Genomic DNA, 72,089 nt, shown 5'->3' with positions numbered 1-72,089 from the left:
CCCCTGCAAAGCAGGAATATGCAGCTGTCCCATAAGGGGATCAAACCTGCAACTCAGCAGCTCCATGCTCATGCCAACTGAGCTATCCGAGTTGTCAGCAATTGTGAGTGAGGAGAGTGCTGTTGAGCTCAGATCTTGTTTGCAGCTCTCTCACTGAGGTATCTGGTTAGCTTCTGTGATATGCTAGACTAGGTGGGCCACTGGTTTGATCCAGCAGGCTCTTCTTAAGCTGATTTATTTGCTATGTACTACCTCTATTGTTGGAAGCAGTATCTCTCGGAAGAGCAATTTCTGGGGAACATGGAAAGAAAGATTTGCTTGTGCATCCAGGTCCTACTTGTGGGCTCTGCATTGGCATCTGATTGGCCACTGTGAAAACAGGAAACTGGGCTAGAAGGGCCATTGGCCCAATGCAGCGACAAAGCATTTCCTATGTTCCTATTATAGTTTAACTGTCACTCTCAGAAGCAGTGGCCAATCAGAGTTGGCAGTACTGGACTGGATGGACCAATCACCAGTCAAAGGCAGCTTCCTATATTCTTTTTTCAAGAGCTCACAGCTTAGGAGCCGAACACGTGTTTGTTTGTTTGTTTGTTTGTTTTGCATGTAGGAGATCCCTGGTCCAACCCCTGGGATCTCTAGTTCAAAAGAAAAAAAGGGGGGAGGATTTTAGGTAACAGGAAATCTCACTAGGCCAGACCCAGTCCAATTAAGCAGAACTGGACTAGAATGGATCAGACCTGGAATTATTAAATTCTAGTTCTGAATTCTAGAAGCAGAAGCAGAGACAGTTAAGATGAAAGGCTTGTTCACGTTACATTGAACACAGATACAAGCTGCCTCTCCACGTGTACAATAGTCTGCGTGAAAGAGTGTAACTTGTTGAACAGCTCAATTAATTGTGTATGCAGAGACTGTGCCCCCATTGCACATTGCAAGTGAATAACCTAGGAATGTACAGCTCGTCTTGGTGCATACAGAGGTACACAAATTGTACACTTGTTGAAGGTTACATGTGAGTAACATAGAAGGGTGAAGCTCAACTAGCAGTGTACAGAGGTCACTAGTTGAACGCAACCAGCATTGTTTATCTTTCTATAAGCCAGTTTGAGGTTGCAATCAAACGTTTTATTCAATAAAATAATAAATAAGATAATAGCAGACAGGTGTGCAGCTCACCCAGTTGGGTACACAGGTGCACAGCCCTCGTTGAAAGTAAAGTGTAACTACTAAGATGTAAAACCTGTACTCAAGTATCGTAAGTGTTCCTCAAGTTGAATGTGCACCTTCTGCTTCAGGTGAGATGACTCTGTTGTTCCAGGGAAGCAGCCGAGCAAGTTAAAGGATGTGTGGGCTGTGGAGAATAGCTTGTGTGGGCTGGAGGAACACTGTGTTTAACTTGAGTGAATTAAAAAGAGAGAGAGAACTGTCTTTCTTGAAAATCTGCTGAAGGATTAAATGATCCGGAAAGATAATGTGTAACATGCTCAGGGATTAGGACGTGGGAAGAGGAGAAGGGCAGAAATGGAATCCAGAGTCGTCTTCAGGCAACTGTGAGGATAGGAATGTGGAACGTGGGCCTTTTCATTGGCTAACGGTAGAGGCATGCAGTACTGGATTGGCCAGGGTTGGTGTAAGCAAATATTAGGAGTCTCTCTTTCTCCCTTGCCTGATCTAGAAGGCAGAAACTCCAGCCCTTGGTTGCAGTGACCTTTTAAGCAGATTCAGTCAAATGTAGGAGTATTGTGCTGGCTGCCAATCCTAGGGGTTGCTGTTGAGCATCACCCCAATGCTTGTAGAGCCAAGAGAGTCTTCAGGAGGCTCAGCTTCTAACACCATTCTTCCCTTACACCGGCAGCTCGTTCCCCCAAGGGCTTGACTGCTGCAATTCATTCTAAGTGGGGGCAACCCTTGGAGGCTACATGGAACTTTAAAATTACAGTACTTACCCCCCCTCCCACCACAGGAAAGAGAAAAGCATTTCAGGACAACAAGGACTGTGCTGCAACAAAAGCTTTAATCGAGCAGGGGGGAAAGCGATATTGGGGGGGGGGGGAGATGTTTGTATTACAACAGCATAGAATATAGTTTTACATGACACAACCAGCATGTGGTGAAGTACATTCTGTCCCGCCTTCCTTTAGGGAAGGTTTCCTGCATCTAACACAAAAAGCAAGCAGAGGGGGTGGATAATAAATACCAGAGACAATGCAATGTCTTTCAGTAAAAGTGCAAAGTGTGAATGTCATGGTACAGATTTCAGAGGCACAGAGCAAATCACAGCTTCTGCTTGAAACTGCCGCAGCTCAGCACTTGTGAAAGCTCAGGTCCTTAAATTCAGTTGCCGATTTCAGTCACGATTGTCAGGTTCCCAGGTTGTCCCAGATCCCGATGGATAATCTATTTGAGCTTAGCAGGGATGCCCGCAGATGCTTTGCCTGCGCTTTGACCCATAGCTGGATCTGCCCAGGTACCCACCTACAGAGCCCCCCAGTCCATAGCGGGAAGAACCGTAGCCATAGCCTCCAGAGCCTCCATACCCATAGCCACCTCCATAGCCACCTCCATAGCCACTAGCACATGGGGAATAGCCTCCAACGGCCAAAGGCTCACAGCTGGCAGACAGGATGGGTCCTGGGATGGTCAATGTAATTGGAGCTGGCTGGATCGTCACTTCGGATGGTGGGATCTGGCTGATACAGGACTGGGGGACACCGGGGACGACACCAAGGCTGCTGGATGACACAGCGCCGCCACCGCCGCCATAGCTGACGATCCCACCCCCGATCCCACCCCCAATGCTACCCCCAATGCCACCCCCCATGCCACCCCCCATGCCACCGCCGAAGCCACCGCCGATGCCACCGCCGATGCCACAATGTCCAATGCCATGGGAAGGCCTGCTGCACGGGATGGAGCAGGATGGGACACAAGACTGAGAGAAGAAAGACATGTCTGAAGGACGGAGGTGAGCCTGGGGAACAACAACAAGGAGAAAAGCTATTCATTAGTTTGGAAGGAGGTGCAGAAAGGCAATGTAGTGTGGAGGAGGGCAGGTTGAATCCACCACTTTTAAGTTTCTCACTTTTCCAATATAAATTCTAGTCCTCCCCAATTATGCTGAAAGTTGCAGGCTATTTCTTCATACAGATATGCCTGTGCATTTTTTTAAATCTACATTTCTCCTGATATACACATCCTACAAAAATTTATTAGAAGAGGTAGATGGGAAATTAATTAAGGGAATATGATGCAGTTAAATCTTACATGAATAGTTGGTTGCAATTCTTTCAAATACTGGTAAATCAAAGAATCCAAAAAGATTTTTTTAAAATGGCTTTAATAAAGAAATTTCTGAATTAGATAAAATATTAATAAGGGGTAAGGATAAATATATAAAACATCTCTACGATTTATTATTGGAATGGGAAACTAAAGATGAATTAACAAAAGCAACAATGATAAGATGGGGACAAGATCTAGGGAAAACGACCATGTTAGAAAAACTATGATTTAAAAGAAAACCCATTGAAGATGCAATATGTGGCATTTAACACCTATAATAATGCATTTTGGAGGGTTTACTGATTTGTTCTGTTCAGACTATTGCTCACTGTTTGACTTTTGGACTGCAGTCCTCTTCTCAGCCTGGCCTACATGCATGAATGTAGAAATGGTTACAAGGTTACCATCTCCTGCTTCCTAGAAGGCACCTAAGTATCTTTCTATCCCCAGTGAGAAACAGAATGCTTGATTTAGACAAGTAGGGTGCTGCTTCACACAAAATGTGTTCCTGCATGCATGTAGAGAGCTAGCTTGTCAGGCACCGGCTAGCTACTGTATCTCCTAGAATGCCAGGGCAAATCTTTAGCCTGACCCAACAAGGCAATTATTATGTTATCCACTCTTCTAGTATGGAAATTACGTCCTACATTAACTATGACAATTTATCTCTACACAGTGATGTTATCTCTGAAAATAAACAAGGCATTAAAAATATATTATTATAATCATCAAAGCAACGATCTTTGGTTTCGAAAGCTTAGGAGGTGAGCCAGAATAGTTAATGAGTAAGCACACACAATCTTAATTGTGAGACCTCAAGGGCAAAATTCTTAACTGATGTAAAACAACAGGCTGGTATGGAACATCTATTCACCGACACCAGGCGTGGCTTTGAGGTTCTTTGTCAAGAGATGGTAACACAGGAGCAAATTAACTCTCTCTCACACAGAGAGAGGGGGGGGGAGAGAGATCGTTCAAGTTCAATCTCACTAGGCCAGATTTAATTTTTGAATTAAGTTTTGTTGTTGTTCATCTCCAAAACCATAAGAAGTCTACAAACCTCCCGATAAAAAAAGCAACAGCAGCCAAATTGCAACCACCTGTTGTTGTTGTTTTAAAAAATTGAAACAATTTGGGATTCTTGTAGAGGGGACAAGGAATGAGTCATGCCCATTGAGTCTCCTCTGAATAGTATTAATGTTGTACAGTATACAGCCCATTGGGTCTATCTTAGCATGGTTTCTTCTGGTTGATTGACTATGTTCCAAGGGCTCAGCTTCTGTCATCTGAGATCCCTTTGAACTGGGGTGGAGTGAGTGGATTTCCTCTGGGACCTTCAACAGGCTCTATTGCTCGACTAAAAGCTATCCCTTAACTTTTTACTGGGCTGCAGGCATGGAGAACTTGTAGCTCTCCATATGTTGCTCTCTGACTCCCATCCTCCCTGTCAATTGTCCATTTGCTGGCTGTGGGTTGTTTGGATTTGGAGTCTAACAATATCTGGAGGGCTACAGGTTCCTCATCCCTGGCATACAGAGACTCTCTCTCTCTCTCTCTCTCTCTCTCTCTCTCTCTCTCTCTCTCTCTCTCTCTCTCTCTCTCATCTATCTATCTATCTTCTGAACTAAGCAAAGCTATCTTTCCCTCTCTCATAATTTTTTGCAGGTTCTCACCCCGTCAGGAACCTTCTAATCCCTCTCAGAACTTCACTTCAAGCAACATTCAGTGGCAGCCAAAGAACCTAAGAAGAACTCTGCTGTTGGATCAGGCCAAAGGCCCATCTAGTCCAGCTTCCTGTCCTCACATTGACAGCCCAGAAGGCAGCCGCCCTCTCCCCACTCGCTGTCCCCAGAAATTGCTTTTCAGAGGCATATTGCCACCAGCAGTAGAGGTAGAACATTGCCGTCATGGCTGGTAGCTGCTGATAGATAGATTCTCCATGGATTTACCTAATGGTGGATTAGGCCAAAAGTGGCCCACCTGCTCTCACAGTGGCCCACCAAGGTCCCAGGGAGAGGTCCACAAGCAGCACCTGTGTGCAAGAGCAGTTCTGCCCACTTGCCATTCCCAGCACTCAGAGGCTTGCTTCCTCCGAGGCAGAACTTGAGAGAGACAGAGAGAGAGAGAGGCAGGGAGACTCTCAAGAATGTTCCTCTTACCTGGTTCTCTTGAGTGCAGAAATGAAGAGATGCGCTTGAGAGTTGCTGGTGAAGAGGCTGTGAAGTCTGGCCTTTTATATCCTTTTTCCAAGGCGCAGGCCACAGGATGCGAGGCGTACCGCCTTCCACTTTGAGATTTAATTATTTCTCAACTAGCATTTGATCTATTATCTCTATCTTTGCCCCAATTAATTGGACATATTTATTTTTTGCTTATTATGAAGTATGAGTCGTTCGCCTTCCTGGTATATCATAATCTCTCTCACTCACTCTTCTTAAACTCCACCCTACATTTTATTTGTCATTTGCCCTTGGTAAAATTCCCATGGCTTAAAAAAAACAAAAAAACAAAACCCTAGTAAATAATGCAGCCGTGTATCCCCACCCATGTTGAGAGAGAGACAAGTTGAATCAACTTGGTGGCATCTATCTGAACTGGATCTAAAACACATGTCCAAGCGGGAATGTCAACACCAGATTATGTCTTAGGCAACCATTTCTTCATTGGGCTAACTTCACATTCAGCAGGAAAGTGATGGGCAATAAGAGTTCCCCCACCTTCCAGACCCATCACTGGCAGAGGAGAGATGGGGAAGAAATTAGATTCATCTCTCAGTTAATGGTAAACCAACCTAATCCACACTTTCCAAAAACAGATTATGAACCAAAACACAGGTGTCCTTTGAAACAGTAACTGACTGTTAACAATGAATATTTTATTCCATTAGAAACTTGCATTTCTTTAAGTTTTGCAATGCAAGTCCACAGCCAAGTAATGTGTACCAAAATGCATATATTTGCGGAAAGCGTGAAAATAGGATGCATATATCAGTGAAATGAACATACAAAAATGCACTATGGCTGAGAAATTCGCTTTGCAAATAATTTATACATATTAGGGGAAAGTGTGTCCAATCAATGAGAAATGTGCAGAAAAAAATATTGCTGATGAACTTCCACGAGAACTTTTAAAAGGGAAAAAATTAATTGCAAACCAATGCAGAAATGTGGAGAATTGAACTTAAGGCTAGGAAATATGAAAAATGAAGAGAAAGCAAAATTGACAGCCTTGCCCATCCCTAAAGGAGCTCCTTGGGCAGAGCAGCTGTTACTAGCAACAAAACTGCCAACAAAGTTAGGGTGCAATCTTAAGTATGGAAAGCCAATTTAATTTACATACACTGGTTTAAGCTGAGCTGCTACAAAGTATGCCAGATACAAACTCCATTTAGGAAAGGGGATATTGCTGACTGAGCTGGCCTAAACCTGGCAGAGGGGAAGCAAGCCTCCGAAATAGAGTATGGCTCACACCACTATTTTTGCCATGTATATGGGACTTTGAGTCCAGCAACAGTTGTTAAGATACAGTACTCTTCATACCACATGGGTTACAGGCCCAGACAAAAGTATTATCAAAGCACTTCTGATGCCCATACTGCAGATTGCTCACCTATATTTTAGGACAGTCTTCCCTAATCTGGATTTTAGATGTTGTTGAACTCCCAGTGCCCATAAACCTCCACTGGCATGGCCAATGGTGATGGAAAGGTGTGGTCAGTAACATTTGAAGGACCACAGTTTCCCCATCCCTAACATGGTCAATATGGAGGAAAACAGGCCAGTGTTCTGGTGTGGTATAAGACACCTTCTTTTGCTTAAGAATAGGGAGATATATAAATCCAATAAATGAAAATGAAATGAGATAGCTAAGTGGTAGAGAAACAGCTTTGTACTCAGTCGTTCTTGATTTCAATCCCCAGCACCTCTGGGTAGGTGCTGGAATGACCCATTCCCAAAACCTTGGAGACCCTCTGCCAGTCAGTGTATACAGTGGTACCTTAATTCGTTCTCGAGGTCCGTTCTTAACCTGAAACTGTTCTTAACCTGAAGCACCACTTTAGCTAATGGGGCCTCCCACTGCCACCGCGCCGCTGCCACACAATTTCTGTTCTCATCCTGAAGCAAAGTTCTTAACCTGAGATACTATTTCTGGGTTAGTGGAGTCTGTAACCTGAAGTGTATGTAACCTGAAGCGTCTGTAACCCGAGGTACCACTGTACTAAGGTAGATCTGACTTGTTATTAGGCAGACTCTTCTGTTTCTGTTGAAACCAGCTCTAGTTAAGCAGGAGAACAGCCATAGCTCAGCAACACAGCCAATATCATCAGTGGTCAAGGAGAGTGTGAGTTGTAGACTGCGGAAGGCATCAAGCTGGGGAAGGCCAGTCTAGAGCGGGAAGCCTTTGACCCTCCAGATGTTTTTGGAGTCCACCATCCTTGACAATTGGCCATGCTGACAATTGGCCATGACAATTGGCCATGCTGAGCCTGACAGAGTCTAACAACACCTGGAAGGCCATGAGGACCGGAATCTTTCTTCAGCAGGGGAACAACCATCACTCAGCGACAGAACTCCTCTTTGGCATGCAGAATGTCCCAAGTTCAACCACCAGCATCTCCAGCTAGGGCAAAGGTAAACTCCCTTCCTGAAACCTTAGAGAGTCACTGCGTATCCGTGTGGACATTGCTGAGCAAGATAGAGCAATGATGGACTATTGGGCCTTTGGTCAATGATCAGGGACAGTAGGACTCTAACAGCACTGAAAGGGCACCAAGGTGGCAACCACTGATCTATTTACTTTTCTTCTTTTTTTAGAATATGAGAAGGGAAACTGAGCAAGGGCACTGTCAAATAACCGGATCATTGTAAAAGCCTTGCCAAGGCTTCAACTATCCATGACAAAGTCAAGAATACTTTGATGGTGTTTCCTGCTTGGCAGGGGGTTGGACTGGATGGCCCTTGTGGTCTCTTCCAACTCTATGATTCTATGATTCTATGATTCCCCATAGATAAGCATGATTGGCTGGAGGTCTCACACTGACATGTTGTGTGTTTACATAGTTGAAATATGGGAGCTATACCTTGTCAAAACAATCATGTTTAAGTTGTCTGCTAACAACCCTTCTGTGTTGGTTTAAATCAGGCATAGGCAAACTCGGCCCTCCTGATGTTTTGGGGCTACAATTCCCACCATCCCTGACCACTGGTCCTGTTATCTAGGGATGGTGGGAGTTGTAGTCCCAAAACATCTGGAGGGCCGAGTTCACCTATGCCTGGTTTAAATGCATGGAATGAGCCAGATCCCAAATGTTCTTTTGGTCACCCATGAAACTCACCATAAAACCCAATGGGCTGGTCATGCCTGCTCAGCCTCTGCTCCACATCACTGTATGCAGGTCAGTTGTGTCAGAAGTTATGGAGGTGAGGAAACCGTCACGGAGCTGTTTTCAAAAACAGGAGCCCTTAATTCACGGAGCTCTTCGTTCCACCCAACACCATGTGGGAAAAAGTCATTATCAGCCCACAAAAACCACTGGACTATGACCTGTTTCAGGCCGCTTCTACAAAAGTTTCTAGAAGTGTTTCCTAACTCTCTTTGAATTTAATTCAAATCTCTTTGGATTCCACCGCAGTGAATTATTTGCTGTGTCGTAAGATAGATCTGGAATGTCTTAAGTAGGCATCCCCCCCATCAAAGAAATTTTTATTGCCATTCATTAGTGGGGTGTTGAATTTAAAATCATTCCATTAGAAGTAATCATAATATTGCACGCATGGAAAGAAGAAAAGAAGTGCCATCTGACTAATTAAAGGGTTCACAAAGCTGTCTAAAATCCTTTCTGTAAAAGGAGGCTCAAAAATCGCAGCCTCCGCCCCACCCCTGGCTGTTGTTCCCATTTCTATCTCGGAATCATCCAAGGCTCAGCAAGATGAAGTCATAAAGGGAGTTTGCTGGCAGGAGGGGGGGGAATATTGTGAAACCTTGTGCAGTGAACCCAGAAACGAGACATTGCAACATTGAGATATTCATTTTTGAGGAAGTTGAGGGCTTCTAGCCCTCATTTGCTCATTACTACCCACCAGGTAAGCAAGAAGCATTATCAGAGTGCCAGGGAAAGGCACTCAGGGAAGGTATGAAGCGGGGCTGCTGCTGAAGGGTGTGGCCCGGAGAGAGTTCTAAGGGCCAGATAGAGAAGCCTAGGTCACCCTCCTGTCACCAAATTGGCCAATGGCAGCAGGAATCAGAGGGCATTCCCATGGGCGCAGGGCCAACTGACCAATAGCGTCACTTGGCCCCATGCCCAGGGCAAGGATAAATTCCCAGCCTGTGGGGCCTTTTAGCCTCTCTCTCACACCATGCTGGCTCCTCCACCCACCCTCCATCAGATTAGGCTTTTTGCAGATGGTATGACCTTGCCATGGACTATGTCGGTTGCCAGATTTAGGGTCTCCCATGTGGCAAATTGGCTTCGCTATTTGGGTTTTCGCCTAACTCACAGCAATCGTCACAACTTTGTAAGGTGGATAGGCACTGAGTAAGCCCAGTCTTGGTTGGAGGCGAGGTTGTATCCTCTGCCTGCCTCTGCACGGATAAGGGTATCCTGTTAAAAGGATGTGGCTCCTGTCTGATGCCCGGACGGGGGCAAGGACCATACCACTTCTCCAACTTGGACCAGTTGGGGGATGCTCCGATTTGACGTAGGTCATAGGGGGCCATCACCCCCCCACTGGCTGATTACAGGGCCCCCAAACACAAGAGAAGTCTGGAGAGCCACATTTGCACACACCCTTCTCCTGAGGTTCCCTGTCCTGGCTTGCGGAAAAGCCCAGCTAAAAAATGCCTCAGGGTTTTCAATCACCCTGTTTCCTAAGGTGCAAGTAACTAGACAACACACGGCATATTGGTTCGGGATCAAATAAGGCCACAACTTTATTGGTTACAGGTGTGAAGGCTTGGCCATAGGCATTGTGGTGTGCAACTGTGTATGACACTCCTGCCCGTCCACTGGGAGTGTTACTAAGGGTGAAGCCAGTTCTTAAGAATGATATTATTATTTTTATTGTTTTATCACTGACTGCTTGACACCCTGGGCTCCTTTGGATGGAAGGGCAGGATATAAATTTAACAGATGAAGATTGAATGAATAGCTAAAATCATATCACTGGTGATCTGCACTTTACAACCTTTCTGGATTGAAAAACCTGAGGCATTTTTTAGTTGGGCTTTTCTGCAAGCCAGGACAGGCTTCTCTTGTGTTTGGGGGCTGTAAAGTGCAATAAAAAAAATACATCTTATTCATGGCATGGAGAAAGTGGGTAGAGAAAAAAAATGTCTCAATTTCTCATAACACTAGAACTTGGGAAGCTGAATGTTAGATGAGGTAGGACAGGCAAAAGGGAGCACTTCTTCAAATGGCACTTAGTTATACTATGGAACTCACATCTGCTGGAGGCAGCAATGGTCTTCAAAAGAACATTGGAACCATTCGTGATGGGCAAGGCAATGGTTTGCTACTAGCCTTGATGGCTAGAGTTTGCCTCCATGGTCAAAGGCATTAATGCTTCTGAATATGAGTTGCTGGAAACAACATCCCAGCCACTCTGGGCAGCTCCCAACAGAATATTTACAACATAATAAAACATCAAACAATAAACCCCTCCCTGAACAGGGCTGCCTTCAAATGTCTTCTAAAAGGCAGATAGTTGTTTATTTCCTTGACATCTGATGGAAGGGTGTTCCATAGGGTGGGTGCCACTACCGAGAAGGCCCTCTGCCTGGTTCCCTGTAACTTCACTTCTCACAGTGAGGGAACTGTTGGAAGACCCTCAGAGGTAGACCTCAGTCTCTGGGCTGAACGATGGGGGTGGAGACGCTCCTTCAGGTATATTGGACTGAGTCTGAGTGTGTTCTTATGCTCAAATCCTGCTTGCAGGTTTCCCATATAGGCATATGGTGGCCACTCTAAGAACAAGATGCCGGACCAGATGGGTCACTGGCCTGATCCAGGAAGTTCTTCTTAAGAATGATATTAATATAGATGCAGACCGGGAAACACCTCTGCTTCTTGTTGGAAGAGGAAGGTCTTCAGCAGGTGACAAAAATAACAACATGGAAGACAACTGTCTAATATTCAAGGGAAAGGACAGCCAAAGGGTAGCTGCCAACACGAGGAAGGCCCTGTTTTTACATTGTGTGTAACAGACCTCCTGATAAGAGAGACTACTGAAATCAAAAGAGAGAGAAATCTAATTCCAGTGACAAATTCTTGAGTTAGCCTCTGTGGGCTTGATAGGAGAGCTGAAAATAATGCCAATATATTTCACATCTGGTGCTGTGGCGCTGTGGGTTAAACCACAGAGCCTAGGGCTTGCTGCTCAGAAGGTCAACAGTTCGAATCCCTGCAACGGGGTGAGCTCCCGTTGCTCGGTCCCAACTCCTGCCAACCTAGCAGTTTGAAAGCACATCAAAGTGCAAGTAGATAAATAGGGACCGCTACAGCAGGAAGGTAAACGGCATTTCCGTGCGCTGCTCTGGTTTGCCAGAAGCGGCTTTGTCATGCTGGTCACATGACCCGGAAGCTGTACGCCGGCTCCCTTGGCCAATAATGCGAGATGAGCGCCGCAATCCCAGAGTTGATCATGACTGGACCTAATGGTCAGGGGTCCCTTTACCTTTACCTTTATTTCACATCTGGCAACCCAAGCGTATACTTAATTCTGACTAAACTAAGCCCCATAGAGCACAATATACAACAGGAGGCTTTAGTTTGGTCAGAATTGAATATACACCTCCAGAGGTAACAGGAAATACATTACTTCTGGTAAATGAGACACCATAGCTGCTGGAGGGCTGTGAAAATCTGGGTCTTGGACTTTTTAGGCTTGTCTACCCATGAACTATCTGAAACCCAAGGAGCAGTTGGGTTGCCAGGTGTAATTCCCCCCCCCCCACACACAGCTCTCTTACCCCACTATGGGTATTTGTTCCTATGGGGAACTACTAGGCTTTGGAAAAGATTCGCAATAGCCTTGCTGGAACACAAACATGTGGAACACCAATCCGTGGCAGTGCTGACTTTTATTGGTTTGCCTTCAGCCTAACAAACATAGGAAATGGAGAGGTCCCTGGTTCAGAAATTATCCAGAAATTATCTGAATTATTTCCCTCAGTAGTATCACACAACTGGCGGAGTGGAGAGTTCAGCTCTCCTTACAGAACCAACATTAAAAAATGCTACAGCAACCATCAACGTGCACATTCCAGCTTGCCAGACAGAATATCCTCCCTCACCTCCTCCTCAGAGCCAATTTTGGGGCTGCAGGGGAAGAAAAATGGGGGAACCCCATTGCGCTAGCTGACGTCCTTGTGTGGGCTTCCACTAGTGGGACTCATTCATTGTATCCATCCCATGGGTTGCAACCCTCATTTGCCTTCCCACTGACTTCTGAGCCATGCCTTTAATTGCCATTAATTGGCTTATCATGTGCTTAACATTTTTATTATGACTATAGTTGCTTTCGGATCCAAGATTGGTTTCAGAGCCTAGCCTCCTACACGGCTTCCTTAGAGTCTTTAGAACAACAGGGTGGGAGGAGGGGTGAGAGCATGGGCAGTAATGGGGATGCATGGCACTGAAGACTGGGGGCAAGGAATGAGGATATTCCCTCCCCAAGATTCCCCCTTATGAAAGAGGTTACAACATTTGAAGCTGTATATGTATATGTATATGTATATGCAAGTAAGTAGGACATAAATTACGGGTGGTGCAGAGAAAGCGAATAGAGATAAGTTCTTTTTTTCCTCTCCCATGTATGAGGCCATCCAATGAAGCTAAATGTTGGAAGATTCAGAACATATAAAATAACACAGCACAGAGTTGAATCTATGGAACTTGATTGCACCACAATATACTGATTATGGCCACCAACCTAAGAATCATAGAATCATAGAGTTGGAAGAGACCACAAGGGCCATCCAGTCCAACCCCCTGCCAAGCAAGAAACACCATCAAAGCATTCCTGACAGATGGCTGTCAAGCCTCTGCTTAAAGACCTCCAAAGAAGGAGACTCCACCACACTCCCTGGCAGCAAATTCCACTGCCGAACAGCTCTTACTATCAGGAAGTTCTTCCTAATGTTTAGGTGGAATCTTCTTTCTTGTAGCTTGAATCCATTGCTCCATGTCCGCTTCTCTGGATGGTTTCCAAAGAGGATTAGAGAAATTCATGGAGGGCAAGAAGCTTATGAGTAGTTATAGTAGTTATAGTGGCTAAGCTCTACCTCCACTGTTGCAGAATGCCAGTTGCAGAAAATAGGTGGGGAGATTGCTTTAGTGCTCAGGTTGTGGGCTTCCTAAGGCCATCAGGTTGGCCATTGTGAGAGCAGGATGCTGTACTAGATGAACTTTATCAAGTGGGGCTCCTCATATGCTCTTATGGGTACCAATGAGGGAGGGGTCTGGTGTCCATGCCCTGCCTGTGGGTTTCCTGGAGGAATCTGATTGGCCAATGTGAGAATAGGTTGATGGACTGTGGTGCCCTATGGTCTATCAACAACCTCAGATATGCAGATGACACAACCTTGATGGCAGAAAGCGAGGAGGAATTAAAGAACCTTTTAATGAGGGTGAAAGAGGAGAGCGCAAAATATGGTCTGAAGCTCAACATCAAAAAAACCAAGATCATGGCCACTGGTCCCATCACCTCCTGGCAAATAGAAGGGGAAGAAATGGAGGCAGTGAGAGATTTTACTTTCTTGGGCTCCTTGATCACTGCAGATGGTGACAGCAGTCACGAAATTAAAAGACGCCTGCTTCTTGGGAGAAAAGCAATGACAAACCTAGACAGCATCTTAAAAAGCAGAGACATCACCTTGCCGACAAAGGTCCGTATAGTTAAAGCTATGGTTTTCCCAGTAGTGATGTATGGAAGTGAGAGCTGGACCATAAAGAAGGCTGATCGCCGAAGAATTGATGCTTTTGAATTATGGTGCTGGAGGAGACTCTTGAGAGTCCCATGGACTGCAAGAAGATCAAACCTATCCATTCTTAAGGAAATCAGCCCTGAGTGCTCCCTGGAAGGACAGATCGTGAAGCTCAGGCTCCAATACTTTGGCCACCTCATGAGAAGAGAAGAATCCTTGGAAAAGACCCTGATGTTGGGAAAGATTGAGGGCACTAGGAGAAGGGGACGACAGAGGACAAGATGGTTGGACAGTGTTCTCGAAGCTACGAACATGAGTTTGACCAAATTGCGGGAGGCAGTGCAAGACAGGAGTGCCTGGCGTGCTATGGTCCATGGGGTCACGAAGAGTCGGACACGACTAAACGACTAAACAACAACATGGTCTATGTCATCAGAACCAGATGGGCCTTTGGCTTCATCCAACAGGACTCTTCTAATGTTCTTGAATTCCCTGATTGTTGAGGCCTCAATGAGAACCTACATCTTCTACTTTCTGTTGCCACAATGTACCAATTTCCTTATTTCCTGTTCCATTTTTGGTTGCAAGAGACGTTCTGAGTTGCACATTATTTGACAAGAGAGGGCATCATGGCTCAGAGGTAGCACACACACGGTTTCAAACGTTGGGTCTCATGAATGCATCCCAGGTTTCAGTGTCAAGGAAGACCCCTCAGTCCAAGACTAAGGTGCTTCCTGTTAGGCAAAGCAGACAATTACTGGGCTGATGGACCATTGACCTGACTCAGTGGAAGGCAATTAACCTCTGCAATTTTCTTGGGGAGGTTAATGCTGACTGTCTGGTTAAAAAAGAAGAGAGAGAAGGAAGCGCTACATCTAAATGACAGGGCTGTGGGTAATCATTGGTGGAACCTCAATTAAATCCTAAGCAATTTCACAAAAGATGAGACAGATAAATTCAAAGGTGGAATGTGTGGTTTGCAGATGGCTGATGGAGACTTGGAATCCAGAACACAACAAAGCAATTTGGATTTCTGGCTCTCAACTGCTCATATCAGCCCAGGATTAATTAAGTCCCCAGGCAAAAATGGGTGTCTCTCTTTCCAGTTCAGGGCCCAAACATGAAACTGTATAAAAAGGACAGGGGAGCCCCGGACTTTTCAGATCGCTCCTTTCCTCTCTACATCCAAACAAAGCTTCTTTTAACCAGGTAAGACTGATAATCCATTCATTGTTTTTGTTTATTATACTTATGTCTGAGAGATTGACTCCCAACGTAGGAATCGGCCATATACCAAGTTGGACCGTTGGTCCACCTGGCTCAGTATTGTCTACACTGACTGGCAGTGACTCTCCAGTGTTACTGGCAGGGAAGCTACACCAGCCCTTCCTGGAGATGCCGGGGATTGAACCCGGGTCCTTCTGCGTGCAGAGCAGATGCTCTACCCACTGAACTATGGCCCTTCCTCTGCTGCTTCCAAATTGTAACAGGCGGGCATGGTGCAATATATTTAGGGATGTTTGGGTGTGTGTATAGCAGTCTCCTTCGGCTCTGGCTGTTGATAATACAGTACAGTTCTTGACTCATCCTTTCGAAAAGGTGTGGTGGCCGAAGGAGCTTCGGTTGGACTCATGGCCTGGTTGAGAGTCAATATCTTAATGCACCAAAGTGACTCTTCCATTTGTCTTGACAAGGAACTCTTTATTATTTGCCTGCTTAGTTTTTATAACCCCAGCAATCTCCATGGAAATGGAGTTTCCGGTCTAAATTTTAACACAAGAGATTGCAATGGTCACCAACATGCATACCTTTAACAAGGGACTAGAGAAATTCATGGAGGATGAGACTACCATTGGTTACAAGCCATGAGGGCTATGTTCTACCTCCATTTTAGGAGGCAGTATGCCTCTGAAGAGCAAAGGATTCTGGGAATCACAAGTGGGGAGGGTTGCCATTGAGCACTTGTCCTGCTGGGGGCTTCCCATTGTGGTATCTGGTTGGCCACTGGGAGAACAGGATGCTAAACTGGATGAGCCCTTTTGGGCTTGATCTGGCAGGACTCTTCTTACATTCATCGGGGGGGGGGGGCTCCCAGAGCTTTTCACAACACTCAGAAATAGAACACCCTTGCTTTCAAACTTACAATCTCAAAGACAAGGCACAAGACAGAAGGGGGATGAGGAAGGAGGAGGGAAAAAGCAAAGCCACTGTTTCTTAGGTAAAGGATCTTCACTTTGGTTGAAAGAAGGGAAGCACCACGACAGTTGCTTCTTTGGCTAATGGACAGGGCCAAGCCGGTCTTCCCTTGCTGTGATACTATTGCTGGGAGGCCCTTCAGCTCTGTCTCCTAGAACAACTGCCACTTTGAGATGAGGAGCCTTTCTGGGGAAACCAGCTCTTGACCCTTTCTTCTTCAACTTCAGATAAGCCTAGCTGGATCAGGCCAAAGGCCCACCTAGTCCAACATCCTCTTCTCACAGTAGGAAACCTGCAAGCAGGACCCAAACACAAGAACAACTCTACCCTGTACTTTCCAGTAACTGGCATTCAGAAGTATTGCTGCCTCTGACCATGGAGGGCAGAGGGCAGCCACTGTGACTAGTAGATATTGATAGCCTCATCCTTCATGAATTTGGCAAACCCACTTTTAATGTCATCCAAGATAGTAGCCATCACAGCCTTCTGTGGGAGCAAGTTCCATAGTTCAACTCTGTGCTGTGCGAAGGACTTTCTTTTATCTGGCCTGAATCTTCCAACAATCAGATTCATTAGATGTCCACAAGTGCTAGTGTTAGGAGAAAACATGCTCCTTATGCACCCCTGCCCCACAAATCCATTATTTATTCAAGACCAAATTTTCTAACCCATTAATATGTATCCTTCCTGTTGTTCCACAGCCAACTTCCAAAACACAGCCATGCATTCTAAAACTCAATCCTGCGCTGTCCCATGCTCCACCCCTTCAATTGGTCTTGGACATGGTGGGTACGGTGGTGGATACGGCGGTGGATACGGCGGTGGATATGGCATCGGAGGTGGCATCATCGGAGGTGGTAGCATCGGAGGTGGTGCCGTATCATCCAGCAGCCTTGGCATAGTCCCCGGGGCCAATGTCTCCTGCGTCAGCCAAATTCCATCATCAGAAGTGGTGATCCGGCCACCTCCATTTGTGGTGACCATCCCAGGACCCATCCTCACTTCAAGCCAGCCAATGGCTGTGGGAGGTTACAGTCCATGTGCTTCCGGTTATGGCTCTGGGTCTTCTGGTTATGGCTACGGGTCTTCTGGTTATGGCTACGGGTCTTCTGGTTATGGCTATGGCTGTGGGGTGGGTTCCTCTTCTGGAGGTTACCTCGGCGGTGGCTACCAAGGTGTCCAGTCATCAAAGGGTTATCCCTGCTAAGCCATTGTGAGAAGACCAGGACTATCCAGAAATCGCCAACCCACCAGTACGGACTCTGTAGCCAAGTTTATGGGTCTGGGCTTCAAGTAATGTTGAGCTCCAGACTTATGAATGGTTCTCCATATATGTGAAAGATCAAAGCCCTGTTATGTGTCCTTTTCTCCCAACTATTTACTTTCTATAAGTGTATATTCCCTTTCCCACATTGCTCTCCAGCTGCATAAGGACCAGAAGTCCTTCCTATATCTACACATCTCACTTCTGAGAGATTATTCTCTTATTACAAACTTGGTTGTATGTTTTCTTGATACTCTTCTTTTTCTAATAAAGCTTCCCTTGCATCATAGACCTGCTTCTTGCTGTTCTTGTTTGGTAGTAGTAGTAGTAGTAGTAGTAGTAGAATAATTTTCATATTTATACCCTGCCCATCTGGCTAGGTTTCCCCAGTCACTCTGGGCAGCTCCAAACATAATAAGTGCCTGGCGTGCTATGGTCCATGGGGTCACGAAGAGTCGGACACAACTAAACGAAATAATAATAATAATAATAATAATAATAATAATAATAATAATAATAATGTGATAAAATATCAAGCATTAAAAGCTTCCCTAAACAGGGCTGCCTTCAGATGTCTTCTAAAAGTCAGATAGTTGTTTATTTCCTTGACATCTGGTGGGAGGGCGTTCCACAGGGTGGGCACCCAGGGGCCGCATTCCATTGTGGGCCACATTCCGGGGTCCACATGCCATGGGTGGGCAGAGCCAGAGCTATCAGTAGCCTGAGGAATGAATTGGGTCCTCCTGGATCAGTGGCCCCCTCCTCGCTCAGAACAGAAGCAAATAGGGTTGGAGTAGATTTATCAGCTCAACATCAGGTAGGGAGACCCTTGTTTATGGGGACTGATGCTACAAGAGGTGCAAGCAGGAATCAACTTACAAGTCCCTAAAGGAAGACACATTCAGGGCAAAAGAATGAGGGAGAGTTAAATGAGGCAATTGTTCAAAATGCTGATGCCTTTGGAGAGTTTCCTTTATGGCGGAGAAAGTTAAGAGATAACAAAATCAAGATAGCAAAGGAGGCAGGTGTGGTGACAGGGGAGCTTTGAAGTGGTTTTTGAACCGATCCTACTGCGAGAAACTGCAGTCCCTCTAGGGATGGGGGGGGGGGAATTAAAAAAAAACCTGTAGCGTTGGAAGGGACTCAAATGGTCATTTAATCCAACCCCCTGAAATGCAGGAATCACAGCTAAAGAACCCCTGATTTAATCTAGTTGCAATTTAAAGCCAAATCTATCAAGTTTGTGCTTTGTGAACCAGAACAGAGCTCTATCAAATTTTTGTTGTTGTTGTTTAGTCGTTTAGTCGTGTCCGACTCTTCGTGACCCCATGGACCAGAGCACGCCAGGCACTCCTGTCTTCCACTGCCTCCCGCAGTTTGGTCAGACTCATGTTCGTAGCTTCGAGAACACTGTCCAACCATCTTGTCCTCTGACGTCCCCTTCTCCTTGTGCCCTCAATCTTTCCCAACATCAGGGTCTTTTCAAGGGAGTCTTCTCTTCTCATGAGGTGGCCAAAGTATCGGAGCCTCAGCTTTTACTGATTTGAATTTCACAGATCTCCAACCATTTATTTTATTTTTAAACAGAAATGCAGAGCTGTCCTGCCCATGACTTCCCCACCCCTGCCTGGCAGTGTGGTGAGGATATGTACCTGCTTCTCCTGCAGGGAGAAGTCAGTGCAAAGCCTTGCTGCTGCGCGGGAGAGGGGGATCTGGAGAGGATCCCCCCATCGGGTGGGGGAGACGCTGGATCTTGTGAAGAAGCCCTACAGTTTGCCCCACCCATCATGGGGGCGGCAGTGAGGCGTTTTGCCTCAGGTGCTGAAATGCCTCCAGCAGGGCCGGATTTAGGTTTGATGAGGCCCTCAGCTCCTGAAGGGAATGGGGCCCTTTCTGTGTCCAGCTGTCCTTTGTCAACAACAAATTGTCGCTGTTTTTGTGTGTTGAATATATGCTATATGCTGGGCCCATGACTTACATCATAGGAGCCTGCACAACACAAAACCATAGCTGCCAAGTATCCCGTTTTCACCGGGAAACCCACCTTTTTCCTACCGTTTCCTGGCGGTCTCCCGTATAGGTTTTTATCCTGTTATTCTCCCTTAAATCCGCTTCTGCCGGCGGCCATTTTTCTGGTGCCGCTTTGCCCTTCTATGGGCACCAGAAAATGGCGGCGCCGGAAGTCACTTTTACGCGTTTCCAGTCATGCGTAGAAGCGACTTCCAGTGCTGGCGCCGCCATTTCTGGTGCCCATAGAAGGGCAAAGCGCCACTGGAAGTTGTGTCTACGGTGTCGCGGGATTTTTCCATCCAGGACTTGGCAGGTATGCACAAAACACTGTTGCTGCATGTAGGTTTTATCTTACTTCTATGTTTTTTATCTTATATTTTGGAAATGTACATCCAGTTTTTTTTTCATCATTTTTTTGGGCCCCCCCAAGAGAGTGGGGCCCTAAGCTATAGCTTGTTTAGCTTATATGTAAATCTGGCTCTGGCCTCTGGCCACCCTTGCAAAAATGCATCGATTAGAGGAAAGGAGCATGTTGAATATATCAGAAATGAGACCTGCTTCCTATCTCTCCCACTGAGGGAATCTGATGGAATCGCTGCCCTCAAATAACAACTGATGGGAGGGGAGGGGAGGCGAGCTGGATCTGGTCTTCCACAGCAGAGAAAGTAGGAGGCTCATTCCATCAGTTTCACCAAAAACTGAGCTCCATCAGGGACTTCCTACCCCTGAATTATGCTAGCTGGTCATTATAAGAACTACTCTTTCATATCCTCCAACATTTCCCCGATGAAAATAGGGACATCCCATTCCATAATGATTTCCCTATACAGAATTGCCTTCAAATGGCTTGAGCGGTGGGGGGGGGGGGTTTGGATATCCTAAGGAAAAGTGGGACATTCCGGGATCAAATCAGAAACCGGGATGGCTTCTCTAAATCAGGGTCATCCCTGGGATATTTGGAGGGTCTGCTCTTTCATAATCAGTGCCCAGATTTGTATTTTCCACACTCTCCCAGCAACTTTGGGAACCTTTTTGCCTGGAGAGCCAGATACTAATGCTCTAACTAAGTAAATAATTTGGATACAACCCTTTGTAAAATAAAAATTAAAAAAATTGTGGTTTTTGGTTTGTTTGTTTGTTTTAAAAAGACTTAATTGGGTTTTTGTTGAACCTATTAAAGTTGAACCACTTTAAACTTCTTTTAAAGTGCAGCGAGGTTAAGCAGCTCCTTCACAGCACTTGCCCAGCCAGGCCAGTTCTGCAGCAAATTATAATTGCTATAAACTGCTCCCAGTTGAAACACCTTCATGAATAATGCTTCACTCTCAAGAAACCGCAAGTTTTTCTTGTATCTGCCTCATTATTTTGCCATAATGCACCAATTAAGCCTGAAATTGCACCCTATTGAAAAGCACTCTGGTTCTCCTTAGATAAAAATCATTGCCGAAGTTCTTTCCCCCCCCCCTCTTGCCAACACAGAGACGCCAAGATTAGAAAAGATTTCTAACCTTTGTCCTGAAACTTTTAGAGCAGGCTTGAGGAATCAGTAGGGATGGGATAGAAATCCAGTTCAGCTTGCATTCACAGGCAAACATGCTTCATTTGCACTTTCCGAAACACTTCACAATCCAAAGCTCAACCGTCCTTCGAAATTCACACTTCTACAAAGTTTACAATGCAGTTCTCCAGCCAAGAGAAGATGGGATGATTCCCTGTGAAGAGGGTTCTATGTTAAACCATGGTTTGGCAAGCTAAGGCCCGTGGGCCGGATCAGGCCCAACTGCCTTCTAGATCCGGCCTGCAGATGGTCTGGGAATCACCGTGTGGATTGCCAGCACACATGTTCTTTCCCTCTCCCTCACACAGTGGCACCAGGGCCGGCTCTAGGTAGAGTCCCGGTGGCGCGGGGCGCCAGGGCGCCAGGCCGGTAGGCAGGGCGCTGCACGGTGAAGCCGCACGGAAGCCATGCTGCACCCTGCGAGGGTGGGGGCGCCAGAGCGATCTCCGCCCCTCAGCGCCAGGGCGCGCGACCTGCTCGAGACTGCCCTGAGTGGCACTTTTCTCCTCAGGGATGGAGCAATCTTGGCTCGCCCGCCTGCACATCCAGGGCGGCACTGTGAAGGGGGCGTGTGACGCTGGCTGTCGGCTGCAGCTGCGTTTTCCTCCTGCTCTTCCTCCCTCTCCCTCAGTCCGCCCTTCCTTCCTTCTCTGTGCCCCTTTTCCACACCGCTTCCTCGCACGCTTTCTTCGTCGCCGCTTCCATCCCTCCTTCATTCCTCCCATGGCATTCAGGCGGGTTGTTGCAGCGGCCATAGCCGCCGCTTGCGGGTTGGCGGGCAGCTCTGTCTTCTTCTCCGTGGAGCCTCTCAGGAAGCAGCAGCAGCAGCAGCAGCAGGTGGTGGGTAAAAGCTCTGGCCATGCCCCAGTTCCCCTACCTCCACCTGCGGCTCCTCTGCTGGGGCTACTGCTTCTGTCTCCGCCAGCCAACGCAGCCTCCTACCCCGCCACGGCGCCTGGCTGGCTGGAGAAGCCCAACTGCGGCTATTGGGACAACAACTGGGGCAGGTAAAGTGAAGCATCTTCAGGCGTCTTTGTGGGCAGGTGAGAATCGTTTAATTCCCCCCTTCCCCCCCAAAAATATAGTCCGGCCCCCCACAAGGTCTGAGGGACAGTGGACCCCTGTGTTAAACCACTCTGGGAATTGTAGCTCCAGGCGGGGGATAGGGGTCTCCTAACCACTCTCATTAATAAATGACAGCTCCCATAATTCCTTGGGAAAGTCTGTTGCATACCCTCCAACATTTCTCTAATGAAAATTGGGGCATCCTATTTAATAATAATAATAATAATAATAATAATAATAATAATAATAATAATAATTTTATTGTTTATATCCCACCCATCTGTCTGGGATACTCCAGCCACTCTGGGTGGCTTCCAACATATATGAAAACATAATACAGTGGTACCTCTGGTTAAGAACTTAATTCGTTCCGGAGGTCCGTTCTTAACCTGAAACTGTTCTTAACCTAAAGCACCACTTTAGCTAATGGGGCCTCCTGCTGCCATCGCACCGCTGGAGCACGATTTCTGTTCTCATCCTGAAGCAAAGTTCTTAACCTGAGCTCCTATTTCTGGGCTAGCGGAGTTTGTATACCTGAAGCGTTTGTAACCCGAGGTACTACTGTAAAACATTAGACATTAGAAACCTTCCCTATCCAGGGCTGTCTTCAGATGTCTTCAGTTGTCTAGTTACTGGTCTCATTGGGTTGGGGATCGCATAACTTCATACCCTCCAACATTTCTCCAATGAAAATAAGAACGTTCTAGGAAAAGTGGAACATTCTGGGATCAAATAAGAACTGGGGGCAGCTTCTGTAAATCCAGGACTGTTTCTAGAAATTAGAGGCACTTGAAGGGTCTGCATCACAGCACTTTATGGTGTGAATGTGCCCTTTGATTCTGGAGGTTATGGTCTGGAGTGAGGGGGGAAGCACTTTAGGTCGGGTGGAGAACCTGCAATCCCCTCAGATGCTACTATATCAGGAAGTTTTTAATGTTTGACCTTTTATTTTTATATGTGCCGGAAGCCACCCCGTGTGACTGGGGAAACCCAGCCAAATGGGTGGGGTATAAATAACAAAATTATTATTATTAAAATTACTGCTGTAGGACTCCAACGTCCCAGCCAGTATGGCCAATGATAAGGATTTTAACCCTGCAAAATAGGAAGGGCCACAGATTCCCCTATCACTGTTCTTCAGGGAAACATGGGCCTTGAGTATAAGCATGCCTTTTTATTTTTAGCCTGCACACATGATGACACATGGCAGTGGAATAAAAACAAGCAACAAGTGGTTCTGATGCTTTAAGAGTTGAGTTTTATTGTAAACAGGGACTCAAACAGTTACAGGATACAAAGCCAGGAGGGGAAAATGTCACAGACTCACCCCGGAGCTCAGATGTCAGTAGCAGATTTGAAATTAAATGTTGGCTATTTAATTATCTCTGTGGCAGAGCTGGGATTCCAATCCTCCACCATGTTTTCCTTGGTTCTGCCTTTGGCTTATGCTGGGATGTGAGGAAGCTGAGCAAGAGACCACACTCAACTTGACCTGTCCATTCTTCTTGTCTCTGGAATGCCAGAACCCAACTTTGGCAGATGGTCTGTGCCTTCTGAAGAAGCTAAAGTCCCACGGTTCTGCTGAGGTGATGACCTTCAACATGAGCTTCATAGGGTAAGGAGGGATAAAAGCAGAGATGGTTCAAGAGAGAGAATTTGCCCTTTTGCCCATAGAAGATCTTTTTGCGTCGCAAAAAACAAAACAAGAAACAGAACCATGTGACCCCTTGTTTCCTGCGTGTGTTAACAAGCACCAGAGCCACCCCTGAGCAGTTGGGATGTTTGTTGACGACATTCCATTGCCGCGGAGAACATGGCTTCATTTCAAACGAAACCGAATCAAGGGCTAGCACACAACTTTGGAGGGTTCAGAGAGCTTGCAGTACCGCTTCCTGGCCCCAAGGTGGCGAGCTTGCAGCACCCAAATGATCCAAAAGGAAACAGGAAAGAAGTGCAAAATGAATTTGGCCATCAGAAATGGGGAACAGAAATTGGACCCATAGAAAAACCCAGAAAAGCTGGGGTGGGGGTGGGGCATTAAAGCAAATCCCTCCACCAAAAAAGAGGGAGATGTTAAACAGAAATCAGAATTGCAGCTGGATTGCCCGTTCAAGGATCTCAAATTCCTGCTAGCCTGAAGAGTTGCAGCTGCTTCGTATTTCGCCACAGGAACTCCCTTGCCCACATGCCCAGCTTCTCACTTAATAGCAGCCTCTGTAGCCGCTACGTGAGTACGGGTATGAGCACACAGAGCTGGAACCCCACTTCCTGGAGCCGTACCCATAGCCACCCCATCCACCGTAGCAGGGTTCATAGCAGCTGCCGGTGGCGCACGGCGTGTTTCCTGCCACAGCAACTGGTTCGGGGCTGGCAGACATGACTGGTCCTGGGATTGTGATGTGGAAAGCCGGGGGTTGGATGACCACTTCTGATGGGGGGACTTGGGAGACGCAGGATGTGTTGATACCACACAGAGAGTTGCAGCTGTAGTTGCAGAGGGCCATGTTGATGCAAGCAGGAGGTGGACCTGAAAGCACACATGCGCAGATTAAACGGTCAGGGCAAACCAGGACTTCTCTGACACCAGGACCCCACTTCATTTCCCAGCCTGAGCTCCATGTAATCACAAGAACAGAAGCAGAGCCTGCTGGATCAGGCCAATGGGGGGGGGACCATCTAGTCCAGCCCTTGAACAGTTCACAGATGAAAATAGGGACACCAGGAAGCTTCTCCTGTGTTTGATCTCCTGAGCATATAGACATCATATATACATCTACATCAGTCACCTTGAGCCAATTGCGACCTCTCAGCCTTTTTTCTTTTGTAAAGAAAAAAATGAGTGAGGCAAGGGATCGTGTACAACACCTTCAACAAATGAATGGAATGAAATAAAGTTTTATCTCTAAGCTGCCTTGAGTCCCTGTCAGAGACAAAGGCCTAGTATTAATAGTAATAATAATAGAAACTGTGAGAATGATCACTAACATACCAGAGAGTAAATCTTGTTGAGCTCAGCGAGACATTGTTCTGAGTAAGAATGCTTAGGATTCTAGTGTAAGGCTGCACAGTTTTTACCCAGTTACCTGGGAGTAAGCTCCATTGGCTAGAGCAGGACTTATTTCTGAGTAGACATGTAAAGGCTTGCAGTGTGAGTCTCAATTTGAAATAAAGGAATAAACATGCCGTGCATTTCATTAAAAAAAATGCTGGCTGCTGAAGTATTGCAATTAAAGAATTTAAAGTGGGTTGGTTACATTTTCCTTCAAAATTATGGGAAGGGCTTCATATGCCAGCTTCAGCGTTTCCATCATTTGGAGCAGGTATTGGGGATCTGATTCCTCCACCACTTTTAATTGTTCTCCGAGACATGGAAGGGAGAACAAAGTAAAACTGGGACATTCCAGGATCAAATCAGAAACCAGGATGGCTTCTGTAATTCTGGGACTGTCCCTGGAAAATTGGGACACTTGGACAGTATGGCATCGTGTTCTCACAGTGACCAGCCAGATACACGTAGGAAATCCACAAGCAGGATTCAAGCACAAGAGCTCTCTCTCTCTCTCTCTCTCTCTCTCTCTCTCTCTCTCTCTCTCTCTCTCTCTCTCTCTCTCTCTCTCTGGCACATCACTTCCCCCACCTGTGGAGGCAGAGCATAGCCATTGTGGCTATTAGCCATTTATATCCTTCTCCTCCATGAATTTGTCCAATCCTCTTCTAAAGCCCTCCAAGTTGGTGGCCACCACTTTCTTCCCTAAGTTGAGCTCCATGAAAGGATAGCATTTCATAGTTCCATAAGCCTAGGCGTCACTTTTTGGAAGACTTAAAATAGAACTGATGTCCACTACCCAAAAGCATCTGGGGGGCTGGCAGGGGGCAAAGGTGGCAATTGGCAAATGGGCTGGGCCAATCAGAGGCCCTTCCAAGCCCTTATTTGGACAATGGCTGGAGCCAGGCCTGTATGAAAGAATTCACTGATCAGATATGCAGTGGGTCTAGTTTGAAATCTAAGAAATCACATGGCCACTGTATGTGGTGGAGTTGATAACTGAAGATGTAAAGAAAGTCCTTTTATGGTTGTAAGAACATAAGAAAAGCCTTCATGGGTTCCTCTGATTAGAGCTCTAGAGCTCAAAAGGAATTTGTTCACTGAAGCTAAGAGATGTCAGCCCTATCCTAGGTTGAAGACAATATGTGATCCAGAAGTTATCCCTTGACACCTGCATTGCTTCAACCTAGAAGATAGTTCTAGCATCTCTTAGCTTCAGTGAACAAGAAAGCCCTTCTGAACATCCCATTCTCAAACCCCTGTAACTTCCACCTTGGAACACAACATCATTTTTTATCAGAGCAACTGCACATGTTGCCTCGACCTGTAAACAGAGAAACACTTCTGTCCCCTTTAACAGTAACGTCTACTCCCCGCGCTACAAAATGTAGCCCCGTGTTACATCTCAACAGAAACAGAAACACAAGTCAAACGCAACGTACCTGAACGATGAAGGAACAGAATACAATCAAGAGCGATCAGGAACTGAGAAAAGTTGATGGAAGCTCATCGTTCTTCTTGCTTTTATATGGTTTCTGAAACAGCCCTGAGGGCATCGGAGAGAGCCTTCCCTCATATGAACTACTAATTATTTAACCAAGGCCAGCAACAAAAAATGTGGTGTCTGCATCACATTTTTATTGCCATAGTTTTAACATGAGGTCTGCCGTCATTAGGACGAATTATGGTCCTCCTCCCCATCAGCAAGTGTTCCCCACCCTGTTGGTTCCTGTGATTCTGAAGCTTTATTGGGCCAAATTATCCCCGTTGACACTCCCTCATCCCTTTGTAGTTGCACAAAGACCATGCAATCCAAACACCCTCTCTCCTTGGGATGGGCCATATCTCAGCACGAGAGTCCATGCTTTGCATGCAGAAGGTTGCATGTTCAGTTCCTGCTGGGATCTCAAAGTATCTGAAGTCCTGGAGAGTCACTGCCAGATAGTGTTGACAATATTGAGTTCGATGGACAAATTGAGCTCGATGGCAGCTTCCTTTTCTTCTAAATGTTTTATAAAGAAGGGTTGTAACTCAATGATAGAGCCCCTGCTTCCAATGCAGCAGGCCACATGTTCAATCTCTGGCATCTCCAGGTAAGTTTGGGACAGACCTCCATCTGAAACCTTGGAGAGACACTGTCAATCAGTGCAGAAAATACTGAGCTAAATGGAACTGTTACTCTTTAAATCAGCCATTTATTCAGAACCACAAGGATTGGATTCTTAGAGTTGTGTTCATAGAATCATGGGACCATAGAACTGGCCAGTACTAGTCCTACTCAGAGTAGGCTCATTGAAATGAATGGACCTAAGGTAGTCATGATCCCTGATTTCTTTTTTATTATTAATAATAATTTTTATTTTCAAAAATACAGTTATACAAATAACACAGGTTACCAAATATCAAAAAGTAATTAGTAAGAAAAGAAAATAATACATATCAAAGAAAAAGAAAGAGAAGATAGAAAAAGAAATGAAAGATTAGAGGGAAAAAATCAGAAGGTAGAAAAAAAATGACTTCCTTCCACCTCTATACATCTTGTATTTTTGGTTGTCTGTAATCATTTTAAGCTTTATGGAGAGACAATTTGTTTACCTGTGGAATTTTTAATCTAGACTAAGCCAATCCTAATTTTGGGAACCGACTTTCTTCATATAGTTTGGAAAGACACCCCATTCTCTCCTGATTTTTTCGCTTGGTTGGTTTCTTACTATTTCTGTTAATTTTGCCAGTTCGAGATATTCGCTTAATTTTAACAGTCATTCTTCTTTTGTAGGAACTGTGTTACTTTTCCAGTATTTTGCAATTTACCGTCTTGGCATCTGTTACTGCATACAGAAAAAACTCTTTTGTTGTCTTTTGGGATGTGTGTTATGTCAGGGGTCAGGGACCAACAGACATCCCATGGCCCCTGATTTCAAATGGTCTACTATGAGTAGGGTTTTGGTGATCGTTTCAACTGGAGATATTTGAGGCCTTAACCTTGAACAGTGCTTGCCCTCCCACTCGTATCAGACCCTTCTGAGTTGTAAGATGCATATGGCCATATTTAAAACACTTTGATGTGGTACCACTTTAAATAGCCATGGCTTCTCCCCAAGAATTCTGGGAGCTGAAGCTTGTTAAGGGTGATGAGAGTTATTAGGAGATACTCTATTCCCCTCACAGAGCTACAACTCTCAGAGTAGTTTAATAGTCAATCACTCTTCACAAGGAAATCCAGGAATTGCAGCTCTTTGCAGAGAAAAAGAAGCTCTCCTGTGAACTCTCAACTTCCTTAGCAAACTACAGCTCCCAGAATGCTGTGGGGCAGGGGAACCATGACAGTTTAAAGTGACACCATAGTGCTTTAAAGGCATGGTGTGAATGTGGCCTATGAGACCATCTAAGGCAGGCATAGGCAAACTCGGCCCTCCAGATGTTTTGGGACTACAACTCCCATCATCCCTAGCTAACAGGACCAGTGGTCAGGGATGATGGGAGTTGTAGTTCCAAAACATCTGGAGGGCCGAGTTTGCCTATGCCTGATGTAAGGAATTTCCAATATGTTGAATAGTATTGAAAAATCAGGCCTCCTCCATTCAGCCAAGCAGCATAGAACATCCACGGTCACTCCCAGAAATGTTCAAAAACCAACGGGTGGTGCTTTTTTAATCCTCATCTCACCTCTGGTTATTCTTGGGTGAGTCAGCCTCTCTGTTCATAGACCTGGGGTGCTTATTTTCCCATCCATAAAATGGAGGTAATGAGTGACACGCATTTCAAGGGAGATTTTAGTTGGTGTTTTAGAGGATAATTAGTTTGTGCTTATGCTTAGGCAGCGTTTAAGTCTCATAAAAACACCACACAGACTCCTACAGCTCTCAGAAGGAACTGCTGATCTGGGTTTCTGGGCACAGCAGCCTTCATTAGCAGACTGGGAGGATATATCAATTTCAGTTTCTGTCGATTTCTCATTTTTCCAGTCCTAAATTCAGTTCTCCACATTCTCACATCCATGTGCAATTTATATGTTTTGTTTTGTTTTTAACATTGAAAATTCACCAGCATTTCAGAGTGAATGTCTTCCATTACACTCATTGTTTTGTAAACATTTTTTGCCTAATAGACATATTTTCGCAAAACCATTTCCCCATAATATAACACATGCTTATATGTTGTTTTTGCTATTACAGTGGTACCTCGGTTTAAGTACACAACTGGTTCCAGAAGTCTGTACTTAACCTGAAGCGAACTTTCCCATTGAAAGTAATGGAAAGTGGATTAATCCATTCCAGACGGGTCCACGGAGTATTTAAACTGAAAGTATTCAAACTGAAGCATACTTAAACTGAGGTATGACTGTATCTGCGTTTGTATGAACGCTTTAGCATTTCTGTACATGGTACCTACATTGAAAAACTGAAATGCAAAGTTCAGAGCAGTGCAAATTTCAAAGGTCTTGAAATACATACTGTTTTGGGATGTGAATATTTGATAGATCCAGCTTTAAATGTGAATGGAATCAAATTTCTACCCAGTCCCTAAATCTTAGCAGGACTAGCACTGGATAACACACATAGAATTGGTCCGCACTAAAAACAACACCACTGTGGACATTCTAGTTCTTAAGCCTGGTTAAATGATAGAACATTTACTGGGATCATAAGAGTTCATCTTTCTTTCTGCTATTTTGGGAAAGCTTGGGAAAATGTGAATTGGATAAGCCAGCCTTTCAATGTGAACTAACTCGAATCTCACCCCCATCCCTAGAAATTGAAAGAGGAAACAGATTCAATTCCCACATCAAAAGATATCCTTCAAAGCTCAAGCATATGGAATAGGAGCATAGCTGCCAAGTTATCCCTTTTTTTCAGGGATTTTCCATTATGCTGAATAGGCTTCCTCGTGAGAAAAGGGAAAACTTGGCAGCTATGAATAGGAGCTAGCCAGTTTATTTCTAGTCTATGCCCATATCACACTTGTTCATTAAGATCGTAAGCCAAGCCTGCTGGATCAGGCCAATGGCCCATCTAATTTCACAACCTGTTCTTACAATGGCCAACCAGATGCATGTGGGAAATGGCAAGGAGGATCTGAGCACATGATCCTTCTCCCTTCCTGTATCTTCCAGCAACTGGTATTCGAAAGCATTGCTGAATCCAACTGTGGCAGCATAGGATAGTCAATGGAATTAGCAGCCACTGATAGCCTTGTCTGCCATGAATTTGTGTAGCCCTCTTTTAAAGGAGCCAGTCACTGCCTACTGTGAGAGCGACTTCCATGGTTTCACTATATTTTCTCTTTTTTCATTCATGTCATTAATTCCCTTCATTCATAAATCCATTTTGTCCCATTTCTGCACCATTATGTAATTTTTAAAAACAAAAAAACTGTGATTGAAAAAGATCCCCCCAAAAAATGCATTTTTAAAAACATTGTACTTCAGATTTTTTTTGTATGTATTTTATCCTAAAATGTACGCACATATTTTAAACAAAACTATGCATTTGATGTTTGCATTTTGGGTACATTTTAGACAAGAATTTTGCTATAAAATTCAGAGAATTGCAAAAACTGAAGGCAGCTTCATACTTTTCTATCCATATTCACCGAAAAGCTTCCTGGCTTCCTAACATGCAAGTTATACTGCTCAGATGACCCAAGCGGAACTCAACAAATGGGTTGAATTAGGATGCCAGTGACATCAGCAGAGAGGTACCACAGAATACCACTGTTTTGCTTGAGAAATGCTTGAGTTGCAAGGGAAATATAAATGATTATCCCAAGATGCTGCACTAATAACATGACGTGTTCTTTAATCATCAAAAACAGTTGTAGCAAATAGGAATGGACGAAAAGATATTGCATACAACTTGAGGAGCTAATTGGGCATCGGCTAATTAGGACTATCTATTGCATTCTAAGGGGTGGTTCCTGGGCAAAAAGAGGTCATCAGCTGGTATAAAAGCTCTTGCTACTCAACCTTCTTCCAACAACTTCTGCAGACTTCTCCTTCTCAAGGAAGCAGGTAAGTTGAATTCTACTCACCTTTTCCATGCCAGCTGTGGGCAAGCTGCAGGTCTGAATGTAGGAACCTGCTTATATGCCTAGTCAGACCACTGGTCATTCTGTTGTTGTTGTTGTTGTTGAGGGTTGAAGTCAAACTCTGCATTAGCAGCACCAAAGGGACCTCCCCGGGGCACAAAACTGGACAGTGCATATGGAGGTCCTGGGCTGCCCACATGACAAGACCCTCATCTTGGCCTAGCTGATATGTTCTGTGCAGTGTAGAAAATATGGCACTAGATGAATCAAGAATGTTATTCGGTATAAGGGCAGTTTCCTATCTTCCTGTACTTCTGCACTACATCTAAGGGAAGCAGAATTCCTTACACTGTTGGATGCAATGCAGAGCAACAAGGAGTGTGGAGACAGAAGAAAATTGAGGGCAGAGACAATGGCTGGATGTGATTGCTAAAGCACAAGGTTTAAGGAAACAAGTCATTTAGCGTATTTTCCTACTCATTCATATTCTGGGTAAGCCATGCTATTAACTCCCAAACTCTTCCTTCCAGACCCTCCAGTGTTCCAGCCAAGATGACTTACTCCTGCAGTGTTGCCTGCAAGCCATGGAGGTACCAGTCGTGCTGTGACCCATGCGGTTATGGTTATGGTTACGGTGGCTGGTCCAGCTCCCGGTATTGCTCCCCCAGATGCTATGAGCCATGTGGGTATGGCTACGGTTGCTATGGTGGCTATGGTGGCTACAGTGGCTACGGCAACTGTTGTGGCTCAAGCTGGGGCTACCCCTACTCCCGCTGGGGGTGTGGTTGGTGAACACAACAATGTCAGCTGGATCACCTGCAGGAAAAGGAATCGCCGGACCTTCAACTGAGCTTGCCTAGTGATAGTCTTGAGAGAAGCTGAGCGCCTTTAATGCCAACCAAAGTCAAAAGTAGCTGTGGCTTCTCAGCACCTCTAAAGCTTTCCTTTAATTGCATCTTCTGTGTATAATTCCATCATGCTGAAGCAATCTCACTCCTGTGATTTCATCTACATCTTTGCAAATTAGCATTATATCTTCACCTGTGTGAACTGCAAAACTATCCTAATTAATAATAAAGCTATTGCATTTTGAGAATTGACCTCTGGTTGTCCTTTTTTGCCGTCTGATCCTGGTTACAGTTGATGACAGAATCCCTTGTATCAATGAGCTCCAATAGGTAACTGGGCTGAGTTTCAATATCTTCCCAATCCATTCTCTTTCTTGATCATCCTGTCCACCCAATCTATTTACACCCAAGCCTGAGCCATTGATGCTTCCTAGCTCCTTGGTCAATAGAATAGAATAGAATAGAATAGAATAGAATAGAATAGAATAGAATAGAATAGAATAGAATAGAATAGAATAGAATAGAATAGAATAGTTGGAAGTGACCCTGAGGAGCATCTAACCCAGGGCTGTCCAACAGGTCGATCACAATCTACCAGTTGATCGAGGGATGCCCCTGGTCGATCCTGGTCGATCGTGGGACCCTCCCCCCAAAAAACCCCATAAGTGTGGATGTGCCCCCCAAAAACTCAACAAGTTTGACTCCCCCCCAAAAAGCTCAACAACTTCGATGAAGCCTCCCCCCCCCCAAAAAAGCTCAACAACTCTGGTCAATCCAATGGTTAGATCACTATCAGTTTTTGTTTTTTTTAATAGTGGTTGTAGATTGCAGTCTCTTGGAAGTTGGACAGCCTTGATCTAATCCAACCCCCTGCAATGCAGGGATGTTCAGCTGCCTTTTACAGGGACTGAACCTGCAACCTTGGCATTATCAGCACCATGCTCTAACCAACTGAGTTATCCAGCTGAGCAATAGTATTTTTTAAAAAACAACAACAACAACAACAAACCTACATTATCTGGCACATTTGAGCATAATGGCCCTGTTGAAAGGTCCAGTTGGTGTAAAATTCAGCTGTGCCAGCCTCCCCCTGCCCAGGAGAACATTTGGCACTTTTCAATTTAAAGAAAAGGCAAGTAAGAGGTGGCATGATAGACGTTTATCAAATCATGCACTTTCTCGTGGAGAAAATGGATAGACAAAAGTCCCCCCCCCCTCACATGGACAATGAAATGGAATGGAATGTTGGAAGATTCATGGCAGATAAAAGAAAGGACATTGAAGGGGAATTTCAAAGAGAAGACTATCAATGGCTACTAGCCAAGATGGCTATGTTCTACCCCCATGGTCAGGGGTAGTAATGCTTCTGAATACCAGTTGCTGGAAACCACAAGAGGGGGTGCTGTTATTGTATTCAAGTCCTGCTTGTGAGTTTCCCGCAGTCATCTGGTTGGCCATTGTGAGAGCAGGATGCTGGGCTAGATGGGCCTTTGGCTTGATCTAGCTGGCTCAGCTTCTGTCCTTATGCTAGATCCTTTGTCTGACAACCACAATACTTGCTAACATCCACATGTCAGCTGGAACTCTCTCTCTCTCTCTCTCTCTCTCTCTCTCTCTCTCTCTCTCTCTCACACACACACACACACACACACACACACACACCTGCCCTATACTCGGAGGTCTCAGGGTGGCTCACAGAACAAAATCAAAATATAAAACCACAAATTATAAAATCAGAATAAAAACAACATCCCTGTACCCCCGCCCCCCAGAGATCAGCAAAAGCAGAGTCATGAGGGAATCATAGCATCAAGTCCTTTATTATAGCAAAACAAATAAAATAAACAAAACAGCATGTGTGAGCTTTGCCTCACACATCCTCTCTCTCTAGCCTTTTCAGCTGGAAGAGAACAAAGAGCGGAAGTTGCTGGATGAACATCCGCTTACACATAACCGTGATAAGGAATGAAATCATCGGGTCTTGTGACCCACTGGAAATGTTGTTGCACTGGAAATACTGACACACACACACCCCAAAGCCACATTTTAAAAGGGCATAGGATGTCAACACCGATAGGTTAATAGGCTCAAACTGTCTTGCTCCGATGAACAACCTGGCCGCTGAATTCTGCAGCAGTTGAAGTTTCCAAACCGTCTTCAGAGGCAGCCCTACGTATAACACATTGCAGTAATCTAACCTTAAAGTTACCAGAGCACAGACAACAGTAGTTAGGCTATCCCAGTCTAGATAGGGGCGTAGCTGGGCCACCAGCCCAAGCTGATGGAAGGCACTCTGGGCCCCAATGAGGGCACCTGAGCCTCGAGCGACAGCAAAGGATCCAGGAGGACCCCCAAGCTATGAACCTGATCCTTCAGAGGAAGTGTAACCCCATCAAGAGCAGGTGACCTCCCAGCCATCTGGCCCAGGGAACCACCCACTAACAGTGCCTCAGTCTTATCTGAAGTGAGCTTCAGTCTGTTGGGTCTCATCCAGTCCATTACTGAGGCAAGACACTGGTCATCAACCATTCAATCAATCAATATACTTTATTCGACCGATAGTCAGAACAAAAAAACATTTCTCAATACAAAGATAAACAGATAAAACTGAAGGCATCAGAGGGATACATAAAAATATGAAAATATAAAACTGAAGGCATCAGAGGGATACATTAAAAATATAAAATATAAAACTGAGGGCATCAGAGGGATACATAAATGGGGTATGACCGCGCTACTAAACCTCCTACAGGTAACCCACATCAAGACATTCGATTATACGTTTCCGACACTTGAGCGCCAGGAAGAGGAATTTAGCCACCGAGAGGGCTATTTTCCCAGTGGGCTTGTTTAGCAAATATGCTGCCTGCCGTTCTCTTAGTCGGGGACTAAACTGAGATAAATACGGGGCTATAAAACATTGCCTTAAATCATTATAAAAGGGACAACTCAGTAGAATGTGTTCTGTGGATTCTACCTCACCTAAGGCACAGTGGCACATTCTCTGACCGTATGGGACTCCTCCAAATCTTCCCCTCAAAACCGCTGAATCAAGGACATTCAGTCTAGCCGCAGTAAGTAGTCTGCGGTATTCCACGTAGTGGATATCCGCCAGGTAACGGGCTGGTGCAGACCGATACATCTGCTCCCCTAAAAACACCCCAGATTTCACACGGGCTATGTCCTCCTGTCTGGCGATATCCCCCAATCTCTGAGCGATCATCGCTTTAGCGCGGCTGTACGTCATGGACTCAATATAAAGGGAGGACAGACCGCACTTTTGCACTTCCTCTACCACTTCCCTTTCCCATGGAGATTTAAAATTATCCCTCAGAATCAGGGGGGCCAAACCCATCGGTCTGAAACATAGTTTGAGCCATAGCCATAATTTCGCTTTCAGGGCCACATACGTAAAGGCTTGGCAACCGGTCTCCAATCTCATGATCGCACCCGCAACAGAAGGGGGGATCCTGAGAATGGCCCTGAGGAATTGTGATTGGATAGATTCCAATCTTACAAAGTCCCTACGCGAACCCAAGGCAATGCCCACCAAAAGTAGTGGGAGAACTTTCATTTTAAAGAGTCGCAGGGCAATATCTACTGTTTGTGCCTGTTTCTTGTAATACAGGGATCTAATCAACAGAGCTGCTTTAGAGGCATTTGTGGCTATATATTCTCTGTGTGCCAAGAAGGACCTGTTTGATCGAACTATCTGACCCAGGTATTTGAAGCAACTAACCTGCTCTATCGGAATACCATTAATTGACCACAAATTAGGTTTTGGTCGAGCAGCAAAGACCATTATTTTGGTCTTGGCATAATTAAGATGGAGCTCGTGTCGGGTCACGTATTCATGAAGAGCTCGAAGCATCCTCCTTAACCCAATGGGGGAGGTAGCTAAGAGGGCGGCGTCATCCGCGTACAGGAGGACATTCAAGGCTCTACCTGCTAATTTTGGTGGGTGGAAAGCAGCATTGGTCATATGGGCCACTAGAGAGTTAATATAGAAATTAAATAGGGCAGGGGCAAGCAAGCAGCCCTGTCTTACCCCTCTAGTGGTGGCAACCGGATTAGAGACTAGCCCCTTGCCATCTAGCCTAATTCTCAGGAAGGTATTTGTATGCAGATTCATAATCAGCAAAAGGAGGCGGCGGTTGATAGATGTCGCTGCCAGTTTTGTCCATAGCTGGTTCCTGGGGATTAGATCAAAGGCCTGCTTAAAGTCGATAAAGGCGACATGGAGGGCTTTTAGGCCTTTGCCAGCATATTTGTCGGCCAGATGGTTCAGGATTAGAATTTGGTCTGTTGTCGATCTTCCAGGGCGGAAACCCGCCTGTTCCTCTGTGATAATATTATTGCTCTCCATCCAGATCATTAATTTATTGAGCAGAAACTTTGAGTAAATCTTCCCGATAACATTCAGCAAGCTGATTGGCCAAAAATTGGCCGGGTCAGTACGCGGCCCTTTCTTATGTATTAATACAATCAGTGCTGAGTTCCAGCTTGGGGGGAACTTCGCTGTTTTATTTATATGAGTATAAAGTGCTGCTAGGAGTGGGCACCACCAATCCTTATTAGCTTTGATAACATCAATGGATATAAGGTCATCTCCGGGTGCCTTGCCCGCCTTAAATTGGTCTATAAGTGTTTCCACTTCAGAGTAGGTAACTGGGTCCCACTCAGGCATGGGGGCCAAATCTGGTCTTTCTCCGCCAGCAGCATGGGCTGCATATAAATCAGCGAAAAAGCTCTCCCAGGTGTCAGCTGAAATTTGGGGTTCTATCCTTATCGACGGTCTGCCCAGATATTGGGAAATTTGATACCAAAAGGAGGAGGGATTTCTATTCTCTGCAGCTTTTAGAAGGTTGTTCCAGTTGTTTCTTTCTGCCGCAAGCTTCTTATCCTTTAATAGAGCTTTATATTTTCTCTTGAGGTTCATAAGGTGACTACTAGGCACGGGATCATTTGATGCCCTATATGCCAAGAATTCATTATACAGACGGCTCTTAAAGTGTCTACATTCCTCATCGAACCACTTTTTATGAGGGAAATGATTACTATTCATTACCGGAACCCGAGCCATAGATGGTTTTAGCAGATCTACTAGCTTATCATATATTGGCAGTGGCTCATCTGCCTGGATAAGGGAGTCCCTTGTCACTTGAAGTTGGTCAGACCAAAGGAATTCATTTATCCGTTGAGCCATTTTGTCGGTCCATTTTGAGGCAATAGGCCTCATCTGCAGCTGATTGTTTGTTAAAGGCACACAGGAATACGTGTCCAGATTTCCAGCCAGGGTCAGGGAAAGTTCTAAGGGAAAATGATCACTTTCCAGCCTCGTTACCACCTTAAAGTTAGTGATTTTGGGAATCAACTCTACTGATGTCCAGATAAAATCAATGGTAGAGGCTCGGGAACCTGACCAGAAAGTAAGTTCAGCTGGGTAATCAGAACTAAGAGCTCCGTTTAACAGATGAAAATTAAGGGCCAACAAGGTTTGCCTGCATTTAAGGCCTGCATATGTGGCAACACTGTCTTTGAAGTTCCTGGGTAAAAGATCTGTAGTTAAGATGGATAATGGAGGGTATTTCTTATATTTAGTAAATAAAGATTTATCAGAGTAAGACACTGGTCCAGCACCTCCACTGCCTCACCTGCAAATGTAAAGAAGAAAGAGAGCTGAGTGTCATCAGCATACTGCCGACAACTCCAAACCTCTGGATAACCCCCACCCAGTGGTTTCATGTGGATGTTAAACAAATTGGGGAATAGGATCGAGCCCTGCAGAACCCCACATTGAAGGTTCCATGGGGCTGGAAAGCATTCCCCAAGTAACACCCTCTGGGAATGACCATCCAAGTAGGACTGTAACCACCACAAAGCGGTGCCACCCACCCCTAGTTTGGTTAGTCACTCCAGAAGGATACCATGGTCGATGGTATCAAAAGCCGCTGAGAGGTCGAGAGGAATCAACAGGGACATGTTTCCCTTGTCTCTCTCTCAACAGAGGTCATCATATAGGGTGACCGAAGCAGTTTCTGTGCCAAAACTAGGCCAAAACCTCGATTGAAATGGATCCAGAAAACCAGTTTCTTCCAAAGGCACCTGGATAAACCTAAGTGTTCTTTATTCTTTCAACCATCTGTCTTACCTGACTATTTAATTCTGCTTCAATATACAGTATACAAAAACTGCGTCACCACAGGTTTCTCCACCCATGTCCTTGCCCTTCTCTGCCATCATCTTAATTTGTTATCTATCAAGTGCTCCAAACTGATTTTTCAACCTGCGTTGCCCCTCAGTTGTTATAACTGATAAGATGGCTGTTCGCCTTTTCATACCACTTTGCTTCCTGGACTATTAAATTGCTGGTCTTCACCCCTTGTGTGGGAGATATGCACCAACTCCTAGGGGCTGAGACAGTTTCACCCCCCCCCATGTATTTTCTGAGGGGGCTGAGCCCCCTCAATATTCAGAGGCCGTTCAGCTCCACCCTGTTTTCTCGCAATGTCATGTGTGTGACATCACGACATCATGTTGGGCCCCCTCAATCAAAATGGCATCTCTGGTGTAGGATATATGGTTTGTTAGACATGCAAATAGGTCTGAGATGAGTCGAGAGATTGGTGTTACAGCCCTTCATGTTGCAAGGATTAGAATGGTTTGCTAAAACAGAGCAAGGCATGGAAAACAGTTATTGGGGTCCGTGCTTTTCCCAAGGGAAACATTTCAGACTGTCCAAGATAAACCTTATTATATTATCCTGCCTTCTCTCCCACCTCTCAGGTGATTCCCATCAGCCATTGTTGTTGTTGTTGTTGTTGTTGTTGTTGTTGTTGTTGTTGTTGTTGTTGTTGTTGTTGTTAATATACCACCCTATACCCGGAGGTCCCAGGGCAGTTCACAAAGCAAGATCAACATATAAAACCACAATATATATAATCAAAATAAAAACAACAACGCAATAGCACCCCCCCCCAAAAAAACCACATTTTAAAAGGGCATGGGATGTCAATCAAATCAACCAAAGGCCTGGTTAAAAAGGAAGGTTTTTGCCTGGTGCCTAAAGGTGTACAATGAAGGCACCAGGTGAACTTCCCTGGGGGGAGCATTCCACAGATGGGGAGCCACTGCAGAGAAGGCCCGTTCTCGTGTTGCCACCCTTCGGACCTCTCAAGGATGAGCAACACAAAGGAGGGCCTCATAAGATGATCTCAGGGTCCAGGTTTTCATAGAGAAACAGGCAGTCCTTGAGGTATTGTGGTCCTGCAAAAACCAGCAAAGGGGTTCAGGTGGCTAGATAGACCTGCAGAAGTGGAGATTTTTTTTGCCAGAGTGATAGTGCTGTGTGCGCCACTGTGGTGAGCGTCCCATAAACAGGGAGCCACCACTGAGGAGGCCTGTTCTTGTGTCACCAACCTCCTCACCTCCCTTAGTGGAGTCACATGGACAAGGTCCAAGGAATGCTACTTCTACTCAGAGTAGACTTATTCAATAGACATGGCTAACTTAGGTGTATTATTTTCAATGGGTCTGTGTCGAGTAGGAGTCAACTGGCTAAAACTCTTTTGATACTTTTTAGCTGTACAAAGGACACTCTTGTTACTGTTTATGAAATAAGTTGACAAGTGTTTCCCATCATCATTGATGCATGGACTTCTGTCATCAAGTGTGACCAGGATCAGACGGCAAAAGAGGACAACCAGAGGTCAATTCTCAAAATGCAATAGCTTTATTATTAATTAGGATAGTTTTGCAGTTCACACAGGTGAAGATATAATGCTAATTTGCAAAGATGTAGATGAAATCACAGAAGGAGTGAGATTGCTTCAGCATGATGGAATTATACACAGAAGATGCAACTAAAGGAAAGCTTTAGAGGTGCTGAGAAGCCACAGCTACTTTTGACTTTGGTTGGCATTAGGGGCGCTCAGCTTCTCTCAAGACTATCACTAGGCAAGCTCAGTTGAAGGTCCGGCGATTCCTTTTCCTGCAGGTGATCCAGCTGACATTGTTGTGTTCACCAACCACACCCCCAGCGGGAGTAGGGGTAGCCCCACCTTGAGCCACAACAGTCGCCGTAGCCACCGTAGCCACCATAGCAACCGTAGCCATACCCACATGGCTCATAACATCTGGGGGAGCAATAGCGGGAACTGGACCAGCCACCGTAACCATAACCATAACCGCATGGATCACAGCACGACTGGTACCTCCATGGCTTGCAGGCAACACTGCAGGAGTAAGTCATCTTGGCTGGAACACCGGAGGGTCTGGAAGGAAGAGTTTGGGAGTTAATAGCATGGCTTACCCAGAATATGAATGAGTATAATGTTAAGCTAAAGAGACCCACAAATATGGCTTGTTTTCTTAAACAGTGCTTCAGCTATCCCAGGCATCCCCTAACTGCAGCCCTCCAGATGTTTTGGCCTACAACTCCCATGATCCCTAGCTAAGAGGTCCAGTGGTCGGGGAAGATGGGAATTGTAGTCCAGAACATCTGGAGGGCCAAAGTTTGGGGATGCCTGAGCTATCCCTTCCAGCCATTGTCCCTGCCCCAAATTTTCTTCTGTCTCCTTGTTGCTCTGCATTTCATCCAATGGTGTGGCCAGGAATGCAGGAAGTTCCAGTAAACAAGTCTGCTTCCCCCAGATGTGGAAGAGGAGGACAGGAATATAGGAAACTGCCTGTATACTGAGTAAGAACCAGCTCCACATTTTCCAGGCTACCACTGTGCATTCTTTCAGACCGGAGTCTGCCACAACCCTACAAAGAGTTGCTAAAGATTGAACCTGGAACCTTGTGCCTACAAAGCAGATGCTCTTTACCCAAACTTCAGCCTTTTCACTGAACATGGAATCAGATTCTAGTCGTAAGGATTCTGAAGAATGGACTGATTTAAATCAGAACAGAGAAAACTGCCTTTCCCCAAGACAGACTATTGGTCCATCTAGATCAATATTGTCTACACTGACAGGCAAGAGCTCCCCAGGACAAGACCCCTATCTCAAATCTTACAGAATCACTGCCAGAAATTGTAGAGAATATTTACCTAGAATGGTTCAATGGTCTGATTTAGCATTGTCAGGTTTCTAAGTTCAAGCATGAAGCTTGCCCACAACTAGTCTGGGGAAGTTGAGTAGAATTTAACTTACCTGCTTCCTTGAGAAGAAAGAGAAGTCAACAGAAGCTGTTGGAAGAAGGCTGACTGGCAATGGCTTTTATACTAACTGATGGCCTCTTTGTGCTCAGGAACAACACCTTGGAATGCAATAGAGTGTCCTAATTATTCGATGGCTAATTAGCTCCTCAGGTTGCATGCAATATCTTTCCATCCATTCCTAATTGTTACAGCTGTTCTTCATGATTAAAAAACACTCCATGTTATTAATGCAGCATCTTGGGATATCGTGAATAGTTCCTTTGCTGCTCAAGCATTTCTGGGAACTGTTGCATTTCATGGGACCTTTCTACTGGCGTCAATGGTTTCCCAACACAACCCATTTGTTGAGTTCCTCTTGGGTCATCTTAGCAGCATAACTTAAATGTCAGGACGCCAGGAAACTTTTCAGTAATGTGTATAGGAGCATGTGAAGCTGCTTGATAATGAGCCAAAGCAATGGTCCATCTAGCTCAAGATCATAGCTGCCAAGTTATTCCTTTTTTAAAGGGATTTTCCCTTATGCTGAATAGGCTTCCTCACGAGAAAAGGGAAAACTTGGCAGCTATGCTCAGGATTATCTACAGCAGGAGTTGGACCTCAAGTGGGGTGTCAAAGACTGACCGGATGAAGAGGAGCAGTGGGAGGCACCAGCCGGGGAACCCCCAAGGGAAACCCTGAGATGAGGAAGGCTCAGAGCCAGGAGATTGGTGGTGGGACATTGAGGAGAGGTCAGAGAAAGAGGATTGGGAGGAGGGACTGGATGCTGAAGGGGCAACAGGGTTTAGTGAGCAGGAAGAGCTGGTGACAGGGAGCAGTTCAGACTCTGAGGCTGAAACAGAGGAAGGGAGTCAAGAAACTGCCGGAAAATCAAGGGAGTCTTCCCTCTCCTGCTGTGACAAGCTCCCCTCCCGGGAGCAGGATAATGAGAAGAGTCGAACAGATACCAGAGTTGTGCAGGCACAGTTTGAGACTACTTGGGAAATATCTGGGAGAGAGGGAGGCTTAGAGAGGGTGGAAGGCAGGGACCTTCAGTCCTGGCAAGTGCTCCACTGTCTCGCCAGAATGGTCCATGCTCTACGTGGGGCTACTTTTGAAGGTGATCCAGAAACTACAATTAATCCAGAATGCGGCAGCTGGTGTCTGGGAATGGCCGCCAAGACCATATAGCACCAGTATTGAAAGACCTACATTAGCTCCTAGTACGTTTCTGAGCACAATTCAAAGTGTTGGTGCTGACCTTTAAAGCCCTAAACGGCCTCGGCCCAGTATACCTGAAGAAGCGTCTCCATCCCCATCGTTCAGCCCGGACACTGAGGTCCAGCTCAGAGGGCCTTCTGGCGGTTCCCTCACTGTGAGAAGTGAGGTTACAGGGAATCAGGCAGAAGGCCTTCTTGGCAGTGGCGCCTGCCCTGTGGAATGCCTTCCCTTCAGATGTCAAGGAAATAAACAACTATCTGACTTTTAGAAGACATCTGAAGGCAGCCCTGTTTAGGGAAGTTTTTAATGTTTGATGTTTTATTGTGTTTTTAATATTCTGTTGGAAGCCGCCCAGAGTGGCTGGGGAAACCCAGCCAGTTGGGCAGGGGTATAAATTATTATTATTATTATTATTATTATTATTATTATTATTATTATTATTATTATTATTATTATTATTATTATTATCCATAGGGGCAAGACCTGCTGAGAAGGGTTGCTGAGTTGCATGCCATTTCCTTGAATAAATATTTAATTTCACAGACAATGAAGCCTTGCATCTTTCATCCTGACCTGTAGCCCTGACGTGGGGGTATGTTTGACCCTTTAGCTGTTGCTAAACTACATATCACATCAGCCCCAGCAAGCAGCAGGGCTGATGGGATTTGTAGTCCAACAACACCTGACCACTGTAGCCCCCATGCTGGTACCCTTGAGGCTTGATGACTGAAATGTGCTCTGTTTGGGGCTGCCCTCGATCGTCATTTGAAAGCTCCAGCTGATGAAGAATGCCACATCCGGATTGCTGCTCTGCCAGGTTCAAAGTTAACGTGTATTAATTTACAAAGGAATTGCCTGAAGCCTTATAGCACAGCTCAATTTGTATTAGATGTTGGATGTGGGAGATTGGTCCTAAGCTGTGAAATGGCAGCCCTTATCCTACCCTCAAGCCTAGAACAGTTTACTGAGCATTGGTGTTCCGGATGTGGCCAGCTCCACCACAATCTGGGGACATGAACCAAACACCCATTATTGTAGTGAACGTGGTGGAATCTCCTTTGTTCGCAGTTTGAATCAAAGCACGTGGCCAAATACCTCTTAACACCAGAGTTGCACAAAACTCCACACACCATTACATGACTAATTTTCGTCGATGGCATTTATAGGTTTCCTTGAGAAATGTTAGAATCCCTATAACTAATAATGAAAAGGCTGCAATAGCTGACCGGCTCGTATAAACTTCTAGGTGGCGATGAAGCTCGTGTGCAACTTTACAAGGGCAATTTGGCTGGAATGTGCAGACGCGTGATGAGATGCCCATCAGAATTGCCCTGGGTTCCCCTTCCTAATTAACCACAGTGGTTAATTACTGTGGTTTTGCCATGGTGATGCTTGAAGGCCCAAGGACCCGCGTGAGGAAAAGTTCCAGCATTTGGGACCTTAAAGAGAAAAGGCAAGTAAGTTTAGAGACATGACAGAAGTTTATAAAACTATGCATAGCATGAAGATAGTGGGTGGAAGAAAGTTTTCTCCCTTTCTCATAGCACTGGGCACCCACAAGTTGAAATATTCAGGACCTTCTTCATGCAGTGCATGAAGACTCAATTCCCCAGAAGACTGTAATTGCCGCCAACTTGGATGACTTTCAAAGAGGATTAGAGAAAATCATGGAGGATAAGGAGATCAGTAACTGCTAGCCACAATGGCTGTGCGCCACATCCTCTGCCAAATGCAGTATTCCTCTGAATGACAGTTGCTAGGAATTGTGGGTAGGGAGAGTGCTGTCGTGGTCATGTCCAGCTTTCAGGCTTCCCACATGCATCTGGTTAGTCGTGGTGTGAACCATACCCTCCAACATTTCTCCAATGGAAATAGAGATGTCCCATTTCACACTGATAATTCTACTATTTATACCCCACACGTCTTAATGGGTTGCCCCAGCCACTCTGGTCGGCTTCCAACATATATAGAAACACAATAAAGCATTAAATGTTCAAAAAACTTCCCTATACAGGATCGCCTTCAGATGGCTCAGGGGTCAGATAATTTCATACCTGCCAACATTTCTCCAGTGAAAATAGAGACAACTTGAGGAAAAGGGACATTCCGGGATCAAATCAGAAACTGGGAGGGCTTCTCTAAATCCTGGAAAACAGAGACACTTGGAGGGTCTGGTGGACAGGATGGCAGACTAGATGGGCCGTTGTCCCAATTCAGCAGTTCATTATATGGTCTTAGATGTTCCACACCCCTGCATTAGAGGCAGGAGGAAAGATGCTGGCTTGTTGGTACATTACCAGAACAAAGGGGATCCATAAAGTTTTAAATTAAAAGGAACCCACGGGAGGGTGTGCTCATTATGACCCACAGTGCAATAAATAATGACAGCACTTTGGGAGGGATGTTTCCTGGTGAACAAGGTCCTAACTGGATGGTAACTAATTAGAACATCAACTGGGATTGGATGCACAAATCACGAGAGGCTGGGGAAACCCAGCCAGATGGGCGGGGTATAAATAATAAAATTATTATTATTACTATTATTATTATGAGTTATACGCCAGAGACAAAGTATAAAAAGGAACCAGAATGTGGATTGCTGATCACAGAACACTTCTTGGTTCCAGCTGCTTCAAGATCACGGTAAGTTTGACTCTGTCCTAAGCTCTTCTTGATCTCTTCCGTTCCTGGTTTGGTGACTTGTTCTTTAGCGATTGAATGGCTTTTAAAACTATAAAGGAAAAACAGGTCCATCCAATAACGTCACAAAAGTTATCCATATCTAGGTAATGATAAATTAACATGAGAAAGTTAAGTTTCGACTTCTTTCTGTGATATGACATAAGATGAGAAGGGCCCTGCTGAATCAGGCGAAATGATTATGATTATGATTATGATTATGATTATGATTATTAGCCTGGCCTTGGCTGGGGAGGGCAGGGTATAAATAAAAAAATATTATTGTTGTTATTGTTATTGTTAAAAATACTTTTTCTTATAAGCAAGAAACAAGCGGAAATGGGTCATTTTAGCATTTTAGATGGTAGTCGTGTTGAGATGCTGGCCTGTTAGCAGATCACATGATTTTTTTAAAGAGATGCTTTCTGATGGTTGTGCTACTGTGGACATTGATAACTTTGGTCCATTGATTTCAATGGGTCTCCTCTGAGTAAGACTAGCATTGGCTGCAACCGAGTAATTTTAGGTGCGTTGCAGTCTTCTCTTTTCCCCTAATCAGTTAAACATTGCAGAGAACTCTGGTGGCAAGAGCTGTTTGACAGCAGAATGGACTAACTTGGAGGGGGGGGTCTTCTTCACTGGAGGTTTATAACAGAGGTTGGGGGGCATCTGTTGGGGATTCTTTAGCTGTGAGTGCTGCATCACAGGGTGTTGGACTAGGTGACTCTTAAGGTCCCTTACAACTCCACAATCCTACGATCCCATGATTCTGATGCCTGTTTTAATGTCAGTTGTTAAATAAATTTCCAGAAGGAATGATGCTTTCAACTCTGTGTCCGCAGATCTAACTCAAGTGAAGACCATGACTTACTATGGTGGCTACTGCAGGCCCTATGGCTACTCCTCCTGTAGCACCAGCTGCTATGATCCTTGCTGCTATGGCAGCGGCTATGGGCACTGGTATGGCTCAACAACGTGCCGTACTGGGTGCTATGACCCATGCAGATATGGAGGGTACGGTGGTTACGGCTGTTACGGTGGATCTGGCTGCTATGGTGCTTATGGTTCCAAAGGATGCTACCCTTACTCTCGATGGGGATGTGGCTGGTAAATGACTATCCCACCCCACAGGAACAGGAGGAAAGAAGACAGATGACCAAGAAAAATCCACTGGCAGAATATTTGATTTTTTTAAAAAAAAAATGCTGAAAAACCTATCTACCTCCTTTTGCGTGCTAGACTCCTCAATGCTTCAAGCACAACCGCATTTCCCTTCCAGCAGAAACCTAGAAATCCGAATCCTTAGCCTTCCATGTTGTTGTGTTCTTTCTGTAATCGACTTGCTATTAAAAACATCTCATTGCATCATAATATTCTTTGTTCTGTGGCTGAATTTATCTCGTAGCATGATAGTACTCTAGAGTTGGAAGGGACCCAAGGATTCACTTACTTCGACCCCCTGAAATGCAGGAAGCACAGCTATCTCCCTAGGACTCCCTTCCCCTCCTATTAATGCTAAAGGTAATTTAGGAATGGGGAGTGATTTTCAACCCTGAGGAGCACAACCTCTTCTGGGCAACCTCCGAGAGGCCACATGCCGCTGCTGGGAGGGGCCAAAGGCAGAAGTGGGTGGAACCAATAATGTAAATATGACCTTTGTCCAGTAGGATACTTTCCACATATCCTGTGGTACGCCCTTCTCTGTCCTCCATCCAGGCAGGCAAGAGGTGCGGTCAGAGTCCAAGGCCACATTCCAGCCAGGCTAAAACTCAAGAATGGTGCAAAGCCAGTGAGGAGTGTGTCATAGGGTGGGTTTGGAGGGCCAGATAGAAAGGGACACATCTGTGGTAGGAAAAGACTGGGGCATATAGAAGTAGAGGTGATCGTATATGGAGTGCACTGCTCATTCTCAGTCTTAATGAAGCAAAGTGTGAGAAGGTACAATTGCAGCTGCTGGTAGCATTTGGCTGGAGGATACTCCAGTTGGGCACATGGAAGGAGCATTTAGGAATTTAAATCTAGTCAGTGGCAGAGTTAGGTAAATGTAGGTTCTGGATTTGATGGTCTTACAGTGACCCACCTTCTCGAGAGCAGGGCTGGAGGACCTTTCTCAGCCTGAAGGCCATTCCTTAGCCACTTCTGGTGGCCATGTGCCAGTGGTGGGCGAGACAAGAGGGAAAAGTAGAGGGAACAACAGATGCAAAATTCACCTTTGTCCAGTAGGCTAGTTTCTTCACACACCTGTCTATCATCCTTCCTACAAGCAACAGACACAATCTGAGGATGGGGACAAAACTAATGTAAGCTGACTCTGCTTATAATTTTCTCTGGCGCCACCTACTGTTGGACTCCCTGCTTTCCACCCCATCAGTCCCAATGGGCAACACTTTTGGAATATATATATGTTGTTGTTTAGTCGTTTAGTCGTGTCCGACTCTTCGTGACCCCATGGACCATAGCACGCCAGGCACTCCTGTCTTGCACTGCCTCCCGCAGTTTGGTCAAACTCATGTTCGTAGCTTCGAGAACACTGTCCAACCATCTTGTCCTCTGACGTCCCCTTCTCCTAGTGCCCTCAATCTTTCCCAACATCAGGGCCTTTTCCAAGGATTCTTCTCTTCTCATGAGGTGGCCAAAGTATTGGAGCCTCAGCTTCACGATCTGTCCTTCCAGGGAGCACTCAGGGCTGATTTCCTTAAGAATGGATAGGTTTGATCTTCTTGCAGTCCATGGGACTCTCAAGAGTCTCCTCCAGCACCATAATTCAAAAGCATCAATTCTTCGGCGATCAGCCTTCTTTATGGTCCAGCTCTCACTTCCATACATCACTACTGGGAAAACCATAGCTTTAACTATACGGACCTTTGTCGGCAAGGTGATGTCTCTGCTTTTTAAGATGCTGTCTAGGTTTGTCATTGCTTTTCTCCCAAGAAGCAGGCGTCTTTTAATTTCGTGACTGCTGTCACCATCTGCAGTGATCAAGGAGCCCAAGAAGGTGAAATCTCTCACTGCCTCCATTTCTTCCCCTTCTATTTGCCAGGAGGTGATGGGACCAGTGGCCATGATCTTGGTTTTTTTGATGTTGAGCTTCAGACCATATTTTGCGCTCTCCTCTTTCACCCTCATTAAAAGGTTCTTTAATTCCTCCTCGCTTTCTGCCATCAAGGTTGTGTCATCTGCATATCTGAGGTTGTTGATATTTCTTCCGGCAATCTTAATTCCGGCTTGGGATTCATCTAGTCCAGCCTTTCGCATGATGAATTCTGCATATAAGTTAAATAAGCAGGGAGACAATATACAACCTTGTCGTACTCCTTTCCCAATTTTGAACCACTCAGTTGTTCCATATCCAGTTCTAACTGTAGCTTCTTGTCCCACATAGAGATTTCTCAGGAGACAGATGAGGTGATCAGGCACTCCCATTTCTTTAAGAACTTGCCATAGTTTGCTGTGGTCGACACAGTCAAAGGCTTTTGCGTAGTCAATGAAGCAGAAGTAGACGTTTTTCTGGAACTCTCTAGCTTTCTCCATAATCCAGCGCATGTTTGCTATTTGGTCTCTGGTTCCTCTGCCCTTTCGAAATCCAGCTTGCACTTCTGGGAGTTCTCGGTCCACATACTGCCTAAGCCTGCCTTGTAGAATTTTAAGCATAACCTTGCTAGCGTGTGAAATGAGCGCAATTGTGCGGTAGTTGGAGCATTCTTTGGCACTGCCCTTCTTTGGAATTGGGATGTAGACTGATCTTCTCCAATCCTCTGGCCATTGCTGAGTTTTCCAAACTTGCTGGCATATTGGGTGTAGCACCTTAACAGCACCATCTTTTAAAATTTTAAATAGTTCAGCTGGAATATCATCACTTCCACTGGCCTTGTTATTAGCAGTGCTTTCTAAGGCCCATTTGACTTCACTCTCCAAGATGTCTGGCTCAAGGTCAGCAACCACACTACCTGGGGTGTACGAGACCTCCATATCTTTCTGGTATAATTCCTCTGTGTATTCTTGCCACCTCTTCTTGATGTCTTCTGCTTCTGTTAGGTCCTTACCACTTTTGTCCTTGATTATGGTAATCTTTCTACGAAATGTTCCTTTCATATCTCCAATTTTCTTGAACAGATCTCTGGTTTTCCCCATTCTATTGTTTTCCTCTATTGCTTTGCATTGCTCATTTAAGAAGACCCTCTTGTCTCTCCTTGCTGTTTTTTGGAAATCTGCATTCAGTTTCCTGTATCTTTCCCTATCTCCCTTGCATTTTGCTTGCCTCCTCTCCTCCGCTATTTGTAAGGCCTCGTTGGACAGCCATTTTGCTTTCTTGCATTTCCTTTTCCTTGGGATGGTTTTCGTTGCTGCCTCCTGTATAATGTTACGAGCCTCCATCCATAGTTCTTCAGGCACTCTGTCCACCAAATCTAAATCCTTAAACCTGTTCCTCACTTCCACTGTGTATTCATAAGGGATTTGATTCAGATTGTATCTTACTGGCCCAGTGGTTTTTCCTACTTTCTTCAGTTTAAGCTGGAATTTTGCTATAAGAAGCTGATGATCTGAGTTACAGTCAGCTCCAGGTCTTGTTTTTGCTGATTGTATAGAGCTTCTCCATCTTTGGCTGCAGAGAATATAATCAATCTGATTTCGATGCTGCCCATTTGGTGATATCCATGTGTAGAGTCGTCTCTTGTGTTGTTGGAAGAGAGTGTTTGTGATGACCAGCTTGTTCTCTTGACAGAACTCTATTAGCCTTTGCCCTGCTTCATTTTGAACTCCAAGGCCAAACTTGCCAGTTGTTCCTTTTATCTCTTGATTCCCTACTTTAGCATTCCAATCCCCTGTAATGAGAAGAACATCCTTCTTTGGTGTCATTTCTAGAAGGTGTTGTAGGTCTTCATAGAATTGGTCAACTTCACTTTCTTCAGCTCCGGTAGTTGGTGCATAAACTTGGATTACTGTGATGTTAAAAGGTCTGCCTTGGATTCGTATCGAGATCATTCTGTCATTTTTGAGATTGCATCCCATTACAGCTTTTGCCACTCTTTTGTTGACTATGAGGGCCACTCCATTTCTACTACAGGATTCTTGCCCACAGTAGTAGATATGATAGTCACCCGAACTGAATTCGCCCATTCCCTTCCATTTTAGTTCACTGATGCCCAGGATGTCGATATTTATTCTTGTCATCTCATTTTTGACCACATCCAGCTTACCTCCATTCATGGTTCCTACATTCCAGGTTCCTATGCAATATTTTTCTTTACAGCATCGGGCTTTCCTTTCGCTTCCAGGCATATCCGCAACTGAGCGCCCTTTCGGCTTTGGCCCAGCCGCTTCATCAGCTCTGAATCTACTTGTACTTGTCCTCCGCTCTTCCTCAGTAGCATGTTGGACGCCTTCCGACCTGAGGGGCTCATCTTCCAGCGTCATAACTTTTATATGCCTGTTGTCTTTGTCCATGGAGTTTTCTTGGCAGGGATACTGGAGTGGCTTGCCAGTTCCTTCTCCAGGTGGATCACGTTTAGTCAAAACTCTCCACTATGACCTGTCCATCTTGGGTGGCCCTGCATGGCATAGCTCATAGCTTCTCTGAGTTATTCAAGCCCCTTCGCCACGACAAGGCATTGATCCATGAAGGGGATCCCAATGGGCAACACTTTTGGAATATATATATATATGTATATATAAAATAAAAATAATATTTGAGAAAACTGGGTATTGAAACTTGCTTAACCTAAATCATATATCCCAGTTTCCAGCGGCCTTTTAAAGTATGCTTCACGCAGAGTATACACAGTCAGAAGTCAACCTGGCTAAGAAAGCACCACCAAGAGCGTAGGGAATTAACTCCCTTATATGAAACCCCTTACTAGCTATACACTTGTAAAAGTATACAGAAGAAAATACAAACGATTGGGTTTCTTTAACTGAAAAACAAACTGACTTAAATAAAGGCTTTAAACTAAAGATAAATGCTTTCTCTCTTACCAACTTTATCTACCCACATTCCAGCCCTTCAATCCAATCCAAACTTCCCACAATACACCCACATAACTCCCATTAAACCAACCAAGAATTAAACAGCAAACTAGCATTATAACTAAGCAACTCTCATACTAAGATTCAACCAGGAATCTCTTAAACTGAGAGCAACTGAGAATCAACTAAGTATTCTCCAACTAAGGTACTGATCTCACTGAGAGATACAGTTCTGAGATTTAAATCATACTGAGATTTCTAATTACAGGTAGGTAGCCGTGTTGGTCTGAGTCGAAGCAAAATAAAAAAATTCCTTCAGTAGCACCTTAAAGACCAACTAAGTTTATATTTTGGTATGAGCTTTCGTGTGCATGCACTGAAGAAGTGTGCATGCACACGAAAGCTCATACCAAAATATAAACTTAGTTGGTCTTTAAGGTGCTACTGAAGGAATTTTTTTATTGAGATTTCTAACTAAGAGATACAGAAAGCTTTCTGGCAGAGCCTTATATACAAGGAGCAGAGCCCACGCCTGTGAGCAATTAACAGAAATCACCAGCACCTGTTTCTCTTAAACAGAAAGTATTTACATTAGACCGGCTCTAAAGTAACTTGACTATTCAAAAAATCCAACAAACACCAGTCACTACTGGTAGCTGCTAATATTTAACGGGCAGAAATTGTGTGAAGTGGGAGAGGTGGGTGTGAAAGAGGTCTTTCCTGGCTCTGTTTATATATCTCCCTGGAGCAGGATTTCAACCGTGGGGAGGGCACAGGAGCCCAGCTGCTCATGAGAGACTCATCTATTACTAGCTATGAATTATCACGCAACTCAGTTCATGCTGGGGGCTCATTCATCCAGATCAAATCCCATATGTGTTTGGAAGCTGACGAAATGAAAATCATGCCTCCTTCCAATCTGGTTCAATGGCTAAAAACCAAACTTGCAGGGATGGTAAATGTGTGTGTTATATCCATGACTTGTAGCCTGCGCTCCAAGAATCGAGGGAGGCAAGGAAGCCAGCCAAAGGAAGGTGCCCTTTCTCCTTAACTGCGCCTCTATCAAGTAGACATCTTTGATTTTCTTTGTCTGGATCTGTTAAATAGTCCTTTAGCTTTCTCAGGCTTGAACTGGCCCAACCTGCTCCTGACAGCAGGTTTGAGTGGGATTCCAGTTAGACAGGAGTGAATAACAAGTCCTCTGAGAAAATGCTTTCCAAAACAAAATATAATGTTACTTAAGGTTTTAGTGAGGCAATGGGTAACCCTGTTTGAGAAAGTAATTTTTAAAACAACAATTTTACACTGTGAGTAGGTAAACAGAGATTAACATATCCAGCTAAAGCCATCTATTTGCATCTCTCATTTCCCTTTTAAAGTGCTCCAATTCAATTTTCACTCCTTCCCTGGGGAGAGAATTCCACAATCAAGGAGCCACTGCAGAAAAGGCTGTTCTTATGTTGCTGCCCTCTGGACCTTGCATGCAGGCAGCACACAGAGAAGGGCCTCAGATGAGTCTGGGTAGGTTCATATGGAGAGAGGCAGTCCTTGAGATATTGTGGTCCTGAGCCATTAAACGCTTTATGAGTCAAAACCAGCACTTTGAATTGGGCCTGGAAGTTAATTGGCAGCCAGCGCAGTTGGGCCAGGATTTGTGCAAGATGCTCAAACCGTCTTGTCCCAGTTAACGAGCTGGCCACTGAATTCTGTACGAGCTGAAGCTTCTGGACCAAATTTAGAAGCAGCCCTAATGCCTTGCCAGAATCCAACCTAGAAGTTACCAGAGCATAGACCACAGAAGATAGGCCATCCCCGTCCAGATAGGGGCATAACTGGGTCACCAGCCAAAGCTGATGGAAGGCAGTCTGGGCCACTGAGGCCACCTGAGCCTCAAGCAACAGCAGTGGATTCAGAAATACCCTCAAGCTCCAAACCTGCTCCTTCTGAGGAAGGGTCATCCCATCAAGAGCAGGCCACCTCCCATCCACCCAATCCAAGGAACCACCCATTAACAGTGCCTCTGTCTTATCAGGATTGAACTTCAGTTTGTTGGCTCTCATCCAGCCCATCACTGAGGCAAAGCAATGGTACACTCAGGGGCTTTTCAGGGGGAACTCAGAGGAACTCAGTTCCAGCACCTTTCGGGTGGGTGCCAATGCCATTCTAAGAGATGGAGGGAGGTGTTCATGGTGAGTTCTGGCACCTCTTTTTCTAGAAGAATAGCACCGGGTACATCCATTTCCACTCCTTCAAATGTAAATGAGAAGCAGAGCTGCTTGTCATAAGCCTATTGCTGACAAGGTTCTCAGATGACCCAACTCCAGGGGTCAGCAAACATTTTCAGCAGGGGCCGGTCCACTGTCCCTCAGACCATGGGGGGGCAGACTATATTGGGAGGGGAATGAACGAATTCCTATGCCCCACAAATAACCCAGAGATGCATTTGAAATAAAAGGACACATTCTACTCATGTAAAACACGCTGATTCCCAGACCATAAGCAGGCTGGATTTAGAAGGCAATTGAGTTGGATCCAGCCCCCGGGCCTTAGTTTGCATACCCATGCCCTACTCAGTAGTTTCTTTTTTTAAAAAAAACATACTTTTTATTAATTTTACAAAATACAAAAAAAAACGGTACATACATAAACACCTTTTCCACCTCCTTCCTACCCACCCACATGGGTCCTCCCCTGCCACAGAAGTATCCCATGTATGTGAACAGTCAGAGATGGTCCATTTTATGCTTGGATTTCTGTCCTCCTCCCCCTCCCCTGACCCCAAAGCCCCCCCCTGCCACCAGGGAGCTCCAGCAAACCAGGGCGGTACGCAGGAGGCCATCCATCCAACCATCTATTGTCATACCAAAAAAAGAGAAAAATAGAAATAGGAAAAAAGAGAAAAAAGAAAGGGCAAAAAAAGAGAAAAAAACAATACAAAACAGAAAATTTTTTCTTACATTCATAATTGTAAAACCATATTTTGTGGGCTTCCCCTCCCCCCCCTTCCCCGGTTTTCATCCCTTTTTTATCATCTGCAACAGTTTCTTACTTTATAAAAATACACCTTTGTATCTTATACAACTTATAAATCGATTGTTAACATTTTCATCTAATATTCAAATCACTGAAAAATCAAACTCCCATTTTATCTTCCCGTGCCTAATTTTTACTCCCTCTATAAGCCTCCATATTTTCACATTTTTCCAAAATCCATTCACTTTTAAAACTATAACTATTCTCAATTTAACCTTACATCCCCGATTACCGGCTCCACCCCCCCCCCAAATCCAGCAAATTCCATAATCAGCAGACCAGTTATAAACCTGTTAATCCATCCTTATAATCACAACATCACTTTCCCTTCACCCCACCCCCTGTTTACAGTCTTTTGCCATCCAGGCCACCATACAGGACCCCTGAATTTCTTCTCTTCTCTGCATATTTTTTCCTTCTTCCCTGTGGGCGTTCTGGAGTTCCAGTAATACTAATCGTGCCCCCCTCAAAGGCAGGGCACTCCATCCAACTTTTTGTAGAGTAAAGTCATCATTTTTTTCGTGGTGTGCTTCATTTTGTGTTGAATCATCACAGTCCTCATCTTCATCTTTTCCTTCCAAATCACAGTCACCATCATTGTCATTCTCACATTCATCTTTTTCAGTGTCAAAAGCTTCATCTTCTAAAAAATCATATTCTGCCATCACCATCTGAAATTGTTGCTGTAACTCTTGCCGTCGTGTCTCCTCTCGACATAGTTCTATTCTTGTTTCCCACATTAAGGTCAAAACAGACCGCTGGAACTCAGGGGAACACTTTTTTGTTGACATAGTTCAATCCTGCCAAGGTCAAAACTTGTCACGTGGGGTGGAATATGATCACAGTTTATTTTCTCGACTCCATTTTAACAAACTGGCTGCATTCTTCAAGTCTTATTAACAATAAAATTCGAACTCACATTTCACAAACATTTAAACCAAAAAAGAAATTCCACAAAGTCCAGAAATACAAAGTGAAATAAAAATTGACTTATAAATCCTGATCAACTCACTGGGTTGTCTGGGCTGCCGGCTCCCGAGGAAAAGAAAGGTTTTTCTTAGTCTTTACCTCTTGCTGCAGGGCACTCACAACCACAGTCTCTCTCCCCTTTCACCCTGCATCAAAGGGGAGATTCTCTTTGATGCCTTTGAGGGATCCTTTTGAATTGCAAATCTTCTGTTTACGGCTTCGGGTTTCTATTTACTGTCTCTTTTGTTGCCGTGGGGTGGTGGTGGTGGCTTCCTCTTTTCTCCCCTCTCTCCCAGATCCAAATTGTTTTATAATCCAAATCGTGAGGTTACTTACAGTCTTGTTTCCAATCGTTTTATTTTCGGAAGAATCCAGCGCTCTCCGCCTTCGGCTTGAAGCTTCTCCCTGCTAGAATAACGTTGCCGCTCAAAATGGCCCCCGCGACTTCTACCCTCCTCACTCCGGAGCTCTTATTAGAGCTAGCCGAAGGGTTGGGGAGTCCGGATTGGGTCTGTGCCGAGCAAATTTGCCCCCGGGACGCCCTTCCCGAGGTTCTAAGGGGCGCAGCGTCGCTCTCGCTGCCCTCCCCACTCCTAGCAGGGACGGGCCGTCTCGGAGACGAGACAAAACCCCGCCGATCGGCGCTGGCGCTGAACCCGGAAGCCCCCTACTCAGTAGTTTCATGCAGATGTTAAACAGCATGAGGGATAGCAGTGAACTCTGAGGAAACCCATGCGGAAGGCTCCACAAGACTAAAGAACACTCCCCAAGCATCATTGGGCGAAGCCTCCAGAGGGGAGAGAGAGAGAGAGAGAGAGAGATGGTAAAGAAGGACCGCTGGACAGTTGAGTCCAGTTAAAGGCGACTATGGGGTTGCGGCACTCATCTCGCTTTCAGGCCGAGGGAGCTGGCATTTGTCTGTTGACAGCTTTCCAAGTCATGTGGCCAGCATGACTAAACAACTTCTTGCACAACAGGACACTGTGACGGAAACCAGAGTGCATGGAAACACCGTTTACCTTTCCGCCACAGTGATACCTATTTATCTACTTGCACTGGCATTCTTTCAAAATGCTAGGTTGGCAGGAGCTGGGACAAAGCAATGGGAGCTCACTGTGTCGCGGGGATTCAAACCGCTGACATTCTGATCAGCAAGCCCATGTGGCTCAGTGGTTTATACACAGACCACATTGTGTATGCGCACACACAAATGCGTCTGGGGTGCTAAACTGGGTTTTTGACCCGGGTGGTATTGAAAGTCACTAAGAGTGTGAGGAGAATTAACAGGGACACATTTCCCTTGTCTCTCTCCCGACAGGGCAACCAAAGTAGTTTCTGTGCCAAACCCCTGATTGAAATGCTAAATGATAATATTAAAGACAAGTACTCATATTGCTTTGATGAAGACTAGGGATTTTAATATAGGGAATGTGCAGAGGGTACAAATGGCAGGAAAAAGCATAACAAGAGTGCAAATGAACTAACAGTAGTGTGAGCACACACTAGTAGTTTCTTATTCGGTGGTATCAAATCCAAGAACTTGCTCTGTACCAAGCCCCATTTAATCTGGTCTCATTTAAGGCCCCTCCCAACATTCCTCCAGAGATCACCCAGTTCCTGCAACCACTACGTATCATCAGTCATTCACTAACACGGCACTCCTATGCATGTTGACTTATGAGTAAGCCAAACTGAGTTCAGCAGGGCTTACTTCCAGGGCAACACGTATAGGATTGCAGCCTAAAATGATCACCAAGAACAGAGGGAATAACATTGGTATTAAATTGTTCAGAGTACAAGCATTTATCTTGGTGTCATCTTTGCATTGACCCTGAATTGCTATTGCTTCTCCACGTATTACAGATACTGTACAGGGTTGTATCCCATGCTAATCCTACTCAGAGTTGACCCATTTAAGTTAATAGAGATCACTAACTTTGGTTCATTAACTTTCAGTATGTCTCTTCTGAGTAAACCTTAGCTGATGGAGGTTCACCTACAGCCAACAGGTCAGGAAACTAGTAGTGATGGTTCTTCACTAAGCTTTGCATCTGCTGGTAGTACCAAAAGAGCCTTGCATTGACCAGGAAGGCAGCTCACTGCCATCGATTCCCTTACACCAGCTAAGCAAAGCAAGCAAGTCATTGCGGTCAACATGCCGTTTTGATCCCAAAGCAAGGCAGCAAGAAGAAGGTGGTAGTCATGGTGTGGAAATAGCTCGATATCTTCGGAGAAGTGAAAGGAAAGGTGGATCCGCTCTTCAGAGGACCTGAACACTCACTGCTTCTTCTGAAACAGCGAGTGCTTACTTAGCCCTTCATAAAAGCAGAAACAGGAGATCTATTGTCCATGCTGAAGCCATCTTCCTTGCCGATCAGTTCCCGTCCTCACCATCCACAAACTCCATAGCCTCCGGTACACCGTGGTCCGAATCCACATCCCCGGCCACCAGAGCCGCCGTATCCGCCGTATCCGCCGTAACCGCCAAAGCCTCCATGACCTCCAAAGCCACCCCAGCCGCCGCCGTAACCCCCATAACCCCCATAGCCGCAGCAAGGTGCATCAGTTGACACGGCACATGAATCATTGGCACAGCTCATGATGGGCCCTGGGACAGTGATGCAGAAAGGGGGCGGCTGGATGCCCACATGGTGAGGGGGGCATTGAGACTCGCAGGTGAAACCACAGCCGCTTCCAGAGACCATCTTAGCAGTGAGGGTGGAAGTTCTAAAGGAAAATGACAGAGAGAGACAGGGTGAAAAATAAGTCCATGTTCTAATGCAGAGAATATGTGCAGTGTGCAGTGGTACCTCGGGTTACAAACTTAATTCGTTCCGAAGGTCCGTTCTTAACCTGATACGGTTCTTAACCTCTAGCTTTTGCTATTGGGGCCACCGGCACGTGATTTCCATTCTCATCCTGGGGCAAAGTTCTCAACCCGAGGTAGTACTTCCGGTTTAGCGGAATTTGTAACCTGAAGTGTTTGTAACCCGAGGTACCACTGTAATCTTAAGACAGTCCATCCCATGAATTCAGTGGGACTTTGTGCAAATACACTACAAGTCCCATCATATCTGCCTGTCAGCTAAGCTGACTGGGGTTGACTGAAACTGTGGTCTAGCAACATCTGGGGACTCAAGGTTGAAGACCTTTGCTGCCGTCATCGTCGACCCTTGGCCACATTGACTGAGACCCATGGGGTTTGCAAACACATGGAAGGAACCTTGTTGGAGAACCCTGCTATAGTCAACCCACTCTGAACCATTGATCTTAAGTACTATTGGAGAAGACCAATCAGATATGTATAGGAAGCCCACAAATAGGCAACAAAATCCTGTTTGTATTCTCCAGAGACTGGTACTGAGACTATGCGCTCTCTAATCCCGAAGGTTGTTGACTAATAGCCACCCACTCCTGCCAAATAGCCCCCCCCCCACCAACTTAAGCCACTCTTGGTTCACATCTATTACATGCCAATTAATACTTCAACTTAATAAAATTCTGTTTAGTTGAATTTAATAGATACACATCTATTAAGCTTATCACAGAAAGGAGGGACAAAGAAAACTACTTTCTACTGAATCTGGCCATTGGTCTGGACTACTGTCTGCCTTGAGTTACAGAATATCACCAAGGTCTCAAGCAAAGGTATGACTTTCCTAGTTTTGCTTCCCAAAATTCATTTAACTGGCAATTGTGGGTATTGATCCTTGCACCTTCTGCACTCAAGGTATGAATTCTATCACTGAGCTGCTGGCCTTCCAAGTGCACAACCCCCCCACCCCACCCCCGAGTCAATATTTTTAATCCATCCCATAGTTTAGGGGGGGTGAGACATGTGGGCCTCCAGAAGTTGCTGAAATATAACTTTCATCATCCATGGCCATTTGAGAGTTGGAGTTCAAAAACATTGTTTGAACTACAGATCCCATAATCCCTGGCCTTTGACTATGCTGGTGGCTGGGGTTGCTGGGAGCTGGAGTCCAAGAATGCTGTTCCCACCATCCATGACCATTGGCCAAGTATGCTGGGTCCAACAGTTTATGTGTTGTGCAAATAAAAGCCCATTTAATTATAAATCACTCCGGTTGACTCTTGAGTTATATGCCAAAAGAGGACAGCCTGTCTTGACCCCCTGCACGGCTGCAATTCTGAGAGTTCATGGCAATGAAGATGATTAATTATAGCTTAATCAAACCTATTTCTTGATCATGCCAGGTGGAGCTTAATTCATCTTCCTGGCAGTGCTGGCCCAAGTTATCTTGTCCCACGAGGCAAAGGACAAGATGGTGTCCTCTCCTAGTTCCATGATGGGTAGGGTGGCACATCCCATTTTGCCACTTGAGGTGAAACGGGAAGTGCCAGCCTGCCCTGGCATTCCTGCCACCACCATAACTCACACTGCTGCCATTGTGCACCCTGCTGCATCTGCCTCAGGTGAGGGAGCATCAGCATCAACAGCACTGATTTCAGACACGATCACACCAATTTGGGATGAGATCTCGCCCAAAATGGATGCAATAGTGCCCAATATTGGCGCCGGTGACAATGGTGCTTCTCTGCCATTGGTGGAGGGGCAAGGGCAGGCAGGATGCCCACAGGTGTGCCATCTGGGGGGTTCTGCCACCCGAGGCAGCAGCCTCATAGCTGCCCAATGGCAGAACTAGCTCTGATGAGGGGGCTGGCGTGATGTGAGGGGGCTGTCAGGGGAGCAGGTTCATCAACAGGACAGAGAGACTCGGAGACTCAAAGTAAAGTCAACTGTTTTATTCAGGAAATTAATGTACAACAGAGATCACTTGGGCATGGCTGCCCTTAGTGAAGACATCTCCTCCTCCTCCTCCTCCTCCTCCTCCTCCTCCTCCTCCTCCTCCTCCTCCTCCTCCTCCTCCTCCTCCTCCAAAACCTCCTTTTCTGGACATCTCCCAAGCAGATGCAAGCTCTGGTGGGAGATGTCCTTCACCCTTGGGCTTTCCTAGCTTTCTGTACATGTAAAGCACTGCATGACCTTGGAGTCAAAGAGGGAGGGGAGATCAAGGCAGAGGGACCTGGCACCTGCTGTGAAGCTGTTGCAGTGCCTGGCCCCTCCCTGTCCCTGCTTCAGATTCTGAGATCAGAGTGTGTCCCTTGGTACCCTTGGCTATATCTTTCCATCTTTGTGCATGTAACAATATCGCTGTTGGAATCATATATTGGAGTAATCTTCCACTGTCCTTTTCAATGGCTTCTATTGAATATTAACCTTTGAAATCTACTTGTGTCAGTGCATGTATTTGTATCCAATACATGCACTTTTACATGACCAGTTTACACGTCCACCAAGCACGACAAGAAGTCCCTCCATGTTCTGGGCACTTCCAGCAAATATTTGAAACACCTTCGTACATTCTAAATAGTTTCTCAGGAGTTAAATACCAGTGATACATACATATATATATAAATGTAAAAATCGTCAAAATCCAGGTTCCACTTTTCTCCGTAACCGCTTGACCGATCGTCCTGAAATTTTGACACAACGATCCAGGCCACTCCCCGCACGTTTTTGGGGGCAAAAATCCCTCAAATTGCACACCTGCGCAGGTACAGACCTGGTTTCCCACCAAGCCAAACAGCGCCCTCAAGTGGAATTCCTCCCACAGTACACCCCCTCCCTTCATGAGAAATCGAAGCCACACCCACAAACCGAATGACATCATCATCAACCAAGCAACTGAAACACACCAAGGCGGCCATTATCTAGGCCTTTGTTTTAGGCCCCTGACAGGCTGCCAGCCCTCCACTAGGCCCGGGGAGGGGGATAACCCACAGCAACGCACTTGGGGGCACGGCAAGGGGTTTTTACTTTACAATTTAGCAGCACTACCCCCCCCCCCAATTCCCCCACCAAATAACCACAAGACAAAAATAAATACCATCCTTCAAAACGTCATGAGATACGCCAGTCACGGCGGGGGGGGGGGCAAACAGAATAGATCATGGATCGGGACATGTGGGGGCAGTCACAGGGATTAGCCACAACGTCTGACGTAGTCAAAACAAAATAAAAAAAATCCTTCCAGCAGCACCTTAGTTGGTCTTTAAGCAGCTGCTGGAATGAATTTTTTTATTTTGTTTCAACTGAAAACAGGCCTTTTCCAGCAACAAGGTCCAATGAATAGAAGGCAGGGATATGTAATGGGTCAGAACAGGGTGGGGGGAGACACAGGGATGAAACCTGTCGTCTCCACAGTATCTCGCCTCGACTCAGGGGGACTCTGAGGCTCAGGGGGATCTGAAGGGGGGCTATTACCCTCCATTTCACATATACTACGACTGAATGCAACCCTCTGCGTCTTTTTTTTTAAAAAAACAACCATGCAGTTTCTCTCCCCAGTTTAAGTCCTCAGATATTTGCAGTGCCCAATTCCAACCCCCTCGATTTACAATCCCCTACCTTCCCCTTGCCACTTCCTGGGTTTTTTATGGAACTGAACAACTCGGTTGCTTCATAACGCACCTTCTGTTGCCAGGCCCTTGCAGGGCCAGACAGAGGCCCGGGCCAGGTAGATAATGTGACTCTGTTTTTAATCCTTTTGTTACTTTTTTCATTTTACTGATTGTGAATATGCTGACCGAGGCCCCCTTTGGATTCGGAGGCCCGCGCCAAGTGGCCCATATGACCCCCTCCTTCTGTCTGGGCCTGTCTGTTGATACAGGGCTGTGGGGCATCGCTATTTGACCCCCCCAGTCAGGATTTTAAAAGTAGTTCTCTGGGTCCCAGGGCGCATCATCACCCCCGATCCTTAATATAAATATATAGAAATGTTCACGATGCGTGCACAGGGACCAATGTATGGAGATACAGGGGGGAGGGGGCAACAGAGGGCTCACACAAAAGTAAATACTGGGCATTGGAACCCAGAAACTGACAGTTCCTTCTCCAAACATAGCTGCCAAGTTCGGGCCTGAGAAATAAGGGACTGGACCGGAAGTAGCAGACCAGAAGTAGCGCTGCTGCCATTTTGGAACTGGGCGGAGCATGCTCAGAAGCTACTTTTGATGCTGCTCTGCCCTGTTCCAAAATGGCGGCCACACCAGAAGTCGCGCTGCAGCCATTTTGGAACTGGGCAAAGCGGCATCAAAAGTTGCTTCTGAGAATGCTCTGCCCAGTTCCAAAATTGCCACCGCACCACAATAAACCGGGAAGAAACAAAAAATTCCGTTTTTTCGGCTGGGATCAGCTGGAAAAACGGGGGTTTCCCGGGGAAGACGGGAGACTTGGCAGCTATGGGTGGGGGCCAATGTAGGAAGATACCGGGGGTAGGGGCCAACACTCCCCAGGTACAACAGAGGGCTCAGACAAAAGTGCATGCTGGGAAATAGAACCCAGAACCTAACAGTTCCTTCTCCAAGGGTGGGGGCCAAGGTATGGAGATACATGGGGAGGGGCCAACACTCCCCAGGGACAACAGAGGGAAGGGTATCCTACTGAAACACAGGGATGAGCCAGGTTGCAGGGAGGAGGGGCAGGATACGTCATGGACCGGAACAGGGTGGGGGGGATCAAAGGAAAGAACCACAGCAACGCGTGGCCGGGTCAGCTAGTCATTTTATAAAAATTCTCTTTAAGATCATAACATATTGTAGATTTCAACCCCTTTGTCCACATATGTTCCCACTGTTATTATAACCAAAAATTTCTGCCCATTTAATCATGCATTCTTTAACATGTTCTTCTTTGGTTTTGAATTTCTACAAGAGTTTATACATTTTCGCAATAACATCTTCAATCATCTGTACACGGCTGAATTTCAAAGTCTGTATTTTCTTGTTCTATACCAAAATTCTTTTTATCCAGTTTCAATGTCTCTACTAATTGCATGTAAGTGAACCAATGAAGATTGTAACCTTCCCTTGTTAATTGCTCCCTTGTTTTAATTTTCTAATTCTCTTGATACAATTCTCTCAGTTCTTGGTATGTTTTCCATTTCTCTTTGCCTGTCATCTTTTTTTCTCTTTTCTTTTTTGCAGAAAGCTGCTTGCAGTGAAATACATGTAGGTCTCCTTTGTCACGACCTAGGTTTGTATTTATTCCAAATTCTTAATATAGCACTTCTATTAAGGTGATTTTTTAAAGTTTGCCTGAACTTTAATTTTATCATACCACAAATAACTATGCTATCCAAACGTTAGGTCCTATCCTTCTATCTCCAAGAGCCTCTCATTTCTCAAGGTCAACCACTCCTTCATCCACATTAAACAACAGGCTACAAAATGCAATTTCAGATTTGGTACACCCAATCTCCCCCTTTCCTTTGCATCTTGTAGTAATTTGTTTAACATGTGGTTTTGTCCCCCCCCCCCTTGCAATAAAAACCTGGATGAATCTTTTTTGCCATTGTTTAAACAGCAAGTCATTGCCTAGAATAGGTATTCTAAGTTCAAATTCTAACATCAAAGAGAGTATGATGAGTTTGTGAATTAGCTCCCCTTTCATATAATCTATATGTAAATGATGTCATACGTGAACTTAAACGATCAAAATACTTTCCTGCCTTGGTTTTATTCCATACTGTACCCATTTTGCTTTATGGCAGGGATGTCCAAAGTTCATTTCGGGGGCCCAATCCAGCCTGCTGGTCAGTTTATTTTTTTAAAAAAAATATAATTTTTATTAGATTTTAACAAGAAATACAAGAAAAAAGAAAAAGGCACAAAAAAGAAAAATACATAAAAAAACGACCAAAAAAACAAAAACAGATTCAGACTTCCTCATTTCCCCTTCTTGAGTTCTTATTGCTAAAAATAGTTCTCGCATTTTCCCATTCTAACTTCACATTCTTTTTTCTAAATTTCAACTTTTTCATCTTTTTCATTGCTATTATCCATTCTCCTTGTACTTTAACCTCTTTTCTCTTAACATCCTCTCTCCAAAATTATTATTATCTAATCCCTAGTCTCTTTCCCTTACCCAAAAATATATAAGATTCACATCCTAATTTATTACCCATTTACTTCCACCCACACAACAAAGTTCCCACCCCCCCTTCCCTGGAATCGAAGTCTCCAGATGAATCAGCCAGGTTCTTCATACAATCCTTAATACATTCCGAGATCAGACCATATTATTTCAGACAATACCAAATAATCCAAGACCTCTCAACCCACCCCTAGTCTGTCCCATACCAACTTTTGCCGAACTCTTGCCCCCCTCTTCTGTAATCCCATCACTTTGTATCTTTGCACCTTTTCATCCTCTTTCTGCCCCCCAACTGTTTGTGTCCTCCCCTCTCTCACCGGGGCGCTGATTTTCCCAACCTCTTTTTTGGGGTGCTTTTTTGCTTTTACCCTCTCCTGTTTCACTTCTCTCACCAGTGAAACAGTGTTTTCTCCTACTTTCCCTCCCTGTTCCACCCCTCCCACCAGTAGAACAGTGTTCTTTTCAGGAAATAAATCCATTGGTTCAGCATATTGTCCTTCAGTATTATCTTTCTCCTCTTCTATGTTTTTTACATACGTCACTCCAGCACAGTCCTGGTCTTCCAATCTTTTTTCTTCTCCCTTCTCCTGATCTTCTATATCTGTTGGATCCTGTGTTTTACAGTCAAAAACAAATGTCTCGACAGTCTCTTCTCTCAGAAAGTTTACATCAAGCTTGGAGATGCTCACTTGCTTAGTAAGATCCAAAATTGTTGCCAATATTAAGTCCCACTGTGTGACTTCCTGTCCACTCTCTGGAACCTTCTCTCCTATTCCTTTGTCTAAAACCTCCTCCATCTTTGTGCAGACCGGCCGTGGAGTTGAAATTTTAGTCCAATATATATGAAAAGTGAACAAATAGGCAAAAAGCCAAGAATCCAGTCCCACTTGGTCAGAATCTCTCTCTTTACTCCTTCTTTTCCTCAGAGTCAATACTGAGCAGCCTCAAGGCAAAACAAATCCTCTTTCACTGTTTACAGCTCTCAGTCTCTCACATTCAGCCAGACACATTCCTTTGTATTGTGACGTTAATCAGCAAACTGACTGATCTTTCCTTTGACCCGACTCCAGGCTCGCAGGGGGCTTTTCTCATGCTGGATCTCAGTCTTTTGCAGAGATAAATACACCGCTTACTTTTTCCTTTACTCTGCCTCAGGAAAAAGCTCTTTTTACAGCATTTCTGGGTTTTCTAGCTTGCTGCGATCTTTAGTTACTCAATCGGGGGGGAGATGACTTCCCTTTTTAATCTCCGCCTCCCACTGCCAAATTCTTGTTTCAAATTGATTGGTTTCAACTTACTTCGTCCAGATCGTAACTTTTTCAGGAAGAATCCACCGCCTGCAGGTTGGAGGCTCGGAGCTTCGCTTCTTGGAGGTAACGATGGTATGCCTAAAATGGCTCCCGCGACTGCCACTCGGCTGGCTCTCAGGGGCTCTTGCGGGCTTCCTGGGCAGCTGAGGAGTCGCTTCTGGAGCTCCGCCAGGCAAAATTTGCCCCCTGGACGCTCAACCAGGGGTATTTACGGGGATCCGCGTGCCCCCGCGGATTTCCCCCCCCTCCGCGATGCCAGAAACCTCGCAGCGCGAGGTTTCTGCGCCTCCATTTTACAGCGCGGCAGACCGGAAGTCTCAGCCTGCTGGTCAGTTTAATCCATCCCCTGTGTCAGTTAATCTTTATAAAAGCTCAACAACTTTGGGGTAAAATCGTAAAAAAAAAAAAAGAAAAGCTCCACAACTTCAATCCTAATCTGGCCCTCTTTGAAAAAAGTTTGGAGACCTCTGCCTGTAGATGATATGGTTTCATTATCACAATCACAAGTGGATATGAGGCAATTATTAAAATTGGGGGGCGATGATTTGCCACAATGAATATTTGAGTGTAAATCATGCCAATAGAAAAGTTGTAGTGTTTGGAGCAAGTCCTTATGAACACAAATGGCTCCTGGAATGGTCAAATAATTGAGCAAGTGAGGCACTTTAATTAGGTCTGAGAGCCCCCTCTCCACTCCGCTCCATCCCTCATTCCCTCCTCCTGACCCTCTGCTAGCGCTATCACTGGGCGAAGTGCTGGTCAGGATGACTGGGGGAGGGTCCCTGAAGGGAGTCCCCCTGAAACACTGTGAGTAAAGCCGTCTATTTGCATCTCTCATTTCAGCTGCTGGGACCCTTTGTGGTTTTCTCCTGGCCCCTATATGCTGCAGTACCCTTTTAAAGTGCTCCAATTCAATTTTCACTCCTTCCCTGGGGAGAGAATTCCACAAACAAGGAGCCACTGCAGAAAAGGCCTGTTCTTATGTTGCTGCCCTCTGGACCTTGCATGCAGGCAGCACACAGGGAAGGGCCTCAGATGAGTCTGGGTAGGTTCATATGGAGAGAGGCGGTCCTTGAGGTATTGTGGTCCTGAACCATTAAAGGGTTTATAGTTCAAAACCAGGACTTTGAATTCGGCCTGGAAGTTAATTGGCAGCCAGCGCAGTTGGGCCAGGATTTGTGTAAGATGCTCAAACCGTCTTGTCCCAGTGAGCAACCTGGCCACTGAATTCTGTACGAGCTGAAGCTTCTGGACCAAATTTAGAAGCAGCCCTAATGCCTTGCCAGAATCCAACCTAGAAGTTACCAGAGCATAGACCACAGAAGATAGGCTACCCCCATCCAGATAGGGGCATAACTGGGTCACCAGCCAAAGCAGATGGAAGGCAGTCTGGGCCACTGAGGGCACCTGAGCCTCAAGCAACAGCAGTGGATTCAGAAGTACCCTCAAGCTCCAAACCTGCTCCTTCTGAGGAAGGGTCATCCCATCAAGAGCAGGCCACCTCCCATCCACCCAATCTAAGGAACCACCCATTAACAGTGCCTCTGTCTTATCTGGATTGAACTTCAGTTTGTTGGCTCTCATCCAGCCCATCACTGAGGCAAAGCAATGGTACACTCAGGGGCTTTTCAGGGGGAACTCAGAGGAACTCAGTTCCAGCACCTTTCGGGTGGGTGCCAATGCCATTCTAAGAGATGGAGGGAGGTGTTCATGGTGAGTTCTGACACCTCTTTTTCTAGAAAAATAGCACCGGCTACATCCACTTCCACTCCTGCAAATGTAAATGAGAAGCAGAGCTGCTTGTCATAAGCCTATTGCTGACAAGGTTCTCAGATGACCCAACTCCAGGGGTCAGCAAACATTTTCAGCAGGGGCCGGTCCACTGTCCCTCAGACCATGGGGGGGCAGGACTATATGGGGGGGGGGAATGAACGAATTCCTATGCCCCACAAATAACCCAGAGATGCATTTGAAATAAAAGGACACATTCTACTCATGTAAAACACGCTGATTCCCAGACCATCCGCAGGCTGGATTTAGAAGGCAATTGAGTTGGATCCAGCCCCCGGGCCTTAGTTTGCCTACCCATGCCCTACTCAGTAGTTTCATGCAGATGTTAAACAGCATGAGGGATAACATTGAGCTCTGAGGAAACCCACGCGGAAGGCTCCACAAGACTAAAGAACACTCCCCAAGCATCATTGGGCGAAGCCTCCAGAGGAGTGTGTGTGTGTGTGTGTGTGTGTGTGTGTGTGTGTGTGTGTGTGTAAAAAGGTAAAGAAGGACCCCTGGATAGTTGAGTCCAGTTAAAGACGACTATGGGGTTGCAGCGCTCATCTCGCTTTCAGGCCGAGGGAGCTGGCATTTGTCTGTAGACAGCTTTCCAAGTCATGTGGCCAGCATGACTAAACCACTTCTTGCACAACAGGACACTGTCACGGAAACCAGAGTGCATGGAAACACCATTTTCCTTCCTGCCACAGTAATACCTATTTATCTACTTGCACTAGCATGCTTTCAAAACGCTAGGTTGGCAGGAGCTGGGACAAAGCAACAGGAACTCACTGCGTCACGGGGATTCAAAATGCTGACCTTCTGATCAGCAAGCCCATGAGGCTCAGTGATTTAGACCACAGCGCCACCCGTGAGTGTGTGTGCGCGCAAATGTCTGTGGGGTGCCAAACTGGGTCTTTGACCCGGGTGGTATTGAAAGTCACTAAGAGTGTGAGGAGAATTAACAGGGACACATTTCCCTTGTCTCTCTCCCGACAGGGCAACCAAAGGAGTTTCTGTGCCAAAACCCTGATTGAAATGCTAAATGATAATAATAAAGACAAGTACTCATATTGCTTTGATGAAGACTAGGGATTTTAATATAGGGAATGTGCAGAGGGTACAAATGCAGGAAAAAGCATAACAAGAGTGCAAATGAACTAACAGTAGTATGAACACACACTAGTAGTTTCTTATTCGGTGGTATCAAATCCAAGAACTTGCTCTGTACCAAGCCCCATTTTAATCTGGTCTCATTTAAGGCCCCTCCCAACATTCTTCCAGAGATCACCCAGTTCCTGCAACAACTACGTATCATAAGTCATTCACTAACAGGCCATCCTATGCATGTTGACTTAGGAGTAAGCCAAACTGAGTTCAGCAGGGCTTACTTCCAGGGCAACACGTATAGGATTGCAGCCTAAAATGATCACCAAGAACAGAGGGAATAACATTGGTATTAAATTGTTCAGAGCACAAGCATTTATCTTGGTGTCATCTTTGCAATGACCCTGAATTGCTATTGCTTCTCCACGTATTACAGATACTGTACAGGGTTGTATCCCATGCTAATCCTACTCAGAGTTGACCCATTAAAGTTAATAGAGATCACTAACTTTGCTTCATTAACTTTCAGTATGTCTCTTCTGAGTAAACCTTAGCTGATGGAGGTTCACCTACAGCCAACAGGTCAGGAAACTAGTAGTGATGGTTCTTCACTAAGCTTTGCATCTGCTGGTAGTACCAAAAGAGCCTTGCATTGACCAGGAAGGCAGCTCACTGCCATCGATTCCCTTACACCAGCTAAGCAAAGCAATCAAGTCATTGGGGTAAACATGCCATTTTGATCCCAAAGCAAGGCAGCAAGAAGAAGGTGGTAGTCATGGTGGGGAAATAGCTCGACATCTTCGGAGAAGTGAAAGGAAAGGTGGATCTGCTCTTCAGAGGACCTGAACACTCACTGCTTCTTCTGAAACAGCGAGTGCTTACTTAGCCCTTCATAAAAGCAGAAACAGGAGATCTATTGTCCATGCTGAAGCCATCTTCTTTGCCGATCAGTTCCCGTCCTCACCATCCACAAACTCCATAGCCTCCGGCACACCGTGGTCCGAATCCACATCCCCGGCCACCATAGCCGCCGTATCCGCCATAACCGCCGTAACCGCCAAAGCCTCCATGGCCTCCAAAGCCACCCCAGCCGCCGCCGTAGCCCCCATAACCCCCATAGCCGCAGCAAGGTGCATCAGTTGACACGGCACATGAATCATTGGCACAGCTCATGATGGGCCCTGGGACAGTGATGCAGAAAGGGGGCGGCTGGATGCCCACATGGTGAGGGGGGCATTGAGACTCGCAGGTGAAACCACAGCCGCTTCCAGAGACCATCTTAGCAGTGAGGGTGGAAGTTCTAAAGGAAAATGACAGAGAGAGACAGGGTGAAAAATAAGTCCATGTTCTAATGCAGAGAATATGTGCAGTGTGCAGTGGTACCTCGGGTTACAAACTTAATTCGTTCCGAAGGTCCGTTCTTAACCTGATACGGTTCTTAACCTCTAGCTTTTGCTATTGGGGCCACCGGCACGTGATTTCCATTCTCATCCTGGGGCAAAGTTCTCAACCCGAGGTAGTACTTCCGGTTTAGCGGAATTTGTAACCTGAAGTGTTTGTAACCCGAGGTACCACTGTAATCTTAAGACAGTCCATCCCATGAATTCAGTGGGACTTTGTGCAAATACACTACAAGTCCCATCATATCTGCCTGTCAGCTAAGCTGACTGGGGTTGACTGAAACTGTGGTCTAGCAACATCTGGGGACTCAAGGTTGAAGACCTTTGCTGCCGTCATCGTCGACCCTTGGCCACATTGACTGAGACTCATGGGGTTTGCAAACACATGGAAGGTACCTTGTTGGAGAACCCTGCTATAGTCAACCCACTCTGAACCATTGATCTTAAGTACTATTGGAGAAGACCAATCAGATATGTATAGGAAGCCCACAAATAGGCAGCAAAATCCTGTTTGTATTCTCCAGAGACTGGTACTGAGACTATGCGCTCTCTAATCCCGAAGGTTGTTGACTAATAGCCACCCACTCCTGCCAAATAGCCCCCCCCACCAACTTAAGCCACTCTTGGTTCACATCTATTACATGCCAATTAATACTTCAACTTAATAAAATTCTGTTTAGTTGAATTTAATAGATACACATCTATTAAGATTGTCACAGAAAGGAGGGACGAAGAAAACTACTTTCTACTGAATCTGGCCATTGGTCTGGACTACTGTCTGCCTTGAGTTACAGAATATCACCAAGGTCTCAAGCAAAGGTATGACTTTCCTAGTTTTGCTTCCCCAAATCCATTTAACTGGCAATTGTGGGTATTGATCCTTGCACCTTCTGCACTCAAGGGATTAATTCTATCACTGAGCTGCTGGCCTTCCAAGTGCACACACACCCCACACCCCGAGTCAATATTTGTAATCCGTCCCATAGTTTAGGGGTGGTGAGACATGTGGGCCTTCAGAAGTTGCTGAAATATAACTTTCATCATCCATGGCCATTTGAGAGTTGGAGTTCAAAAACATGGTTGAACTACAGATCCCATAATCCCTGGCCTTTGACTATGCTGGTGGCTGGGGTTGCTAGGAGCTGGAGTCCAAGAATGCTGTTCCTACCATCCATGACCATTGGCCAAGTATGCTGGGTCCAACAGTATCTGGAGAGCCACAGGTTCCACAGGCCTGGACTACAACTCCCATCACCCCTGACCATCAGCCATCTTGGCTAGTACTGATGGGAGCTGGAGTCCAGTGACACTTGCAGGGTCACAGTTTTCCCAGCCCTGCCCAGCTCAATATCCAACTCCTTTTCCCAGACCCTTCTCGGCGCTGTCTGACTTACCCAATTCTGTGAGGTGAAGAAGGTGAGAGAAGCTGTTCCAGGTTAGGAGAAGCTGTGGAGAGAAGCACCAAGGCAGCTTCCTTTATATACGATTTGGGGAGGCAGATGTGAAGAAACTTCAGCAAAGTACTAATTTGGGGCCAACCAAAATTTGCTGTTTGCCGCTTCAAGCTCTTTTAATAGTTTGCCTTGATGCGTGCATCAGCGCGTCTATCGCTTGTGATCATCAGCGTATAATTAAGTTATCACTTGCCCCACATTGATGGCAGAAATTCAGTGGGTCGGTGATTGAAGCATCCCCATTGCCTGGGCAGACATCCATTGCATCCGTGAACCCATATTGTTCCATCTGATACAAGCTTGTATATGTTTCAGGGACTGGGGATCTTTGGCTCAAATTGGGTCTACTTCTTCATGCAGAGCATATTCAAGTTGCAGAACTCACTGCCATAGGAGGCAGTGATGGCCACCAACTTGGATGGAATGGACAAAGCCATGGAGGATAAAGCTAGCAATGGCTACTAGTCCTGATGGATGTCCCTTTGCATCCACAGTTGGAGGCAGGAATGCTTCTGGGTGTCAGCTGCTTGGAGCCACAGGAGGGGAAAGAGCGTTCTTGTGCTTGGTTCCTGCTTCTGGGTCTCCCGCAGTCTTCTGGGTGGCCATGGTGAGAACAGGATTCTGGACTTGATGCTGGTCCAGCAGGCTTTACTTATGGATAGCTTGAAAAGAGGATTCAATAAATTCATGGAGGATAGAGGTATCAATAGCTTCTAGCCACAATGGCTAGAATACCTTGACTGTCAGTTGCAGAGAATCACAAGAGGAGAGAGCGTTGATGTTCTCAGCTCATGCTTGAAGGCTTGCCACAGGCAGCTAGTTGGCTACTGTGAGAACAGGATCCTGAATTTGACATGAC

At 45.5% G+C, this 72,089-nt stretch overlaps 2 protein-coding genes across 2 annotated transcripts; both read right to left on the bottom strand.

The window, feature by feature from the left end:
* Positions 1 to 24,502: 24,502 nt before the first annotated feature.
* On the bottom strand, positions 24,503 to 57,772 carry LOC148683217 (uncharacterized). The gene is made up of 4 exons (XM_088659933.1): positions 57,619 to 57,772; positions 52,722 to 53,317; positions 41,378 to 41,384; positions 24,503 to 24,828 (listed from the first exon to the last, which is right to left on the bottom strand). The coding sequence occupies exons 1-4, from the start codon at positions 57,770 to 57,772 to the stop codon at positions 24,503 to 24,505; spliced, it is 1,083 nt and encodes a 360-aa protein (XP_088516059.1).
* An 8,635-nt stretch (positions 57,773 to 66,407) lies between these two features.
* On the bottom strand, positions 66,408 to 69,494 carry LOC148683216 (uncharacterized). The gene is made up of 3 exons (XM_088659932.1): positions 69,341 to 69,494; positions 66,517 to 67,112; positions 66,408 to 66,425 (listed from the first exon to the last, which is right to left on the bottom strand). Exons 1-3 carry the CDS (start codon positions 69,492 to 69,494, stop codon positions 66,408 to 66,410), a joined length of 768 nt encoding a protein of 255 aa, XP_088516058.1.
* Between the last annotated feature and the right edge of the window lie 2,595 nt (positions 69,495 to 72,089).

Source organism: Zootoca vivipara, chromosome 16, assembly GCF_965207765.1.
Source record: "Zootoca vivipara chromosome 16, rZooViv2.hap1.1, whole genome shotgun sequence".
NCBI classification, from domain to species: Eukaryota; Metazoa; Chordata; class Lepidosauria; order Squamata; family Lacertidae; genus Zootoca; species Zootoca vivipara.
This window is presented reverse-complemented; position numbering and strand designations above follow the sequence as displayed.

Bases quoted from the DNA above. Each gene is read 5' to 3' on its own strand.
- LOC148683217 (XM_088659933.1), bottom strand. From the start codon at position 57,772: ATGGGGGTTATGGGGGTTACGGCGGCGGCTGGGGTGGCTTTGGAGGTC. The intron at 53,318-57,618 runs GTGAGGACGGGA...AAAGCCCCTGAG, and splicing joins GGCTATGGAGTTTGTGGATG to TGTACCATTGCTTTGCCTCA.
- LOC148683216 (XM_088659932.1), bottom strand. From the start codon at position 69,494: ATGGGGGTTATGGGGGCTACGGCGGCGGCTGGGGTGGCTTTGGAGGCC. The intron at 67,113-69,340 runs GTGAGGACGGGA...AAAGCCCCTGAG, and splicing joins GGCTATGGAGTTTGTGGATG to TGTACCATTGCTTTGCCTCA.